This window comes from Micromys minutus, assembly GCF_963924665.1.
Source record: "Micromys minutus genome assembly, chromosome: 1".
Taxonomy (NCBI): domain Eukaryota; kingdom Metazoa; phylum Chordata; class Mammalia; order Rodentia; family Muridae; genus Micromys; species Micromys minutus.
In genome coordinates this window covers 179,401,606-179,473,694 of record NC_137969.1, presented here as the reverse complement: position 1 = coordinate 179,473,694, position 72,089 = coordinate 179,401,606, and the positions used below count along the sequence as shown (strand labels likewise).

General features: G+C 39.4%; 2 protein-coding genes and 1 pseudogene across 3 annotated transcripts; 1 reads left to right on the top strand and 2 right to left on the bottom strand.

The window, feature by feature from the left end:
* Positions 1–18,000: 18,000 nt before the first annotated feature.
* LOC308438481 (S-formylglutathione hydrolase-like) lies at positions 18,001–18,859 on the bottom strand (annotated as a pseudogene). Its single transcript has one exon. The product of its transcript is annotated as an S-formylglutathione hydrolase-like (transcript).
* A 5,234-nt stretch (positions 18,860–24,093) lies between these two features.
* Positions 24,094–24,885, top strand: LOC308416895 (small ribosomal subunit protein uS2-like; the record flags this gene model as incomplete). The annotated part of the gene is made up of 1 exon (XM_080912011.1): positions 24,094–24,885. One exon carries the CDS (start codon positions 24,094–24,096, stop codon positions 24,883–24,885), a length of 792 nt encoding a protein of 263 aa, XP_080768137.1.
* Positions 24,886–59,567: 34,682 nt separating this feature from the next.
* Positions 59,568–71,560, bottom strand: POLR1F (RNA polymerase I subunit F). Its single transcript, XM_080921247.1, has 5 exons — positions 71,300–71,560; positions 68,702–68,843; positions 64,474–64,682; positions 63,602–63,982; positions 59,568–60,032 (listed from the first exon to the last, which is right to left on the bottom strand). Exons 1-5 carry the CDS (start codon positions 71,551–71,553, stop codon positions 60,008–60,010), a joined length of 1,011 nt encoding a protein of 336 aa, XP_080777373.1. The 5' UTR covers positions 71,554–71,560; the 3' UTR covers positions 59,568–60,007.
* Positions 71,561–72,089: the final 529 nt, after the last annotated feature.

The following is a 72,089-nucleotide window of genomic DNA, read 5'->3' as shown; positions in this document are numbered from 1 at the left end:
TTGCTGCATACAGGAAATGCACCTCAGTGATGAAGACAAACACTACCTCAGAGTAAAAGGCTGGAAAACAATTTTCCAAGCAAATTGTCCCAAGAAACTGGCTGGAGTAGCCATTCTAATATAGAAAACATCTACTTTGAACCTAAAGTTATCAAAAAAAAAAAAGATAAGGAATGCTGAATAATTTGTATTCAGCCTAAACTCAACTATTCAAAGAAAATAATGTAACTAGCTTGTGTGTCTGTCTGTCTGTCTATCTGTCTGCCCATGTCTCTGTGTGTCTGAATACTTCATTATCATTTACTGAAATCATCCAATAGGTTAAAACTAACTTTAAAGTAAACAAATATACATTATAAATGCCATAAAGGAAAGGCCAGCAGAGACTACCCTACCTGGAGATCCATCCCATATACAGACACCAAACCCACACAGTATTGCAGATGCTGAGAAGTGCTTGCTGACAAGAACTGTCTTGCTTTTGCTTGCTGATATAGCTGTCTCCTGAGAGGCTCTGACAGAGCCTGAAAATTACAGAGGTGGATGCACACAGCCAACCTTTGGACTGAGCACATGGACAGCAGTGGAGCAGTTAGAGAAAGAACTGAAGGAGCTGAGGGATTTACAACCCCATAGGAAGAACAACAACATCAACCAACCAGACCCCTCAGAGTTCCCAGGGACTAAAGCACAACCAAAGAGTACAAATGGAGAGACCCATGACTCCAGCTGCATATATATCAGAGAATGGCCTTGTCTGGCATCAATGGGAGGAGAGGCCTTTGGCACTGTGAAGGCTCAATGCCCCAATGTAGAGGAATGCTAGGGCTTGGAGGCAAGAGTGGGTGGGTGGGTAAAGGAGCAACCTCATAGAGGCAGGAGATGGGATAGGAGGTTCCCAGAGGAAAAGCCATAAAATGGGATAACACTTGAAATGTAAATATATAAAATACCCAATTTTACAAAGGAAACATGTTGATATAGGTTGATGACATCTGTTTATGATTTTGAGTGTTATTCTGGGTTAGTTGGATTCAGTAAAGTAATTTCTCCTCCTACAAAAGTCCAGTAGGCTTTTGATTAAGACCACAAGTTCTAATTCCTTTCCCATACTATGTTTTTATGCTGTTCAATAAATACAGAGCAAGAGTCTTTGTTAGGCAGAGAAAACAAGAGAGATGGAAGATACAGCAGAGAAATGAATAATTCAAATTCTGGCTCACTCTTGAGTGAAGCTACTCCAAGAAGACAGATTTTTTTTAATGTGGTACCAATGCAAGGCTCTATCTGAACAACACTTCACTGGAGAGCAAGCTTTCTCTTCAGAACATATCAGATCCAAACCATAGAACCAAATCATAGGACCTTATCAGTACATGTTATTCCACCTGGATGTACAATTAATATGTCCACAATAATAGTTGTTTTGTGTACATTTCTATTTAAAAGTATGATGAAAAAGAAATGATAAGAAAATTAAGTACTTTCAAAAGTACTTAATATTTTTTAGTGGAGAGAAAGAATGAGATAAAGAGTCATCTTGTTAATATCATCTTTAATCACTTTTCTGAACCAGCTTGCTGAGCACCCAGCTCTCCAAGGGTTGCACCTACCCTAATGATCCAGCTAGACCATACTCTATGCTTGAACACTTTTTCTGAAACTGTGAGAATCAAAATGTAGTTTGACAATTCTTATAAAAGTCTACATGACACTTACTAAGTATGTGCATCATTACCTGCTCTGTAGATAATATACTCTATACTTTTCTATACAAACTGATGATCATTGTTAGCACTTTAGCTATACCTCATTATGGGGAAAGGTCAGCCTTTCCTTCTGCGTCATTCTCTAATTTTGCCTCAGTGTGAAATCTTTAGAATACATATACCTTAAAGAGGCTTAAGATCGCCATCCTATTATTATATTTTATGAATATCTTAGTCATCATATAATGAGCTACCTAAATAAGAAATGTGCTTATGTGCATGTGTGTGTGTGTGTGAGAGAGAGAGAGAGAGAGAGAGAGAGAGAGAGAGAGAGAGAGAGAGAGAGAGAGAGAGAGAGAGAGAGAGAGAATATGGGTAACTGTACACATAATGTTCGTGTGGAAGAAAAATAACAGGTTTTAGAAATACCCACCATGTGTGTGTGTCTCAAGAAAGAAACTCAATTTGTCAAGTTTGACAGCAAGTGCCTTCACCTGCTAAGCCCTCTTACAGGCCCTTTCCTAACATTTTACTTGAATTTGGCAGCATACACTATGCCTTTCTGGCCTCAGGTTTATATTAAGGTTTTCCATCATGACTTCAAAGACATTATTACATATAAAATGCATATTAGATGTCAGGATAACAGAATAAAGAAATTGATTAGGAAGTCAAAATCAGGTGCTGCTTATCCAACCTGAGTCTTGGCAATGTTTGTATTGTTAACTATTATAGTTTGGGGATTGCCTAAACATTATCTATTGGTAAAAGCAACAATTCATAAAATAAAAACCAGTGAGCAGGATCATGCATGACTTGTTTGTAAACTGTTCAGACTTCAGAAAGCCCTATCTTCTACCTAAACCTTAAGATACTGTGCTGAGATGCTTGCATCATGAAGAGTTCTATGATTCCTCTCACTCCTGTTCAGACTCATCTCCATTAAGGGTGTAATTAAGGAATTTACCCTCTCATATGGAAGTCTCCATCTCTGAAACATGAGACAGAATTTCTTTCTAGAGGAATTACATTTATATCAATTAATGAGTCATTAAGTTTACTGCCAAGTGTACATTATTACTCTTTATTCAGTATAATATACTAAATCAAAATATTTAGTGACCTTCTGTTTGGTCACCTCAACTGCAGGTCTTGGAACCTTTGCATTCAAAAAGTAAGACTTCAGGAGACAATTTGCACTCTACCCAACATAACTGCATTTGATTTGGGGATTTATCTTTCAGATATGCTTCTAGAACTGAAAGGTTATTTCACAAAATTTCAAAAACCCCCAGCTTGTCCTATTTTCTATACTTTGTACTTTCTTTGCTATACTGCAGTAGCCAATCCAGGAAGAGAACACGGAGAGAGATGGAAGTGCACTAAGTTTGCCTACTGGCCTTTGCCTCTTTCTGAAGGGTTTCTAGAATCCTGTGTTTGTTCTAAGCTTCCTCGGCAAGAGCTTTTCTCCTTTATGTCAGTTGTAAAGGTGATAAAACAAAGAACTGTTGTCATGATGCACCCTTATGATGTGAAGTGAAAAAACTGTAAGGACTTTGAAGAAAGTATCTAGAAGTTAGAGGTATACTCAATTGAATATTTTAAACAGTCCAATTGAACAATTGTCATGACTCAGATATAACAATTCCCTCACAAAGACTCTTATATCTAAACGCTTAATCCTAACTTGTGATGTTATTTGGGGAGGTTGTGGAATCTTTAAATGGGGGGACTTCCCTGAGGGAAGTAGACCACATGAAGGAAAAGTTGAGTTTAAGGGTGTAGTCCAGCCCCAGTTTGGACCCAACTTCCCTTCTTCTTTTTTTTTTTTTAAACGACTTTATTTTACAAAACAAAGATAAATGTACAGATTTGAAACATTTTTTGCTTAAAATTATAGATTTTTGTCAGTAATGTTTTTTCAGACATTGAAATAATTTTTACATAAAACCATGTGAATATTTTTTTTTCGTCAGAACTTGATTTTTTTCAAGGGCTTGACAGTATGCATTGAAAACCTAATAGTTACAATAAGCATAAAGTACATGCAAAACAAAACGGAACATGGAAATAGTCAAAGTCTTCTTGTTTTGTAAATATATGTATATTTTTTTTGTTTTCTTTATTTCTTGGACTTCATACAGTCTGTGAGTTGTTTCTGAGGGAGTGCAAGCCTCTGGGGGTTAGCATCCACTATCAGTGACTGCATATTATGTCTGTTCTTTTGTGACTGGGTTATCTCACTCAGGATGATCTTCTCTAGATGCAGCCATTTTCTTAAGAATTTGGTTAAGTCATTGTTTCTGGTGGCTGAGTAGTATTCCACTGTGTAAATGTACCACAATTTTTGTATCCATTCATCTTCTGAAGGACATCTGGGTTCCTTCCAGCTTCTGGCTATTATAAATAGAGCCGCTATGAACATTGTGGTGCATATATCTTTGTTGTGTATTGAAGTGTCTCTGAACTTCCCTTCTTCTTGACTTGGAAAAGATATGGAAAGCAATCACCACACTCTTATGCTCCCAATAGAAATGTCATGCTACATCTTTTCTACTTCATGACACTTCCCCTGGAACCATAGTTTCAAACAATGATCTATTCCCAAAGTTGTTTCTACTGGGTGTTCTATCACAGCAATTGGTGGTTAATATGAATGTTATTCCTGGGGAGTGAAATGTTTATTGCTGAAATAGCACACCACAGGACATGTGCTCCACTGTCTCCATAGCAGCTTTATTCATGATAGCCAAAACTGGAAACAACCAAAGAATGGATACAGAAAAAAGTGGTTCTTTTATACAATGGAATACTATTCAGTTATTAAAAACAAGGACATCATGGATTTTTCAAGCAAATGAATAGAAGTAGAAAATAACATCCTGAGTGAGGTAACCCAGACCCAAAAATAACGCACAGTATGTACTCACTTATAAGTCAATATTAGGCATAAAGACAGGATAACCACAATAAACCCCACAGAACCAAAAAAGTTAAACAAGAAGGAATGTCCAAATGAGGAGACTTGAATCTCACTTAGAAAAGGGAATAAAATAGTCACAGGAGGCATATGAAAGGAGGAAATATGGTAAGAAGAAATAGGGAGGGAAATGGGGGGTTTGGGATCAGGTGTGGGGAGAGACAGGAGAAAGGGCCAGACAGCCAGTAAAATAAATGGAAATTAGCAGCTGCCCCAAGTGGGGCATGGGAGATGGGGTGGGAATGGGAAGTAGGGCGGAGAATGAGGAAAATCTCTAGGAAATTCCACAAAGATCTGGGATGGTAGAGGCTTAGATGAGATGGCTAATCATGGGAACATGGTACCTGAAGAGGGACCTGTATCCTGGAGGGTTAAGGATATCAACCCACCCTCAAAACATTTGACACAAAATTTGTGCTGTCTAAAAGAAATGCAGGGACAAAGATGGAGCAGAGACTACAAGGGCTAGACTGAGGGCCCCACCCGGGGACATATTGTAGCAGGGGGGAAGCTCAGTTTTCATAAGGATCTCACAATTGTAGCAGGAGCTCTCCCTAAAGCTGTAGACTGATTCTGAAATCTGTTCCCCAACAGGACTGCCTTGTCTGGCCTCAGTGGGAGAGGATGTATATGTCTTTCTGCTGTGGCTTAATGTGGGTGGGTTCCAAATGGGGGCCTTAAAGGGGGGGACAATAGGGGATGGGATACAAGGATGGGACTGGAAAGAGTGAAAAGTGATCAGGCTGTAAAGTCAATAAATAAACAAGCTAATGAAGAAAAAAATTAAAACAGAATTCTCTGATTAGATATGTGATCTATTTTTAATTGAATTTTGATTGTTTTTTGATTACTAGTAGAGAGGGAGATAGATAGATAGATAGATAGATAGATAGATAGATAGATAGATAGATAGATAGATAGATAGATAGATAGATAGAGATATACAGACAAGCAGTCAGATAATAAATAGAGATGTATTTTGGTAAATTTTGTTTTATTTTGAAATTAAAACTTTATTTTTATTGGAGATTTTACATATTTACATTTCAAATGGTATCCCCTTTCCTGGTTCACCAATCCCCCATCCCCCTGCTTCTATAGGATGCTCCTCCTACCACCTACCCACTCCCACCTCACCACCCTGGCATTCCCATACACTTGGGAAAATGAGGCTTCATAGGACAAAGGCTGCTCCTCCCACTGATACCAGTCAATGACATCCTCTGCTACATATGCAGCTGGAGACATGGATCCCTCAATGTGTACTCTTTGGCTGGTGGTTTAGCCCCCGGGAGTTCTGGAGGGTTTGATTGGTTGATATTGTTGTTCTTCCTGTGGGGTTGAAAACCCCTTCAGCTCCTTCAGTTCTTTCTCTAGCTTCTTCACTGGGGTCCTCATGCTCAGTCCTATGCAAGCATCTTCATCTGTATCAATATGGCTCTGCCAGAGCCTCTCAGGAGACGTCCATATCAGGCTTCTGTCAACATGCACTTCTTGGCATCAGCAATAGTGACTTGGTTTGGTGGCTGCATATGTCATGGATTCCCAGGTGGGGCAGTCTCTGGATAGCCCGTCCTTTAGTCTCTGCTCCACTCTTTGTCCCTGTATTTCCTTTAGACAGAAGTAAACAACCAGCTTCAAATTTTGTTGATTCTTTGTATAGTTCTTTGTTCTTCTACTTGGTTAATTTCAGCTCTGAGTTTGAATATTTCCTGCCATTTACTCCTCTTGGGAATATTTGCTTCTTTTTGTTATAGAACTTTCGGCAGTGCTGTCAAGCTGTTAGTGTATGCTCTCTCCAGTTTCTTTTTGGAGGCACTCAGAGCTATGAGTTTTTCTCTTAGCACTGTTTTCATTGTATCTAATAAGTTCGGGTATGTTGTGCCTTCATTTTCATTAAATTCTAAAAAGACTTCAATTTTTTTCTTTATTTCTTGCTTCACAAAGCTATTGAGTAGAGTGTTGTTCAGTTTCCATGTGTATGTGGGCTTTCTATTGGTTTTGTTGTTGTTGTTGTTGTTTTGTTGTTGTTGTTGTTGTTGTTGTTGTTTAATTAACACCTTTATTTTAGAAAACAAAAAGAAATATACAGATTTCAAGCATTTTTTGCATAAAATTATACAATACATTTTTGTCAGTACTTTTTTTTCAGATTTTAAAATAATTTTTACATAAATCTATATGAATAGTCAGTACTTGATCTTTTTAAAGGTTTGGCAGTATGCATCAAAAACCCAATAGTTACAATGAGCACAAAGTACATGCAAACAAAACTGTAATATGAAAATAGTCAAAGATTTCTTGTTGTGTAAAGATTTTTTTCTTTTGTTTTGTTTTGTTTTCTTTATTTCTTGGACTTCCTACAGTCTGTGAGTTGTTTCTGGGGCAGTGCGAGCCTCTGGGGTTAGCATCCCCCTATCAGTGACTGCATATTATGTCTGTTCTTTTGTGACTGGGTTATCTCACTCAGAATGATATTCTCTAGATGCAGCCATTTTCTTAAGAATTTGGTCAAGTCATGGTTTCTGGTGGCTGAGTAGTATTCCATTCTGTAAATGTACCACAATTTTTGTATCCATTCATCTTCTGAAGGGCATCTGGGTTCTATCCAGCTTCTGGCTATTATAAATAGAGCTGCTATGAACATTGTGGTGCATATATCTTTGTTGTGTACTAAGGTGTCTCTGGGGTATATGCCCAGAAGTGGAATAGCTGGGTCTTCAGGTAGTATTATGTCCAATTTTCTGAGGTATCACCAGACTGATTTCCAGAGTGGTTGTATTAGTTTGAAACCCCACCAACAGTGGAGAAGTGTTCCTCTTTCTCCGAAACCTCTCCAGCATCTGTTGTCATCTGAGTTTTGGATCTTGGCCAATCTGACTGGTGTGAGGTGGAATCTCAGGGTTGTTTTGATTTGCATTTCCCTGATGGCTAAGGATGTGGAGCAATTCCTCAGATGTTTCTCGGCCATTCGGGGTTCCTCAACTGAAAACGTTTTGTTTAGCTCTGTACCCCATTTTTTAATAGGGTTATTTGATTCTCTGGTGTCTAGCTTTTTGAGTTCCTTGTACACTTTGGACATTAGGCATCTATATGATGTGGTGTTGGTAAAGATCTTTTCCCATTATGTTGGTTGCCGTTTTGTTTTCTTGACGATGTCCTTAGCCTTACAGAAACTTTGCAATCTCATTAAGTCCCATTTGTTAATCTTTGACCTTAGAGCTTGAGCCATTGGTGTTTTGTTCAGGAAATTTTCTCCTGTGCCTATGTGTTCTAAGGTTTTCCCTACTTTCTCATCTAATAGTTTCAGTGTATCTGGTTTAATGTGGAGATCTTTGATCCACTTACACTTGAGCTTTGTACAAGGAGATAAGAAAGGCTCTATTTTCATTCTTTTGCATGCTAAGTGCCAGTTGGACCAGCACCATTTGTTGAATAGGCTGTCCTTTTTCCATTGAATGTTTACTGCTCCTTTGTTAAAAATCAGGTGACCATATACATGAGGGCTCATTTCTGGATCTTCTATTCTACTCCATTGATCCACATGCCTATTTTTGTACCAGTACCATGCAGTTTTCAGCACAATTGCCTTGTAATATAGCTTGAGGTCAGGGATAGTGATTCCTGCAGATGTTTTTTTGTTGTTGAGGATGGATTTCGCTATTCTAGGTCTTTTGTTATTCCATATGAAATTGCACATTGATCTTTCCAATTCCATGAAGAACTGGGTTGGAATTTTGATGGGGATTGCATTGAATCTGTAGATTGCTTTTGGTAGGATGGCCATTTTTAAGATGTTGATTTTTCAATCCATGAGCATGGGAGATCTTTCCATTTTCTGAGATCCTCCTCAATTTCTTTCTTTAGAGGTTTGAAGTTCTTGTCATACAGGTCCTTTACTTGCTTAGTTAGAGTCACACCAAGGTTTTGTGAAGATTGTGAAGGGTACCTTTTCCCTAATTTCTTTCTCCACATGTTTGTCCTTTGAGTATAGGAAGGCTACTGATTTGTTTGAGTTTATTTTGTATCCAGCCACTTTGCTGAACTTGTTTATCAACTGTAGGAATTTTTGGGGTCACTTAAGTACACTATCATGTCATCGGCAAAGAGTGATGTTTTTATCTCTTTCTTTCCGATTTGTATCCCCTTGATCTCCTTTTGCTGTCTAATTGCTCCAGCCAGGACTTCCAGTATTATGTTGAATAGGTAGGGGGAGAGTGGGCAGCCTGGTTGAGTCCTTGATTTTAGTGGGATTGCTTCAAGTTTCAAGCCATTAAGTTTGATGTTGGCTATTGTTTTCCTGTATATTGCTTTTATTTTGTTTAAGTGTGGACCTTGGATTCCTGTTCTTTCCAGAACTTTTAACATGAAGAGGTGTTGAATTTTGTCAAATGCTTTCTCAGCATCTAGTGAGATGACCATGTGGTTTTGTTCTTTGAGTTTGTTTATATGGTGGATTACTTTGATGGATTTCCTAATATTAAACCATCCCTGCATCCCAGGTATGAAGCCTACTTGGTCATGATGAATGATCGTTTTGATGTGTTCTTGGATTCGGTTTGCAGGGATTTTGTTGAGTATTTTTGCATCAATGTTCATAAGTGAGATTGGTCTGAAGTTCTCTTTCCTTGTAGGGTCTTTGTGTGGTTTAGGTACGAGGGTTATTGTAGCCTCAAAACATGAGTTAGGTAGTATTCCTTCTGATTCTATCTTGGAATAGTTTAGAGAGTATTGGTGTTATGTCCGCAATAAATGTCTGATAAAATTCTGCACTGAACCCGTCTGGACCTGGGGTTTTTTTTGGTTGGGAGGCTTTTGATGACTTTTTCTATTTCTTTAGGTGTTATAGGGTTATTTAGATGGTTTACTTGGTCCTGGTTTAACTTTGGGATCTTGTATCTGTCTAGGAATTCGTCCATTTCCAGCAGATTTTCCAATTTCGTGGAGTATAAGTTTTTGTAGTAGGATCTGATGATTTCTTGAATTTCCTCAATTTCAGTTCTTATGTCTCCACTTTCCTTTCTGATTTTGTTAAATTGTATACTCTCTCTTTGCCCTCTAGTTAGTCTGGCTAGGGGTTTATCAATCTTGTTGATTTTCTCAAATAACCACCTCTTGGTTTTGTTGATTTTTTCAATGGTTCTTTTTGTTTCTATTTGGTCTATTTCTGCCTTAATTTTGATTATTTCTTGCTGTCTACTCTTCTTGGGTATATCTGCTTCCTTTTGTTCTAGGGCTTTTAGCTGTGCTGTCAGGTTGCTGATTTAAGTTCTCTCCAGTTTCTTTTTGGAAGCACTTAGGGCTATGAGTTTTCCTCTTAGTACTGCTTTCATTGCATCCCATAGGTTTGGGTATGTTGTGTTTTCGTTTTCGTTGAATTCTAGAAAATCCTTAATTTCTTTCTTTACTTCTTCTTTGACGCTGCTCTCATTTAACAGAGCATTGTTTAGTTTCCATGTGTATGTAGGGTTTTTGTTGTCTTTGTTGTTGTTAAAGACCAGCTGTAGACCATGGTGATCTGAGAGGATGCATGGGAGTATTTCAATCTTCTTATATCGATTGAGGTTCATTCTGTGTCCAATTATGTGGTCAATTTTTGAGAAGGTGCCATGGGGCACTGAGAAGAAGGTGTATTCTTTTATTTTACGATGATATGTTCTATATATATCTATTAATTCTAGTTGGTTCAAAGTCTCTGCTAGCTTTGCAGTGTCCTTGTTCAGTTTCTGTCCATTAGTGAGAGTGGGATATTAACGTCTCCCACTATTATTGTGTGGGGTGAAATGTATTTTTTGAGCTTTAATAGGGTTTCTTTTATGAATGTTGGTGCTTTTTTATTTGGAGCATATATGTTAAGAATTGAGAGTTCCTCCTGACAGATTTCCCCAGTAATGAGTAAAAAGTGTCCTTCCTTATCTTTTTTGATAACTTTTGGTTGGAAATTTACTTTATTCAATATTAGAATAGCCACTCCAGCTTGCTTCTTGGGGCTGTTTGCTTGGAAGTTTTTTCCCACCCTTTGACTCTGAGATAGTGTCTGTCTTTTCTCTGAGATGAGTTTCCTGTATGCAGCAAAATGCTGGATTTTGTTTATGTATCCAGTCTGATAGCCTATGTCTCTTTATTGGGGAGTTGAGTCCATTTATGTTAATAGATATCAAGGAATAGTTGTTTCTGTTTCCTGCCATTGTTGCTTTTGTGGGTTGAGTTGTGTCTGTGTCTTTTTCTTCTTTTAGTTTTCTTGTTTAGGAGTTTTCTTGTTTTTATTAGGCTGTATTTTCCCTCATTGTATTGGGTTTTCCACCTATAATTCGTTGTAGTGCTGGGTTTGTGGTTAGATATTGTGTAAATTTTGATTTGTCTTGAAATATCTTCATCTCTCCATCTATGGTGATTGATTGTTTTGCTGGGTATAGCAGCTTGGGCTGGTACTTGTGCTCTCTTAGGGTGTGCATGATGTCTATCCAGACTCTTCTAGCTTTCATAGCCTCTGTTGAGAAATCGGGTGTGATTCTGATTGGCCTGCCTTTATATGTTACCTGACCTTTTTCCCTTACTGCTTTTAGTATTCTTTCTTTGCTTTGGGCACTTGGTGTTTTGACTATTATGTGTCGGGAGGTATTTCTTTTCTGGTCCAACCTATTTGGAGTTCTGAAGGCTTCTTTTATGCTCGTGGTCATCTCATTCTTGAGGGTAGGGAAGTTTTCTTATACTATTTTGTTGAAGATATTTACTGTGCCTCTTAGTTGATACTCTTCTCCCTCTTCTATTCCTATTATCCTTAGGTTCGGTCTTCTCATTGTGTCCTGGATTTTCTGGACATTTTGGGTTAGGAGCTTTTTGTTTTTTGCATCTTCTCTGGCTGTTTTGTCTGTGTTTACAATGTTGTCTTCTGCCCCCAAGATTCTCTCTTCCATCTCTTGTAATCTATTGGAAATGCTTGCTTCTGTGACTCCTGATTTCCTTTTTAGGTGTTCTACCTCTAGGGTTATCTCTATTAGTGTTTTCTTTATTGTGTCAATTTCTGTTTTAACTTCCCTCTTCCATTCCTTCGTTTCTTTGGTTGTGTTTTCCACTAGTTCTTTGAGTTCTTTGAGTGTTTTTCTTGCTTCCTCTTTAAAAGCTTCTGAATCTTTTTGCTTTTCCTCCCGTTCTTGTTTAAGTATCTCTATCAGCATCTTGATGTATGATTTCAGGTCTGCATCTTCTTTTTCTGGAGTGTTTGGCATTCCAATGTTTGCTGTTATGGGAGAGCTGCGTTCTGGAGTTGCCAGGTTGTCTTGGGTTCCTTGGGATCTACTCTTTCGCTTTCCTCCTGCCATTTTGTTGTCAGTGATATATTCTCGCCTTTCCCTTGTATCTGTTCTGTGTCCCTGGGTCTTCACTGGTCCAGGTGGCAGATGGGTCGAGCCCTTGTTCTATGCCTCAGAGTCGCCAGGTGGGAACAGAAATTCCAAAGTTCTGTTCCTGGTCCCTGGATCTGGGAGGGCAGGGTGGGGGGTGCGATTACCGTGCACACTCGACAGAAATCTCTCTGCTCCCTGGCTTCCCAGGTCTCCTCGTCACAGTCTTTAAAGCTTTAGGCGCTGCTGATCCGTGTGGCAGATGGGCCGGGCCCTTTTCTGCACCCTGAAGTCGCCGCCGGGTCGTTGTTGTTGTTGTTGTTATTGCTGTTGTGATTGAAGACCAGCCTTAGTCTATGGTGATCTGAGAGGATGCATGTGATTATTTCAATCTTCTTTTATCTACTGAAGCCTGTTTTGTGACCAATTATATAGTCAATTGCAGGCAGTACCATGAAGTCCTGAGAAGGGATATTGCTTTGTTTTAGGATTAAATGTTCTTTAGATGTCTGTTAAGTCCATTTAGTTCATAATTTTTGTTACTTTCTTGTGTCTCTGTTTTCCTGTAACTCTTTAAAGGAATTTTGTGTTTCCTCTTTAAGGCCTTCTACTTATTTACCTGTGTTCTCCTGTGTTTCTTTAAGGGAGTTATTTATGTCTTTCTTAAAGACCTCTATCATCATCATGGATCTGATTATAATTCAAATCTTGCTTTTCCGGCATGTTGGTATATCCAGGACTTGCTGTGGTGGAGGAACTGGATTCTGATGATGCCAAGTTACCTTGGTTTCTGTTGCTAAGGTTCTTGTGCCTGTCTTTCATCATTTGATTATGTCTGGTGTTAGTTGGTCTCGCTGTCTCTAACTGGAGCTTGTCCCTCCTGTGGTCCTGTGAGCCTGTGATGTTAGGAGTAAGAGCACTCCTGGAAGACCAGCTCACTCTGGGCAGGATTTGGGCATGAAGGGCTGTAGGACAGCCTTAGTTCAGAGTGCAGATGGAGACTAGAAGGTGAGATATATTTGATATATATAATATCACAAATGTTATATGTATATATGTGAATATACATGAATTTGGTAAAAATTCTTTTCCACTCTATAGGCTGATGACACTTTGTCTGAATGATGGTGTCTTTTGCCTTACAGAAGCTTTTAAGTTTCATGAGGTTTCATTTATTAAATGTTGATCTTAGTGAGTGAAATCTTCTATTTCATTCAATATCTTAAAGATTTTTTATACAAATCTTTTACTTGATTGGTTAGAGTTACATCAGATATATTCCTAAGGCTGTTGTGAAAGATGTTCCCCTGATGTCTTTCTCAGTCTATTGATTGTTTTTATATAATTAGAGCTATTAATTTTTGTGAGTTAATATTGTACCCTGCTACTTTGCTGAAAGGGATTTATTCATTTCCTTTTTAAGGACTTCTATCATCTTCATTAGGTCAATTTTAAGATCTTTTTCTTCTGCTTCAGTTATGTTGGAATCTTCAGAGCTTGCTGTAGTGGGATAGCTGGGCTCTATTGATATATTACCCTCAAAGTTGTTGACTGTCTTCTTACACTGGTATCCAGGCATCTTGGTTTGGGATAATTATAGGTCTAGGTGCAGTCTTTAATTTCTGTGTTTGTCTTTGTTGGGGGCATATTATGTACTTGGTTTCTGTTTGCTCTCTGTTCTTTGGTCTGTGTGGTCTCTTATTGCGTGAGGATTTTGTGCCTGACTTGAGGGCTGAATTTCTGGTGGCTGGCATGGTCTCTGGTCCAGGAAGGAGTTTCCACTTGTGCTGGGAGCTAGGACGTATTGGGGATGGAAAGATGCTCAGAAAAGTTAGAGGAAATTTTGTTTTATGGTTTTGTTGAAAATATTTTCTATGCTGGTCACGGTGGCATGTGTCTTTAGTCTTACCACTAGAGACGCAGAGGCAGGCAGATATCTGTGATTTTAAAGCCAGCCTGTTCTACACAAAGAGAGTTTCAGAATATCCATGCCCACACAGCAAAACTATGTCTCAAAAATACAAAACACACACAGAAAGAGAGAGAGAGAGAGAGACAGAGACAGAGAGACAGAGAGACAGAGAGACAGAGAGACAGAGAGAATATTTTCTGTGTTTCACCTGGGTCTCTTATACTTCCTCTATTCATATCATCCTTAGATTTGACCTTTCCATAGTGTCCCAGAATTCCTGGATGTTTGGTACCTGGGGCTCTTAAGGTTTAACATTTTCTTTGGCCAGCATATCCATTTCCTCTAGTATGTCTTTAGTGCCTGAGATTCATTTTCCCATCTTTTGTATCCTATCAGTAAGTCTTGCCTCTGTTATTCCTGATAAAGTTTCCCTTTTTTTTTTAATTTCCAGATTTCCCTCAGTTTGTGTTTCTTTATTGATTTTATTTCCACTTTCAGGTCTTGAACAATTTTATTCATTTTCTTCCATTGTTTTTGTTTTCATGGATTTCTTAAAGGATTTATTCATTTACTATTTAAAGACTTCTGTCATATTTATACAGGTTGTTATATTCTTTAACTTGTTCCTCAGATATATCAAAATACTCGGGGGCTGCAGTGGCATGTTTAATGTACTCCAGTGCAAACACATTGCCCTGGCTGTGATTGACTGTGTTCTTCTGCTGGAGCCTAGACATCTGGGATTAGACTGATCTTAGGTCTGGGTGCTGATTTCCAGATTTGTCTTTGTTGGGTGTTTTTGTCCTCGGTTTCTGCTTCCTCTTTGGATTTTCAGAGAGTGTGATACCTGTTTGCCTGGCCCTGCTCAGCTTGCGTGCTCCCATGGCATGCCTGCTGTTGTTGGATGCTGGGATACTGAGGTAAGTTATGGAAAGGAAAGTTTGAGAAGATCTTTGTTATCTTTTGGGGATGGGGACAGAGAGGAAGAAGAGACATCAGCAAGTTTTCTACTACAGAACTGGAGATAAGGTTTGAGGATTGAATCTGGGGGAGAAGAAACAGAGGTGAGGTTCTGCTATCAGTCTCCTTATTGACTGGACTAGAGCATCCCTTAGACTAACAGAGGGTGTCTGCTTAGGGTGGAGGGAGCTTAAAGGGGAAGATCTGTGGAGTCCACAGGAGAGAGGGTCAAGGAAGGCTACTATATGTATTCTGCTGCTTGAAATATGTTGGAGATAGACTCAGAAAGGAAATGGAGACCTCAGCAGGTTTTCTGCTACAGAGCTGGGAAGAGACTGGGAGATTGAACTTGGGCAGGAAGGAGAGGTATGGATCCATTGTTTCCCTACATGTTGCCCTGACTGGAGCATCCTTTCTCTCAAGCATTGTTCATTCAGTCAGTAGTGCATTCCTCAGTTTCCATGGGTTTGTAATATTTCTGTTGTTCTAATTGTTGTTGATACACAGCTTTAATCTGTGGTTGTCAGATATGATGCAATTTTATATCAATTCTCTTTTACCTATTGAGAGTTGCTTTCTGACTGAGTATATGGTCAAGTATATTTTAGAGAAAGTATCATAAAGCATAGAGAAGACGGTATTATAGCTTTAATTTTTTTTTCTCAACCCCTATTTTTAAGAATGGTTCCTGAATGCTTTAACCTCCCTCCTATCCCACCCCCCACCACAGGTAGTTGAAAAGAAAGGTTATGAGGATACAGGGAAGTGGCCCTGTTTAGAAATTGGTCTTTGAAATAAATTCCATCTGCAGTCTCAGGAAATCAGCAATTCAGTTCCCAGGAGTCAGATCAGCAGCAGCTCAACCAACACACCGTGAAGGTCCCAGCAGTCAAGTTCAGTAGTGTCGGGATAGCAGCATCAGTGGCATGACTGAGCAGGAACGGCCAGGCCTCGGCCAAATTGGCACAAGTCAGCAGGAGGATTCAGACCTCCAGGGAGACCAGAAGTTCTATGCTGTGTGTCTCTCAAGGAAGCAAAGGTCACTGAACACTTGAGACCAAGAAGCTTTGCACAGCTAGTTCTATAAGCAAGCACCTCTCACAGTCTGTTGAACCGTATTTGTACTCCCTCCAAACATCACATGTCCTCCACAGGTCTGCCTCAGTACCTGTCTTGCCTCCGCATGTGAGTCTGTCTTAGCAGAACTCAGCTTACATCACTCTGTCAATCAGCCCGAGTCTGCAGAATCAGCAAGAAGCCATCCCAACACCAACAGGAGGTTTTTGGTTGTGTGTGTGTGTGTGTGTGTGTGTGTGCATTTCTTTCTATGGAATCACAGCAAATGCAGTTCAATAATGCATGTAAGGAGAACCAATATATGTGTGTTATTAGCAAAGAATCCATTACTCCTTTCATGTGTCTGCTTTAGCAAAGACATCCTTTCACCTGTGTGTGCTCCCGTGAAACACTCCTTCACGTGTTTGCACTAGCAAAACACCATCAGATTCAACTGACTTTCCAAAAACACCAGAAGTTTCCACTTCAAGGTGTATTATTTTGGGGTTGGGTAAAACGTTCTGTAAATACCTGTTAAGTCTACTTTGTTTATAATATCTGCTAGCTCTAGTATTTCTCTGTTTAGGTTTGGTGTGGGTGACTTGTCTATTGATAAGGCTGGGGTACTGAAGCCCCACACACACACACAATCAGTATGTTACTTGTGACTTTAGCTGTATTAATGTTTCTTTTGAAAAATGAGGTACACTGGTGTTTGGGGCATACATATTATGAATTAAAATATCATTTTAGTAAATTTTTCCTTTGCAGAATATGTAGTATCTTTCCCTGACTCCTATTACCAGTTTTGTTTGAAATCTGTTTTATTAGATGTTGAAATGGCCAGACTGGCTTGTTTCTCAGGATCTTTTTTTTTTTTTTTTTTTTTTTTTTTTGGAATGTCTTTTTCTATCCTTTTACCTTGAGATGTTATCAATCCTTGGTGTTAAAGAGTTTGTAAGATATAGTAGAATGATTGACCCTGTTTTCACATCCATTCTGTTAATCTGTGTCTTTTTGTTAGGGAATTGAAACCATTAGTGTTGGGAATTATCAGTGAGTTCTTCATGTCCTTTGTTGTAGTGTGGTTTGTTTTTTTTTTTTTTTTTTTTTTTTTTTTTTTTTTTTTTTTTTGTTTGTTTGGTTTTTTTTTTTTTACCTTCTTTAATATGTTGGTCTGAGACTATTTTTTCTTTGTGGGCTTGTTGCTGTTGTTGTTGTTTTTTGGTGTAGTAAACATCTATAGTTGAAGTATTACTTCTAATATCTTCTATAGAGCTGGATTTGTAAGTAAATGTTGCTTAAATGGAGTATTAATGTGGAATTCTTCTTTTTCCATCTACTCTAGTTTATCTGGGTACAGTAGTCTCGGCCAGTGTCTGTGATCTTTTTGAGTTTGTAAAATCGTTGCTGTACCTGGATATCCCAGGTTAAGGTGGCACCCAAGGATGACAGGTCAGGGTGGCACCCAAGGAGGACTTCCCTTTTTCTGAGGAGACGGGAGGCAACTAATAGGAGAGGCACTTGTAAGGTGAGACTGGGAAAAGAGGAGAGAAGAGAGGCTGTGATCAGGATGTAAAGTCAATAAATAAATTAATGAAATGAGCATCTGCAGAGGCCCTTCTGGGGTTTAGAGTCTCCACTGAGAAATCAGGTGTAATTCTAATAAGTCTGCCTTTATATGTTATTTGGCCATTTTCCCCTTGCAGCTTTTAGTATTCATTCCCTGTTCTGTGCATTTAGTGTTTTTATTATATGTGCGGTGAGGAATTTCTTTTCTGGTGCAGTCTCTTTGACATGATGTGCCTTTAGGAACATTTCCTTTTTTATTTTAGGAGAAATTTTCTTCTGTGATTTAGTTGAAAGTATTTCTTTTTTTGTGACTTTCACCTGTGTTTCTTTTGTGTTTTTTTTTTTTTTTTTGAAATTTTGATATATTTATTCAGAAAGGCAATTCAGCTGCAGGAGCATGAGTTTTTGAGAGGAAATTTATAATCCTTTAGTAAGCAACCCTGATGAGATCTTCTGGTCTGAAGCATTTCATGCATTCAGGTACGTTGCATGATGCCTGATGTGGTCGATGTGGTCGGGATGAAGGTGTCAGTGAAGTCGTAGCTATGGTCATAATCCTCTTCTACCCTAAAAACAACAGGGATTGTCTTTTCTGTGCAGGCAGCTATGAAGTTATCAGGGAGCAACTGCCCATTTGAAAGAAACTCGTCATCTTTTCCTTAATCAATCAATATGTCAATCCAAGGACCCAAAAAGGACTTCACGAGACAGGAAGTTTTTCTTTTTTTTTTTTTTTTTTTTTTTTTTTTTTTTTTTTTTGCCCCACGGACAGAGCGCAGGGTGGCAAATTGAAGCAAATGCTGACATAGATCTGTATTTTCCAGAATTTTCCAAAGCACAAGTTAGAGCTCTGTGGCCTCCCATAGAATGACCAAAAATTAGAGATTCTCTGTGGATCCACTGGGAAATTGGCATTTATGAGTTGTGGACGCTCCTTTGTTACATAAGAGTAGATTCTGTAGTACCTTCTGTAGTTAGCTTTTCAAAGATCTTCAGTGGCATTCACATAAAACCCAGCGCCAGTGCCGAAGTCCCAGCTGTCATATTCTCCTTCAACATTTCAGCCACAGGGGCTGGTATCAAGACCAATGACCAAAAGGCCATGTTCTGAGGCAGCTTGCTGATAGCCAGACTTTGATAGGAAATTTTGTTCTGTGCAAGTTAAATCAGATAGCCAGTAAAGTGCAGGGCACTTTCTGCACTCAGCCTGGGGTGGTAGGAACAAAGTAAATTTCATTTTACATTTCAGCTCGACACTGCTATGTTCGAAAACTTTCTGGAGTCTGCCAAAGCACCTGCTGCTGGAAATCTGCTTTAGCGCCATTCTTCTCCTCCATGAGGGACTGCACGGAACATCGCCTGTGCTTCTGTTTCTACTACTTCAGTTAGTCATAGATTTGATCTTTTTATTGCGTCCCGGATTTCCTGGATATTGTATTCCTGGAGTGATTTAGATTTGACATATTCTTTAACCGAGGTATCCATGTCTTCTGTCTTGCTTTCAGTACCTGAGAATCTGTCTTCCATATTTTGTTTCTATTAGTGAGGCTTACCTCTGAGGTTCTGATCAAGTTTCTAAATGTTTCATTTTGTTTTCCTCAAGTTTAAGTTTTCTTTATTAATTTGATTCTTGATTTCATGTCTTGAAAGGTGTTCTTTATTTCGTTAGACCATATGTGTTTCCATAGATTTCATTCAAGGATTTATATTTATTCTCTTGGAGGTCCTTGAGCATGGGCATAATAGACTGGCCATGTGCTTCAGCTAGTTTCCATTTCTCAGGACATATTGTAGTAAGCTTGCTGGTTTGTGGTGGAGATATATTGTCCTGGCTGTTACCATGATTGTGTTTTTATGCTGATGTGTAGTCATCTGAGCTCAGAATGATTATAATTTTAGGTGTAGTTATCTGACTAACAAACTTGTCTTTGTTTGAGTGGGTGTTATATTCCTTGTTGCCCTCTCTGGATCTTAGAAGCACATGGTGGTTGTGGGTTGTTTCATAGGGTATGCTTCTGAGCCTCTACCACGTGTGAGCACTGTGGGACTCTGGTGGGACTTGGTTTTAGGTATTGGAAGTTGACACACAGGGATGAGGATAAGATATAAGGGTGAGTATCTGAAACAGGCCCATAGGGGGAGTAATGTTGGTTCTGCTGTGGGGATCTGTAGAGTCTACAGGGAATCGAGGAGGAGAAGAAAAAAGGCCCCTACAACCAGTCTGATACAGGTCTATGGATGATAGTGGATGTCTTAGGGTTTTACTGCTGTGAGCAGACACCATGACCAAGGTGACTCTTATAAGGACAACATTTAATTGGGGCTAGTTTTTACAGGTTCAGAGCTTCAGTATATTATCATCAAGATTGGAATGTGGCAGCATCCAGGCAGGTATGGTGCAGGAGGGGCTAAGAGTTCTATATCTTCATCTGAAGGCTGTTAGCAAAATATTTACTTCCAAGCAGTTAGGATGAGGGTCTTAACGCCCATGCCCACAGTGACACACCAATTCCAACAAGGCCACACCTCCGAATAGTGCCACTCCCTGGGCCAAGCATATTCAAACCATGACACTGGGAAAGTGGAACTGGGGGATGAAAGAAGAATAAAGGTCACCTACCTGACTCTGTGGAGCATATAATCAGTAGGTTTCTCAATTGATGTGCCCTCTTCCCAATGATTTTAGCTTATGCCAAATTACTAAAAAACTAAGAGGAAGTCTACCTCTTGAATATCATAGTGATTTCAGAAATAATGATGAAGAATAAGGAAAATTCCTCTGTACATGAGACACCAACATGAGTGTTAAAGGGCACACCTATGATCCATAGTGCTGTGAGTGAAAACCTCAGTGCCACAAGAAAGCCATGAGAGCCATTTGGCATGTCTCCAGAACCTATGTGCTACAATACAGGCCAGCCCTATTATTGTTCCAGACGGTGAGTGAGTACTGCTGAAGACACTCCGTGCCTTGGCTCCAGGACATTACTGACACTAACACCGAAGCTCCCTTCCTGCTGTCTGATTTTGGTTCCAATGGAAGGTATTATGGGAGGGAGTTCAATGGGAATTGTCACTGACAGTTCTGCTAGATTATGGGCACTGCATGCTACATTAGCAATGTGTCAGGCAACATGGACCCACCAGTACAATAATGGTGGGATTAACACAGGTGAGGCCAGTTGTTTCCAATTGCACTTAAGTTTTACTCAATAAGAGATAACTGACATCAGACTCTAGAGTCCAGGGCAAAGATCCATTTGAGAGAGCATTATTAATATTCAGTAATCAGATAGGGTTTTAGTCTGAAGATATCTTTTAGGGTCTTAGGCTCTTTTGCTTTTATCCTCCCCTCCCCCTCCTCTTCCTTTTCCTCCTTCTCCTCTTCCTTCTCGCCTCTCCTGACCTCTAAGAGTATCTTGTCATTGCTGGCTGGTTTATCTTTGAAGAAGTCAGAAATTACCATAGGAGACCAAACTAAAAATCCTGAATTCTGGAACAGACCATGTAACATCATTGAACTTCAACTGAACCAGCTTAAAATAAAAGAACCGAATCAATAATAGATTATTGGTTCTTGTTCTTTAAATTATGGCAGCCCCTTTCTACAGCTCTCTGCTCTGTGACCACAGTGAATTGTTGCTCCCATTATCGATGTATGTTGGAATATGAATCCCTGTCTTTCCAAAGAGATTTAATCAAGGTATGAATATTTATTTTATTTATTTGAATGTGTGTGTGTTAGCTTAGCTCTGAGTATTTTAAAACATTAACTAAAAGCTGTCAGGCCACTCTACTATCCCTAGGAGTTAAAAAAAAAAAAAACACTACATTCTGTCTCTAAGAAAATTTCAATCATTAGAAAACATTTGGTTTTATGTCAGACAGGAATACACTGAAGAGTACGGTAAGCCTCTTGTCTAGGTTGATACATTGTGTATCCTCTGATGCTACATATAATTTCCTTCTATTAATAATGCATTGTTATTCCATCTGAAATGACTAATGAAGAATCAACTGATTATTCTAAGTGTCCATGTTTTTATTCAACTAATCTGTGTTAGATACTTTCCACATCTTGGGCCATGACTTTGTGACACATGAAATAGGAACAGAACAATTTTTCTGAGTTAGCTGGTATGCTGGTGTTGGTATGCATAAGAGAAATCCAGTGGCAATAAGATTGCAGTTGTGGCAAGGCAGTTCTTAATTTTATAGTATAATCCATGACTCCCGCTATAGACCAGATGACTTAGGGAAAACTTTCTGGAGTTGGTATGAATTAGGATAAATCTGTAGGAAAAGAATGGAAAAGGGGAGCGACAAAAGAAGCTGAAGAGCTTCAGAGCTTTACTGGGAGAGAAAAATGGTTTTTCACTAAGAATCCATTTGTAAAATAATGAAAGCGCTCACACCATATTTAAAAGGCGCCTACGATAATAGCAGAGTGGAGTGAATTTCTTTAAAGTGGGTGTGATAATGATATAAAGCCTGCAAGAATGGCGCCAATCTCAGCAGGAAGAAGAAGGAGACAGAAAAGTTTGAAAATGGCTTGACTTTCAGTTACTTGAAGACAGAAAAGGGTCTCTCTATGGTCCCATCAGTACAAATCAAGTCAGCCAAGGTGCAAGTCACCTGAAGAAACAGCCATAAGTCACCATGTGCATTTATTTTCCCTACCACAGTCCAGAAAGGAGGACTGAATCAATTCTGAATCCATGAGTGATAGATAGCAGGTCGTTTTCAGTGGGTCAAGTCCAGCATCACATTTACTCAGCACTGAAATGTATTTAAGGCACAGGGAGTTGGGTGACTTCCAGAATTATGAAATCAAACATTTGGCAACGGAATTAATCAAATGAACAAATGTCTTCCGAGGTCCTTTTCTTACCTCAGGTTTGTGTGAAGCCAACATGGGGTTATTCAGAGCTGCACCTCATCCTGCATGCTTTTTCCTATGTGATAAAAATAATTAATATTAAGTACATGTAAATTTTGTATTCTGGAGTTGCTCATTTTATCCCTGAAGCCCAATACAAATTGATACCTGGATCATCAGATTTGCTTTGCAAACCGCCATCTCACCAGGGAAGCCTGTGGGTTTGTTTATAATTCTCAAATATTAAATCTTAATACACTCCCTGAAATTTCTCTCCACTTAAATCAGCTTCTTTTGTCAGCTGAGCTCAAAGCATGCTACCGAACTAGATGTAGCTAGGTTTTACTCTCTTAGCTCTGGATTTTATTATTCAGTAATCCTGAGTAAATGGAATGGCCCACCCATTCTGTCACAATCTCCAAATTGGAGAGGCGTGAGAGTTATTTTTATTTCTTTAGCCATGGTGTCCTGTAATAAATTCTAAAGCACAATTCTAAAACATGATTTTGAATGTGCTCTATAAATTACCATTTGGTAATAGCAAACGCAACCTTTAGTTTTAATATAACAGAAAACTTGAATCAGAAGCCCGAAGTTTAGTCCCTAGTTTGGAAGCAACTGCACACTTTATGTTGAATAAGTCAAGCCTACGTATTCTCCAGTTCTTCCTGATTGAGATCGCTTGCATGGAGCAAGTCCCACCTGTTTCTTTCCTATGTGGTTGACAGTGCTTAATGAAAACATAATGCACTGAAGGGTGCTTTAAAATCAGAGCTACAGAATGTGTCTTACCATGAAGTCATAACATCTAATCCTTTGAATAGGCTCATCATGAGTCACTCCCTCACCACGACAGCTACGCTATCATGACAGAGTATTTATCCCAGGTCTGTGTGCTCTTGTCCTTATGCTAGACAGCGAGACATACTACATGAATCAAACAGACATGCTCTGGCTGAACTCCTAGTAGCACAACAGATAAAAAGAGGAACTGGTTTCTCACATATAACTGTTCTTTTCAAAGGAAATGTTTATCAGCTTTTCCTTCAGCATGATTCACGATGTGCAGTAATTGGTACACTTGAGGGTTAAGGAAGAATAACTGAGAACTAAATAGACAAATTAAATCAGCCAGTGCCACCTGCAGTCAGAACAGTGACATAAAGCCTGCCACTTCTTAGTGGGAAAATCACACAGAAAAGTAAGGAAGTCAGCAAAAATATCAGACACTGGAGACATATTAGATACATTTTGGAGGAAAGAGGAATAAGAAGAAAAATTCAGTACCTTTATGGTTTAATCCTCTAGATAAATACCAAATACCATAGCTATTCCTACAAACTTAAGTCCATAAATCTATTATCAATATATTTTTTATTATTTTTAAATTAGAAAAAAATAGTTTCATTATTAAAAGTTACACACACTTAGACTTTGCTGATTTAGCCCTCCTTGCTTCTCTATTTTGTCTCCCTGCCCCTCTTCTAACCAGTCACCTCACTTTTTATTTTACACATAGAGAAACATAGCAGCGAACAAAGGACACACTGATTAGCAATAAAGAACGCCTGAGCGTAGTGACGACTGTGATGCTTCAAAGATGCCTTGACTGAGAAAGGAATTGGAGCTTCCGAGCTGCCCAGGGACCGGTCCACATCAGAACCGAAAGGGAAACTTACACAATGTCAGGAGCCCTTGACTTCCAACAGATGGAAAAAGATACCCTAAGATTCCTTGCCGAAGGAACCCACTTAAGAGGCACCAACCCTGACTTTCCAAAGGAGCGGTGCACGTACAAAAGGGAAAGTGACTGTCTACATCATAAACCTGAGAGGACCTGGGAGAAGCTGTTGCTTACAGCTAGAGCTGCAGTCCCCAAGGAGATCCCTGCTGATCCCAGCGTCATCTCCTCCAGCAACACTGGAAGGACAGCAGCAATCTGTGCTGAAGTTTCAGCTGGCACTGGAGCCACTCCCAAGTGCTTCACTCCTGGGACCTTCACTAACCAGATCCAAGTAGCCTTCAGGAAGTCACAGCTTCTAGTGGTAACTGTTCCCAGGGCTGACCGTCAGCCCCTCACAGAAGCATCTTACATCAAGATGCCTTTGCCCTGTCTGTGGAACACAGACTCTCATCTGTGCTACACTGACATTGCCATCGCTTGCAACAAGGGAGCTCGCTTCATGCATCTGACACGGTGGATGCTGGCCCGGGAAGTAGTCCACATGTGTGGCACTATCTCCAGTGAGCACCTGTGGGATGTCACACCTGGCCTCTACTTCTACAGAGACCCAGAGGGGCTTGAGAAGGGGGAGCAGGCTGCTTCTGAAAAGGCTGTGACCAAGGAGGGATTCCAGGGCGAATGCACAGTGCTATTTCCTAAATTCACTGCTGCTCAGCCAGAGGTGTCAGATTGGTCTAGAGGTGGGCAGGTGCCCTCTGTGCCCATCCAGCAGTTCCTGGCAGAAGACTAGAGTGCCCAGGTGGCCACTGAGGACTGGTCAGCAGCTTCCATAGTGCAGGCCACTGAGTGGGTTGAAGCCACCACTGAGTGGTCCTGACACCAGAAGAAAGGGAGAAAGTGGAAGAGAAATAAAGTTCCTAAAAGCAGAGAGAAAGGGAGAAAGGGGGAAAGGGAGAGGAGAGGGAGAGGGGGGAGGGAGTAGAGAGGGAGGGGGGACAGAGGGAGGGAGGGAGAAAGGGAGAGGAGCAAGAGGGGAGGGAGGGAAGGAGAGAGGGAGGGAGGGAGGTAGGGAGGGAGGGAATTAGAGAGCAGTTAAAATAAGGGTGTGTGAACTGATACATTTATAATGCTTTAGATAAGGCAAAGCACATCCATGCCTTGACTTCATTTTATCTTCAGTTAAAGACAATAAAAATAAAAGTATGTTGATATAATATAAAGATATCAACATTAAAATATGTAAACTCTTAAAGGGGAAAATAATAAGGAATGTAGATGAAAATTATAAACTGTCTCTCATCTCCTAGAATATGGAAGATGGACTTGAAGGGATGAGGTCATGGGAACACACAGCCATCACCTCTCCAAATACTAAATCTTCCTCCTTTTTCCAGTTACTGTTTTCCAGGTAGCTACATACTAATTTATGTTAATTACTTCAAATTTTATAGTCCCATCTCCTTGTGTATATACACACTAAGAATTGTGTTTTCAAGTGTGCCCATCGCATACTTTTGCAACATCTGGGTATTTTTCACAGTGGGGAAGCAGAGAGCAGTGGGTGTGGAAGTCAGATGTTGGTGAGAATAGAGGGGAGCAGTATAGAGGTGGATACTCACAAGCAAGAAGCGAAGGCTAGTGTGCAAGCCACATTACTTCTCTCAGACCTCTTTGTATCTAGGCTCAGCCAGAAGGCAGCACCCACTCTGAGCAACAAGTCTGAAAACTTCCTCAAAGAGCTGCCCCGAGGTATGCTTCTCAGTTGGCTTCAGATCCAATCGTGTAGAAAATCAAGATTAGCCTTCATAACCATGTACTTTTCCCCTCAGTATACTTTCTTGTCTCCCTCCTCTTGTTCTGATCTTATTTATATATGGCCTCCTTGCTACATTCTTTCTCTCTCCCTCCCTCTCCCCTCCCCCTTCTCCTTCTTCTCCCCCCCCCCCACACACACAAACACATATGAGAGAAATGTGATATTCATCTTTTTCTGTCTGGCTTATTTTACTTAGCGTGATGCTCTCTCATTCCCTCCATATTTTGCAAACTTCTTAATTACTTTTATGTTTGAATTAGGCTCTGCCATGTTTATAGACCATGTTTTCCTTGTGCATCTGTCTGTTGTCAGGCGTCTAAGGTGATTTGGTATTCTGGAAATGAATAGTGCTACAATGAACATGGATGTAGAAGATTACGTGTATTATGACACAGATTGCTTTGGATGTATATCCAGGAGTAGAATATCTGAATCAGATTGTCTTTCTAGTATTTAGAAGACCACCATACTGGTTGCACTAGCCATATTAAAAATGTCTTTGCTCCTACATCCCCATCTTCAGTATTTCCAGGAATTATTTGGGGGTTAAAATAAAATTAAGTACAAAAATATACTTTGTAAAATATAAGAATATCCTTTTATTTTCTTTAATTTAGCACTGCTCTCCATAGTGAAATTATCTTCAGTAAAATTCACCAGCATTTTGACACATAATTATCTTAAGTTTCTTTTAAAAAGTGGTTATGAAAATAATGTCTTGAGTTCTGGTTCATTCTTCATAGTTTATCTCTTTATATGCAAAGGAGAGTTTGGCAGTATAGAAACTTCCTTGGTTTATATTTTCTTTTACTGAGTATCTTTTGTGAATTGAAATTATATTTATTATAATACATATATGCTCATACACATGTATGATGTGTACGGGGCAGACACACAATGTAGAATGCAATGGAATCAAAGAACGACTCAGTGCGCTTAGTTACATTGTCCCACTTTACCTTTGTTTAGGGAACAAAATCTTATCACCAGGCTTGTTTCATCCTATCGTAGGCACCAGCTGACCTTTTTAAATCTTTCCTTGTTATTTTTTTTTGTCAAGTTGACATAGGCTAGAGACATTTGAGAATAGGGACCATAAATTTAGAAAAATATTCTTGCCAGATTGGTCTTTGAGTAAGCCTGTGGGGCATTTTCTTGATTGATATAGAGGGCTCAGCTGACTGTGGGTAGTGCCAAACCCAAGACAGGTAGTCTGTGTTGTATAAGAAAGCAAGCTGAGGAAGTCATGAGTGGACAAGCCTTGAGCCACCGTAAGCAGCACTCCTCCTTTATATAACTCCCCCTCTTTTAGACGACTCTAGCTTGTGTCAAGTTGACAAAATAAATAAATAAATAATCAGTACATCATCAAAACGAAAAGTAGCAAGACAAAAGGAGTTCACCAGAGTGAGCTCTACCAAACACTGAAGAAAGAGAGTATGCCAATTCATTTTAGTCCCTTTCAGAAGCTAGGAATAAAGGGCTGGTTCCTGATTGCTTTACAGGAGTAACATTTCTCTCTATTTAAAAAAAAGTCAGTGATATTACAAGAAAAGGGGATCAGGCATGATGATCAAGTGCTATTTAGCCTGTGTGCAATGTGGCTTTACCATTTCAATCTCAGCCTGACACAGAAAGTTAACTATCTAAAAAAAAATAAATCTCATGATTATGACAATAGATGTGGAAAAATTGTTCTGCACAAATTTACATGGTAAACACTCTTAGTAAAGACGGAAGAGAAAGACTCTCCCTTGCTAAGGAACACCTACAGGGATGCAGAGTACAGCATTTATAACAGTTAAACTTGGATCATTCTCATAGACTCAGAGCAAAAATGTCCCTTTTCCCTGCTTTTTTAAATTTTGTACTGGAAACCCTAAGTTAATGTAATAGGACAAAAGAAAAGGGAAAGAAACGAAAGGAAAGGGAATAAAAGAAAAGAGAAGGGAAGAAAAGGAAAGGAAAGGAAAGGAAAGGAAAGGAAAGGAAAGGAAAGGAAAGGAAAGGAAAGGGAAGGGAAGGAAAGGAAAGGAAAGGAAAGGAAAGGAAAGAAGAGAAAAGGTATACAATATGGAATAAATGTAATAAAAGTGTTCATGACCATCTGGTTAAAAACACAACAAGCTGAAACAGCTGCATTTTGAACTAATGAGAAATTACAGCATCAGATGCATTACCACTTCCTCATATACCAACAAGAAAGAAAATATTTTTAAATTAAAAACATAATACTGGACATAGTAGCAGATTTCCCTTTGTTAAAAAAATAAAAATTTATCAAGATGTATATACAACTTATAAAAGGATGTGTATACAATTTATAAAACACTGATGACAAATTAAAGAGCTAAACATACGGGAGACATGCTGTGCTCACAGATTAAAAGACAATATTATCAACAAGTTAGTTATTCCACATTTGTTATATGTGGCCAATGCAATCATATCCATTGTTTTATGTAAATAAGCTAATTTTAAAGGTGACATAGAAAAGTAGAAGACCTAAAACATCCAACTCCATGATGATACAGAAAAGCAAAGTTGAAGAGAACTGAGTCTATCTGATTTGTTAGTGAAGTATTAGTAAATGTTAGAAAAAAATAAAACAGTAGAAAATTGTGAGCCCAGAAATTGCCCCTCATGTATTTATTCTGAAAGACATAGAATTCTTAGCAAGTAATATAGCAGAAAGCTTTTGGGAAATGATTGTGGTGTTTAGATGCCCTACAGATATAATCAATGAAGAAAATAATTGATAAGATTGATTTCATTAAAATAAAAAGGCATGTGCCCCATAAAATGATAATGAGACCATTTGCAAACTGTTTGCAAAGACCATATCTGTTTTAGTCAGACTTTCCATCACTGATGAATGTCACCAGAAACTTAGAGGAGGCAAGGTGTATCACGGATTCAAAGTTTTTAGTCCATACCCAGATAACTCCATTGTCACAAGTCTGTGGGAGGGGTGAATATACAGTAGGGAGCACATGGTAAAGAAATGCATGGTGTAAAGAAAAAAAGAGTAGGAGAGGGGCCAGAAATATCCTGTTTCTCACAGTTGTCGCAGACTTTTAATGTTTCTGCATCCTCCAAACTTAGTGCCACCAGGAAACCTTGAATAAATAAGTCTATGTGAACATTTTATCTCTAAGCCACAATATCTAATAAAAAAAAATTTTATCTGTCATATAAAATGAATGCTTAAAAATCAACAATAAGAAAACAACAAAATTTTAAAATGTCACAAGCCAGGACAGCCTTTAGTAGATAGAAATTTTAATATATACTAAGTATAAAATTCAACAATTAAAAGAAAGAGAACCAAGCCACAAAGGGACATAGGAAAAAAACACAAATGCATTCTATGGCATGAAATAAGACAGGGCTTTAAGTTTTGCATAGTATCTGATTCTAAATACCTGTCTTTGTGGAAAATAAAAGCATAGAAGCAGTAAAGCAAACCTAATTATTACTGAGTAAGAAAAGATCAGTCTTAAAATGGCTAATCTTCAGTGCTGACTACACCAGGAAATGCCTAGGAGCTCACTATAGCCAATTTCAGGATGTATCTGAGATAGTTAACTAATAAGGAAAAACCCACCATAAATGTTCAAGAAACCATCCATAAGTTGGGCACCATCCTAGAATAAAATGCGCAGAAGGAGAAGGCCAGGGGCTGTGATAATCATGAACTTCCTTCTCCACTCCCATCCTCCTTCTGTTTACAACAAAGTGGTCTGCTCTTCTCTGTCCTGTACTCCTCACTTGGATGAATTTATACTTTGAAGCTGTTAGCCAATGTTCTCCCCTAAGTTACTCTTTCATGTGTGTCGCCACAGCTGTAATAAACTAATTAACACAAATCAGCAGAATACAGAAGATATTTAGGATGGTAAAACTATTCTCTATCATACTAAAATAGTAGGCTCATGTCATTATCTGCCAAACCCAGTAGAATATATAAAAACAAAATTAAACCCTTCTGTAAACTATGGACCTTAGGGGAAACTAATGTTGATTTACTAGTTTTAACAGAAGCATGTTCAGAAGTTGTTCATGTTGTTACAGTAGAAAATGTGCATGTGTGATGGAACATGCATGAAAAAATATTTTTCAGTAAAACACACATACACATAGATAGATAGATAGATAGATAGATAGATAGATAGATAGATAAATAGATATAGATAAAGATAAAGATAAAGATAAAGATATAGATATAGATATAGATATTGATATAGATATAGATATAGATATAGATGATATAGATATAGATATAGATATAGATATAGATATACATAAAGATATAGATATAGATATAGATATAGATATAGATATAGATATAGATATAGATATAGATATAGATAGATATCCACATCCTTGTTTGCTTACTAAGTGAAGACAGGTCATTATCTCAAGACAGGAACTGGAGGCAGGAGTTGAAGCAGAAGCCATAGTGCTGCTTAATAGCTAGCCCTCTGTAGCTTCCTCACATTTCTTCCTTATGCACACCAGGATCATTTGACCAGGTGTGGTACCAACCAAAGTGGGCTGAGTCTTCTTCATGTCAATCATCAACTAAGAAAATGTTCCCACAGACGTGCCTACAGGCAATCTGATAACAAATTAAATTCTCACCTAAGGTTCTCTATTCCCAGATGACTCAGCTTGAATCAAATTGACAAAATAAAACCCCAACCAGCATAATATGTGCATATAACATACATAATTTTTATATATTATACAGTTTATTGGCATAAATGATATACAATCACACACCGGCGGGTCATAATTCAAAGTCCATAAATAGTGCACAACTCAACAAACAGTAGGTTTTTCACAGACACTCCACACAATCTAGTACAGTGGTTCTCAACTTTCCTTTCCTAATGCTACAACCCTTTAATACAGTTCCTCATACCGTGGTGACCTACAACCATAACATTATCTCATTGTTACTTTATAATTGTATTTTGCCACTGTTATGAGATGTAATATAAGTACCTGATATGCAGGATATTTAAAATGTAACCCTTGAAGGGGTTGTGACCCACAGGTTGAGAACCACTAATCTAGTGGAAGTGAGTTTTGACCACTGACACTCAAACACCACATGAAGGGAATGTTCTTCCTTATTCTTTGTATAAAGATAGATTTAATGATATAAGAGCTCAAATATAAGCCCAAACTATAAAACTATCAGAAGAAGGCATCATTTCTGTGCTCAGGGACCTTATATTTGTCTTTTATTGTTGTAGACTTGGTGTCTTAGTCAGGGTCTCTATTCCTGCACAAACATCATGACCAGGAAGCAAGTTGGGGAGGAAAGGGTTTATTCAGCCTACACTTCCATATCACTGTTCATCACCAAAGGAAATCAGGACTAGAACTCAAGCATGTCAGGAAGCAGGAGCTGATGCAGAGGCCATGGAGGGATGTTACTTACTGGCTTGCTTCCCCTGGCTTGCTCAGCCTGCTTTCTTATAGAACCCAGGTCTACCAGCCCAGGTATGGCACCACCCACAATGGGCTGGGCGACCCTCCCCCCTTGATCATTAGTTGAAAAAATATTTTACTGCTGGATCTCATGGAGGCATTTCTTCAACTGAGGCTCCTTTATCTGTGATAACTCCAGACTGTGTCAATATGACACAAAACCAGCCAGAACACTTGGTATCAATAGCCAAAAAATGAAAAATGAAGGAAATTGGACTTTATAAAAATTAAGTCACTATTTTACTTGACCTGATGCACACACCTTTAATCTCATCATTCTAGAAGCAGTGTCAGGGGAACTGTGTGAATTGGAGGCCAGTGTAGCCTACAAGAGAAATGCTAGGCCAGCTAATACATGTAGAAATTTTAATTAAACCATCATTTGAATCTAAAGGTATCATCATGAAAATCAAAAGGCAATCTCCAGAGTTAGAGTAGATACTTATGTGATAAAACTTTAGCATTCAGGTGTAATGAGAATCAGTGTATAACAGCCTATCAGCCTATAAAGACAAATGATGTTATAAAAAGCAGCAAACAACCTTGAACCCATGTTTCTCCAAGAAGAAATGCCAGTGTCCACTAACATGAGATGTTTATCTTTCAGTCACTGAGGAAGCATAACATTAATAACTTTACATATTATAACATATTATTCTGCTAGTAAGGACAAAAGTATTAATGAGGAGGTAGAAAGTTTGATGTCTCTGCCTATTAATAATGAGATTGTTTTAATGGTACATCCATTGAAAAAAAGACTGACAATTCCCCCAAAATCTTAAACAAATTAACATTTGATTCAATTTTAGATACATAGCAAAAGAATTAAGAACGAGGACTCAGATGAGTTCTTTCACACCAATATTTGTTACAGGTATGTCTTGGGGTTTCCATTGCTATAAAGAGACACCATGACCATGGCAACTCTTTTAAAAGAAAACATTTTATTGGGTCTGGCTTATAGGTTCAGAGGTTCAGTCAATTATCATCATGGCAGGATGCATGGTGGTATGCAGGCAGACATGGTGCTGAAGAAGGAACTGAGAATTTTGTATCTGGATATGTAGACAGCAGGAAGAGAGCAACACTGGACCTGGCTTGGGCTTTTGCAACCCTAAAGCCCATCCCCAGTGACACACTTCCTCCAACAAGGCCATACCTCCTAATAGTGCCCCTCTTTAAGCATTCAAATAGCAGTCTATGGGAGCCATTATTATCCAAACCACTGTAAGGTGGAAGCAATCCAAGCACTCTGGCAGATGAATGGATAAGCAATAGAGGTGTATACACAGGGTGAGCTATTACTCAGTTTTAAGAAGGAATGAAATTCAGGTGCATGCTACACCTTGCGAAGGTCCTAGAAACAGACTAAATGAAGAAGCCAGATGCAAAGGTCACATATTTCTTAGTGTCTTGGTAATGAAAGCATCTGGTCTAGACAAATGTCTAAGTACAGAAGGTAAATTTGTGGTGAGCGGGTTGAGGGGAGGAAAGGGAGAAATGGAACACAGCTACAACTTGATAACTACCAAATGTTTTAACTCAGGGACAAAGTGGTTGCACAACATTGTGACTCTGTTAGAGGACACTACATTATAGGCTTTAAAAGGATTATATGTTTGTGACATAAATTCACTTCAATAAAAATTAAGTTTTGGACTAAAAATGTAAATGTTTAGTTTATTATTACTTAGTAATTATGCAGGTGCTGGAGAGATGGGTCCACTGTTAAAGAGTTCTGGCTGCTCTTACAGACAATCCAGATTGGGTTCTCAGTGGACAAAAAGAGGCACCCCTTAGGCCTCCATGGGCCAGACATGCACTTGACGCTTTTCCATACATGCAAGTGAAACACACACAAAAATACATTTTTCTATCAAAAATAAATAGTAAATAAATAATAAAATAAAAAAGTTAATTTTGACAAAACACCAAACCCTGTTTGTTTCTAAGATAATGACTTGCAGTGTTATACTTTTTAATTTAAATTTATCATCCTCCCTTACCTCCCTTAATCTCTGCATCAAGACAAGATGCTACAGAACATTATCATTTTCTTTTGACACACTTCCCTCGGTGTTCACAGTCGGAAGGTGTTAAACTGGTAGGATGTATGTAGAATTACCCGAAGTGCTTCTGGTCCAAGTCACATATATCACATCACACGTTTCCGTGCTGTGTCCCAATAGTGTGACGTGGGCCACCGGATACTATTCAAATGTGTATTCTTTAGTCTCATACATAATTGGCGAGTGTTTGAGTCATGTCCGCATTGCTCCCCAATTCTATCCCCTACCACTGTTTTTCACAGTAACAAGGATGGTCAGGCAGAGACGTTACAAACATGAAATATCATGACTATCATTCCAGAAAGGTCTCACAAATTCTTAGGTTCTGGGGAGATAATTTGTACCTATTCTAAATTTTAAGCATATTCAGGTTAATCTTACTCCTTCATGGTAGAGTGCATGACTGTTCATTTTCAGCTTGGCAGGCTCTAGAACCGCCAAGGAGACCAACCTCTGTGTTTGTCTGTAAGGGAGATATTAAAGAACCACCCTAAATGTGACTGGCATCAGTGTGTTAAGCTGAGCAACAGCGTTTTCTTTCTGCTTCCTGTCTCTGCATTAGACCAAGTGAATCAGATTTCTGCCAACACACCTTCCCCCATCATGATGCACCTCAAACTGTAAGCCAAAAATAAACGTTTCCTTCCATTTCCATAAGTTGCTTTTGTCATGTGTTTTGTCCTGGCAACAACAAAAAAATAATAATAATAGTAAATAGTAGAATATACTTGTCTTAGAATACAAGGTCCATTTCAAAGCAAAGCAAAAGCCTTCCTGCTGGATGGCATGGCCAAGGTCTAGTGTTGCAGGACTCAAAAGGGTGAGGTAAAGGGTAGAAATATGAGGCCAGTCTAGGATACATAGCAAACTACTGCCTCAAAAATAAAAAAATTAAAGAATGCACTTATGCACTGAATGGTTAAAATAATTTCAACCTTTGCCTTTAGCTGGGCTCGGCATTATGAATGAGTTGACTACAAATGAGTGGAGACATTTGTCCACAAGATGCTTTTAAAGCAACTGGAGGGGCTGGAGAGATGGGTCAGCAGCTAAGAACACTTGCCACTCGTTCAGAGAACCTAGGGTTAATTCCTGCACCCACATGGCAGCACACAGTCATCTTAAAGTCCAATGTCCTCATCAGATCTTCTAGGGCACCAAGCACACATGTAGTGCACAGACATACATGCAGGCAAAACACCTATACACATAAAATAAAAACCAATAGATCTAAATAATAATGATAATAGTAAATTCAAGGGAAAATCATTCTATTTTTCAACACTTTTCATTATCATAATTAATAAATATGTGCAAAGTATGCATAATTAAAATAGGTATGTCATGATTGCTGTCTTGGGGCAAAAACTACACAATATTGTAGGGTCGTGGGCCAGCATCTGCTCTGCTGCTAGGCATGGCCGCTTAGGGAAGCTGGATACAGGGAATTTGACCGCACTTACCCCAAACTGCTCCAGGCAGGTGCTGGGCCATAGGTAAATGCCAAGGCACCACTCAGGGGGTGAAAAAGTGAGATTTGGGGAAGCTGGAGCTGCTCAGGGGGGTTCCCAGGCCTGCAACACGGCTGGGATGGTCGGGTTCTCTGACTCTTGGACATCAGGCATAGTTGGGAGTTGCAGAAGAGCTAAGAATGGAGTCGGAGCCTGCAGGCTGGGTCTGGCCCGGAGCCCAGAGGAAGAGGCGGTAGGAGGGGAGCTCCAGCTGGTCCCATGAGGAGAGTCCTTGGCTTGAGGGTGGCAGGCTTGGTGGCAGTGGTAGCTGGGAGTACAGAGAGGCCTTCTGTGGGAGACTAGACTGCGGTTCTTTAGGTGAAGGCCTTCTCCGTGGCTCGGTATGGCGGATCCTGATGAAAAGAGACAGTCTGTGGTCCCAAACCATTTATTGCGCTGATGAGAAGTGGATGCATAAAACCACACCTCCTTTTCTGATGGTGAACCTGAGATTAACTACACTTTGCAGGGAGGAATGTCTGGGAAGGGAAATTTATTGGCTACGCCCTCCAGGCCTCTAGGTACCTCATTAGCATGGAGATCTCTGTCTTGAGCCTACAGGACCATGGGTCGCGTCTCTTTTCCTACTGTCTTGGTCTAAGATGTTAGGGATGCCTCCTCTACATGTGGAAAGGCTTGGGGTATTGCCCTTGTGTGACAGATGTCCACAGATCTTTGGGGAACTGAAGCTACCTGACAGGGGCCTGGTACCGGAAGCAGGTGAAGCTCCTACTGTCCCTTCAGGGTCTCTGGGGTTTCGAGCCTTTAGCTCGACCAAAAACTAGACTTTCTCTCATGGTCCACTGCCCCACAAAATGTCACAAAAGCTAAATACTATTTCACGTGCCTGAGCTATATAATCTCCTGGCAGTTGTACTGCTTTCCTTCCATTGAAGACCACTGTTACTGTTCTTAATCATCACAACAGTTCCATTAGCTCCTATAGTGATGAAAATGTCAATAGTTATCCAGCTAGTCACCAGAACTTTTACTACTCACTTGCGTAGTAGAACTGACTTAGCTATTCATGTAAAGTAGAATAAGGTCCATGTTTAAAGCAATAGTCCACCCAGTGGTGATGGATGAGAAGCGCAGAGAAATTCTTTAGAATAAATGTTACAACTCCACTGATGGAAAAAGATTATTTTTCTTCTTTTTCTATTTGAAGAAAAAAAAAGCTGGAAATATATACGTGTGTGTGTGTGTGTGTGTGTGTGTGTGTGTGTGTGTGTGATTTCTGAAAAGCAAAATATCATCCAATACATACAAAGCAAACCTTCAAGAATAAGATTCCAGATACAGTGACTAACTTCAGTATGCATATTTTGATACAAAGTACTAACTTTAACGAAAAAAGGATGTGTTAGGTTTCTCTCAAGTAAAAGAAAGACACATTTCTCAATTTAAAAAAAAGTCAAAATAAAAGGTAAAATTCATATAAATGGTTTTATATGCTATGTAGTTAAGTACCCTTAATAGTAAATGCATTTTATGGTGAAAATGTTTTAAATGTAAAATGTGCTTTCAATTCTTTTACCTTTTAATAATAAAGGTATTTTATTTTGAGTTTTTAAGGTTATTGTCTTAGTTACTTTTTCACGTTGCTATGCTGAATTACCCTGACAAAAGCAACTTAACAGTTTTCTTCTGGCTCACCTACCTAAGGTCCAATCACAGTGAGGGAATCCTGACTTTAAGGTGATGCTGTCGCGTGCAGAGTCAGGAAACAGAAGGATGAATGCTTGTATTCAGCTTTCTTTCTCCTGTGTACTCAGCCTCTGACCTTCAGTTCACTGAAAGGTGGCACCCACCATAGACACGTCTTTTAATCTCCTGTAGCCCAAACAAGATAAAGTGTAGCCAGAGGCTAACCTAATCTCTTTATCTTTCATAAGAAAAGTGTCCCAGAAAGCTTATATTTACATATATATTTACATATATATAACATATTTTTAATTAAAGCTAATTACAATACTTCCCTTTTCTTCTCCATACCCTCTCAAACCCCCCACTCACTCTCAAATTGATGGCATCTTTTTCTTTGGTTATTCTTGTTGCATAAATAAATATATACAAGCATAACTATATAAATTCAACCTATTGAGTCTGTTCAGGCTTTAGCATTGCTTGGTGTATGTGACTTCAGAGCTGAGTACTTGGTATTGGGCCAATTAGAGTGACTCCTCCCTGGGAGATATTAATTCTCTCTATCTCTCAACAATCATTAGCAGCTTGTAGTTTTTGTCTAAGGGTGGGGCCCAGTAATATCTCCTCTTCTGCATTAGCATGTCTATTGGTATTGTCAATGTCCAGTTCTTGTTTTGGTGTCTATGCAGCAAAACTGTTACAGGTGTAGTTTTCTTGTCATTAGTAGGAGACATACTCTCACAGTAGATTTCTTGGGACTTGACATTTACAAGCTTTTACATTACATTTGTGGTTCCTGTACCTTGGGTGTTTCCTGAACCTTGGGTGTAGGAATTGTTCTGTAGATGCACCTGTTAGGGATGGACACCACACCAATAGTCGATTCATTTTTCCCCAGTGTGATTTTCTGTAATGTTACCATTTATTGATGTGGGGTAAGAGTTATACCCATCTCTGGGTATAAGGATAAGTACTAAATATCAGTACTAGTACTAGGCTCTCTTTGAAGATCCAAGCCTTCAGTAGTTCCAGGAGTCAGCTAGATTTCTGTTGCATTCATTATTTTAAAGGGTGGTTTAACTTTTTATCCCGCACTTTGTCTGCTCCCACAAGGCCATCTGGCACTGCTGGGATCTCTTACTTGGCAGCCTTATGCAATCTCTTGGAACGAGGGTGTGGTTCACCCTACCACCCCTGATGCTTCTGTCCTGGGTGGATACAACCCCCCACCCCAGCATGTTCCTTTCCTCCACTGCCTAGTACAAACATGACTCCACAGTCTGGTAACTTATAAAGAAGGTTTATATATTAAATTCTCAATCCACGAACCCTCTACACAATAAGCTCACAACCAATGGACAAAGATACAAACTGCCCTTCTATATGAGATTAAAAAGACCTATAGAAATCCTTAGAAATAGTAATAACAATCTCATCAAGCTAGAGATGCTCGAAGAGAAATGTACACATCTGTCTCCATCTCTGTTCCTCCCAGAATCATCTCTCCTCTCTCCTCCTCTTCCATTTTCCCAAACTTTTCCCCACCTACCTCTCCAGTGTCCAATCATATATCTCCTTAACATCAACCCACAGGTTTCTATAACTGGCATGATTTTCCTCCATTTGAGCAGGCCTTAGGTCCAATTAGACATGTGTTGGCTACTGCCTAGATATAAGTGTCACTGCTGAACTCCTAGAAACATTTCGCCATCTGGTCTTAGTTTTGAACTGGCAATATTTTATTTTTACTTAAAAAAACTCTTCAATGCATTTATATAACTCATTTTCCATCATTGTAACAAAAAAACATATAAAAAGAAAAAATAATATTTTGCTTATTGTAGAAGATCAGAGCCCATGAAACCTGTTGCTTCAGACCCATGGTGACGTAACATGCTGAATACTCACAAAGCAAAAGTATCCATTCTATAGTGAAGAAGAAAAAGGGAATGGAACAGAAAAGTAGAGAAAGCAAAGAAAGGAAGAGAGGGAAGGAAAGAGGGAGGGAGTGAAGAAGGAAGGAAGGAAGGAAGGAAAGAAGGAAGGAAGGAATGAAGGAAGGAAGAGATGAGATTCTGATCCATCCCATGGCCCCTTCTCAGTACCTAGAATAACTCGCTAACCTCACATATTAATGGCTCTGCCATATCCCAGTAGTTATATTCTAGGGACTGAAACTGTAGCACATGAACCCTTGGAAGAGCATTCTGGACCAAAACTACATTAGGTCGTAGATAAACCCTGCACCAAAACTTCTTCGATACAAACGCAAAGAGAGTTCTCCAACCTTCCTTTGGGTTGCATTGCAGAAGTTCTAGCCATTTTCAGTCATTGCTGTTTGCTGTTGTATCACCGGCCAATTCCTTTTTGTAACCCTTGTTAAAACTTCTTACAAGGCAAGCCATATTGCCCCTGCTTAAGAGACCAGCAGGTGGGATCAGAAGTAATCTACCCAAACACTGGGCTTAATTCTGCTGCTGCGTTCACACCTCCACATTGCTTTGCATGGTTCTTCTGTTTTCATGGTGGAGGCAAGTGGCTCATATATGTAACAAGGCAAAGTATAGCAGTTGTGCAAGGAAGCATGATGGTCGATATTGTCAACAGAATCGCATAGGTGATGAACTTAGGACATGCCTGCGAGGCAGTATCTTGTTTACCTTAAATGGTATATGAAGAGCCATCTTAATGGTGGGTAGGACCACACATGGGGAAGCCATCATGGAATATGTTGGATGGGGAAAGCAAACTGAGTGCTAACATGCATGACTTCCCTGCTCTCTTCTTTCCACTAAGTATGTAAGGCGATCAGCTGCGTCAAGGTTCTCCTACCTGGGCTTTTCACCATGATGTACTCTACTCTGAACTGTGAGCTAAAATAACCCTTGATTTCCCTAAGATGCTTCTTGTCAGGGTATTTTATCAGAGCAAACAGTAAAAGAAACAGAACCAGGAGGGTTGTTATGCTTTTTACAAAGAAACTATAAACAGCATTAAATTTGGGTAAAGTAGGTGTTTAGTCCTGTTTTGTTAAATCTAAAGAAAGCTTACCAAGCTCAGAGTGTATGCATATGTATCCTGATGTGTATGTAGGGTGCTGAAGAGACGGCAGCTCAGCAATCTTCTGTAGGACTAGGATCTAGTTCCCAGTACCTTACATTGCAGGGGTCATAACTACCTGTAACTCTGTCCCCCCATGTATCAGATACCTCCTTCCAGTCTCAAGTTCACATCACCACACAGATGTGCACATATAAACATAATTTAACATAATGAAATAAATAATAAAAATTAATATACTAATGATGCAAGAGATAGAAGACGAATTTCATCTTAGCCCAGTACATTGGTCTTTAAAATCATTAGGCCCAGGCCTATGTGACAGGTTCAAGTTGCCTGCCATAAAGTCTGATGACTTGAGTTCGATATTTTATAAACCCTTAAATTTGTAATCCCTTAACTCTATGCAAGTGATATTTTACATATGTATCAGTATGTATTAAGAATCTACCGTATTCAATTGTAAAAAGTTATTTATAAAATGGGATTTGTAGCCTTAATATAAAACTTATGAACTTGGCTAGGATATGTAAAAAGTGACTGGTTTTGTCGTTCATGCATGCACTTACAGATAACATTCTCCAAAACTTTTTATTGTTTTATCATTTTGCTGTTGTAGTTTACAGCAAAATAATAATCATTGTCATCAACAATTTTTTTTAAAAAAAGAAACAAGTTTTCCCTTAAGACAGCCAAGTCCATTGAGTGGATGGTACAATTTAAAAAGAAGGAAAGAAAGAAAATATGGAAACTCCCAGGAATCTATGAAGGTGATCAAAGCTAAGACTCCTGGCAATGGGGAATATGAAGTCTGAATCAGCCATCTCCTGTAACCAGGCAAGACTTCAAGTGGGGGGAGACTTTGGGCTTGGGGGGGGGACAACACGTTGGGAGACCCCCAAGCCCAAAATAGGAAATCTCTGACACTATTAATAATACTCTGCTATGCTTGCAGACAGGCGCCTAGCATAACCATCTCCTGAAAGTCTTCATCCAGCAGTGGATGGAAGATGCAGAGACTCACAGCCAAACATCAGTCGGACCTCGAGAGAAGAGTGAGGGATAGAACTTAGCAAACCAGAGGAGCCAGGGGGCTGGACAGAGGCCCACTACTCATTTCTAGTAGATTTGCATTTGGTCTTCACATGGGTTCCCCTAACAGTTGGAACAGAGGCTGTCTCACTGTTGCCTGCCATTGGATCCCCTTCCCCCAGCTGGACTGTCTGGTTGGGCTTCAGTGGGAAAGTGTGCACTTGGTCCTGCTTTTACTGGATGTCCCAAGGCAGACTTCCTCTTCTCTGAGGAGAAGGGGAGTTATATGGCGAGAGATTTATTTGTAAAGGTGGGACTGAGAGGAGAGGAGGGACTAGGGGTGGGGTTCGGGCCTTGAAAGGTATGCAAAGTGAATAAATGAATACATAAATAAATAAATGAAAAGTAGAGATTTAGTACTCACTTATATGCTCTAGAAAAACAGTATTTTTATCATTTTATTTTTAAACAGTATATTTGATCATATTCTTTCCTCTCCTCCTACTCCTACAAGAAAATTTCCCCTCCCTACCCACCTAACTTAATGTTCTCTCTATTACAAAACTGCATATATACAAAACAAAAAAGCAACAAAAATAAAAAAAAAAAAAGGAAAGGAAAGGAAGAAATCTGTTTTGTGTTGACAACCAGTCCTAAGCATCAGTTTCGTCCTGATGAGTAGTTGATATACCCAGTGTTACTCCCCTTCAGGTAACTAATTTTCCTTTTCTTGGCATCTATTAATTACAAATACCTTTTTGGTTACAGATGGGGCATTGTGACCACTTCTTCTTTCTCTTGCCCTCTCCTCCTCCCCCTCATACTCCCCCTCCTCTTCCTCCTCCTCCTCCTCCCCCTCCCCCTTGTCATCCCCCTCCTCTTCCTCCTCCTCCTCTTCACCCTCCCCCTCCTCCTCCCCCTCCCCTTCCACCTCCTCCTCCCTTCCTCCAACTCCTCCTCCCCTCCCCCCTCATTCTCCCCCTCCTCCCCCTCCTCCCCCTCCTCCTCCTCCCCCTCATACTCCCCCTCCTCTTCCTCCTCCTCCCTTCTCCCAACTCCTCCTCCCCCTCCCCCTCATCCTCCCCCTCCTCCCCCTCCTCCACCTCTCCTCTCCCCCTTCCCCTCCCCTTCCACTCCTCCTCCTCTTCCTTCCCCTCCTCCCCTCCTCCCCCCTTCCTCCTCCTCCTTCCCCTCCCCCGCCCGCCTCCTCTCAGGCTAAGGTTTTGTTTGGCTGGAAGCTGTGCAGGTCTTGTGCTTGTGCCACAGTCTTTGTGTGTTCGTATGTGCATACATCCTGTTGTGTCTCTAAGATGCTGTTTCCATGGAGACATCCACCACCTGTGCTCTTACAACCTTTCTGCCTCCTCTTCTGCACAGATCTCTGAGCCTTGAGAGGAGGGCTTTGAGGAAGACATTCCCTTTAGGACTGAGTGCTCCAAGGTCTTTCACTCCCTGAATATTGTCCAGCTTTGGATCTCTATGTGAAAATTCTACTTTAAAGTGTAGTTTATAAATAAGATAAAATAAAATAAAATGTTTATTTTGAAGATGGTAATAAACTCCATAGACCATTAACTAAGAAAGGAAGAAAATTCAGCCATAACCAACATTGGGAATCAAGGCAGTGTGGTCACCATAGATCTCCCAATATCCCACAAAAATAAACTTATCACAGGAAAAATTATGTGTCCGAAACTTAGACAAATAAAATAAATTCCTTGAAAAATATTAGCTACAAAACTCACTCAAGAACAACACATAAAATTTTTGATATCCCTAAGAATATGACTAATAAATAATAACTTTCCAAAAGATAACACCTCCTGTGGGTGTTTTTCCATCTGGAATTTAAAGACTGTTGAAGTAAAGAATAGTAATAATGTTCCAAAATTATTAAGAGAAAAAAGTAATCAGAATCAACTCTTTATAATTTACTCCATGAAGTCAATATTACTCTGATTTTAAATGTATATAAAATACATTTCATTGTAATAAAAAAAATTTTTACAGAAAACATCTCTCATGAACATACCCATAGGACCTGCAGTTAAGTCTTGGTTCCCTTAGTGTCTGCACACACAGTCACATTCCTATGGTCTCCGGCTGGTTTAAGTCTTGGCCAGAAATGGGAAACTACTTGTTGCTAGCCTGTTCGGTTTTAGTTAGTTTCCTTTCCCAGTGTATTTGCTGATGAGAGAGAGGGGAGGGGAGGGCGCGGGGAGGGAGAAAGGGAGGGAGAGAGGGAGGGAGGGAGGGAGAGAGAGAGAATATCACTGCGACATCTAAATTCTTAAAATACTTTTTTATAAATGAAAGGCCTTTAATTTTAAATGATTATCCATACATAAATCATACCATGTTAACAAGTTCTCAGATCCTCTTACATAGTGATTTTGGTTATAGTAAAAGTAGCAGCCCAAACAAAGTATACTGGCATTTATTTCCCTTGCCCTTAGCCATCAAGAACTACTTTAAGACTGACTGATTTGCTTTGTGCAAGCTAAAAGTATCCATTGCCATATTCACAGGTAATCCCGTTTCCTGCCTTTGAGAAATTAGTTAACACTTCTTCAAACAATTATTATTAATTTAAAATATTGACCTAAGAAAATGTAAGTCAATGTTGATACATATTGTTTGAGCTATAGTCATCAGAAAAATAAATAGCACATACTCATTAAATTCCTAATATAAATATAAAGTAGAGGGATGAAACTTTTATATCAGTACTAAGTCTATCCCAAGATAGATTTGTTACTTCCCAAACAGGCCTACCCTAACATATAGAAACAACCCAAAGCCCTTCATAAAAACAGAATAAAATTTTCCAAAGCTGCAGATTCCATGCCTACATCTAAGGCATCCATCCATCCATAGTAACAGACCTTCTCTGTCTGTCCTCACCTTTCCCAGCATCAGGGGGGTTGTTTGTTTGTTGAGCTTTTTGTCAAGTTAAGTACTCAAAGGTCAAGTCCCTAACCAGGTCACTCTTCTGCCAGGAAGTCTAGAGATGCTCCATCTGTCCTCTGCCTTGGCGGTCACCTGTCAGGGGCCTCCGTGCCCACATTCCTGGGCCTTGAACTCTTCCCCTCAAAAATTCAGCCAGAGCTGCTTTGACTAGCTTCAGCTCTGGGTTGTTTGTTTGTTTGTTTTTGTTTAACTGAGAAGCCTCTGACTCCAGTAGCCAGCTTTTTGGCCAGCAGCTGGATCATCTGCAACAGAAATCTGTGACTCAGAGGATAAGGTAAATAGATTTATTTTTAATGTGGTAATGTTGCTGGAGATGCTCAAGGGTATTCGGAGCTAATTTTTGCCTTGTAATTCTAAGGTTTAAAAGGAATAAGATAGTCGGTTGCGGTGGTACACACCAGTAGGATTTGCTGAAGGAGGCAGAAGTTGGAGGATCACAAGTTTGAGGTCAGCCCGGGTTATACATTAACGCAGCAGCTCAGACACCCACAGACAAATAGTGAATGGAGCTTGGGGACTCTTATGGAAGAATAGGAGAAAGGATTTGAGGCCCCTAGGGGATAGGAATTTCACAGGAAGGCAGTCAACAAACCCAAAACCTTGGGGCTCTCAGTATCTGAATCACTAACAGAAGAACATATACAGGCTGGACCTACACCTCCCTGGACATAGGTAACAGATGTGCAACTTGGTCTTCTTGTGCACAAACAACTAGAGCAGGGGCTGTCCCAAAAGCTGTTGCTGGTGCGTGGGGTGTGTTCTATCTGCCTTGTCCGGCCTCAGTGGGAGAGGATGTGCCGAGCCTCACAGAGACTTGAAGTGCCAGGGAGGTGGGATACACAGGGGAGCCCCCACCCACTCAGAGGAGAAGGGGAGGAGAGATAAGGGAAGGGTGACTGGGAGAGGTAATGTGAGCAGGATGTAAAGTGAATGAGTGAAAAGATAAAATTTAATTTAAATATACATACACACATATACATACAATAAAAAGGAATGAGATAGACAGACATAAGTTAGGGAGACGGGTTTATATCACACTTCCAAATTTGTTAATAGCCTAATGATCAAATGTTCATAAAACAATGCTAAGTTCACGGCTTTCTGCTTAGAAGAAGAAAAACTAATCCGAATAAAAGTAGCATCGAAGACATGAAAAGATCCCTTGTATATTAATCTCCAAATAAAATGCAGGGTAGGGAAATCTCATCAAATGCCTTTATATTTTGATATGCTTTAAACCACACAACAGCTGGGTCACTTCCTAACCGCCGTGTGGTTAATCCACCTCCCACTGATAATCCTGAGTTATTACTTACTATGATCTATATTCTTTCTGCCTTGGGTGCTCTGGATCCAGAAGCCTGCCCAACCGGGCTGCACTCCCCCGGCTCCTCCACATGCCGGCTCTGCCTCCCTGTCCTCTACTCTTCTCAGGCATGTCATCTCTTTCCTTCTCCTTCTCCTCCACCTCCTCCGCCTCCTTCTTCTTCCAGAATGGTGGATCACCCCTTGCCCCTTCCTCTGTTTCAAGCCCTGGAATCCTCAAATCCCCCCTCTGTCTGCCCCACGCAGCCACTGGCTGCCAGAATATTTATTTACCAATCAGGACCAACTAGGAGCAGGGTCCCTCGGTGTCTTATGCACAGACACTTGTCTAAGCAGCTTTGGGGACCAAAATTGACATTATAATACAAGCATCAAGTAGGTCAATCTTATTGCAGGGGTTGTCCTAGAAGGTGATAATATGACCCTAGCCCCACCTTGTCCTTTGTACTCTGGCTACTATTACCTAACTTCCTCTAGTAGGCGCACCTACCTTGGCACAAGCTCAAAAGCAACAACTCCAGATGAAGTTGAAAATACAAACTATAAGCCAAATTGTACCTTCTTTAATTTTGTCAGGCATTTTGTCAGTGAAACTGTTAATACAACAGGAATCATTCTTTCTAGGGTTAGGATGATACAGACATAGAAATGTAATAGAAAACTGGGGAGGGGTGTGCAGAAGTTTGTAGAATTTTTTAAATGTTCACATGGAAGGGTATGAGAAAGTGAGGAGAATTAGGAAAAAAGAATGACCGAGCACAGTGCACTCCTGTAAACCCAGGGCTGTGCAGAGAGAGGGACGGTGAGTTCAAAACTAGCCGAGGTACTTAATGCAATCATTCTCAAAACTAGAGAAAGAGGAGAGCAATAAGGTAAGTTCAATCCAATTAAGCTATCATCGTCTGCATGTGCTATTTTACCTAAACTTTCCAATTTCAAATGATTATAATTTGTTTTACTTCTACCTTAATTTTTACATGTTCACGTAGTGATTGCTCTTCAGCTACTTAACAGCAATTAACCACTATTATTGAGTCATTAAATTATTTTTATCTTGCTTAAAATTCTATAATCCTTAAGCATTTCTCTTCTTCTCAAAATAACTTCCAACTTAGCAGCTGAATCTGAATCTCTAATATACAGCCTGATACTTTCACCACAATAGCATGTTTTTTTTTCTGTTACTTATAAAGTTTTGTTTTAAAAAATACTTATCTTTTTGTTGTGTGTGTGTGTGTGTGTGTGTGTGTGTGTGTGTGTGTGTGAATTCTGGTGTGGTAACCTATGTGTAAAACATGGAAGCCCAAAGTTTACATGGAGACATTTTTTCAATCATTTTTATGAGACAGGAACCCTTCACTTTGCTGTCTTGTCAGAACACTATCCAAAGAATGGCCCATGGTGAGTAATGTCTTGAGGGGAACTGAGAGGAAAGGGCCTTTTACCTCAAGTGCACTCTGTTCCCTAAGTTTTTTTTAATATGAATTTATGCCTCCTGTGAGAAACATGTACATTCTTGTTGGGTGTTAGAATATATAGAACCCAACCTGGTCAGTGTACCCTGAATCTGAGTATACCCTTCTGTCTTGCTTTTGTGCCTTTCTAGATATAATTTCTGCCATGTGCCAGAAAATCATGTTTAAATTGGTCTGTCCTGAGAGAAGTTTTAGGAAAGAGCTTCTCTGTCAATGTTTAGTGTGTGCTTACTGGCATTTATCATTTATCATTTACGTTTTCCTCATCGTGCTTTTTCTGAACTTAACCTTTCTTGGATCCTTGCTTTGTGTGTGGTGTGTGTGTGTGTGTGTGTGTGTGTGTGTGTGTGTGTGTGTGTGTGTGTCTGTATGTGTCTATAAAAGTGCTGACACCTAAGTAAAATTGTCTACAGCATTAGTCTATAGTCTGGCTTATTCTTCCAGGTCCTCAGATCCCAGGTCCTCCGATCCCAGGTCCTGCAGACACAGATTTGCACAGGTGGACAAGAGCGCACACCATTTCAGCTATGCTGGCTGCACCTGGATCCACCTGCATTCTCTTCCTGTGATGTTTGTACAGATGCCCCCAGCTTTTACATGAGTGTTGGGGGTAGGCATGAAGATGTCCCTATGTGCACAGTAAATTCTCTCATTGTATCTGTCTCCCTAACCCAAGATCTTCTTTTCAAATTTTAGAGTTGCTCAAGGTTTACATTAGAAGAAACACACAGAGCAAAATAAATGTTAAAATGTCCGTCAACACTCATGTCATAAATTTACTTACTGGATGTTAGTACTTGCCTTAGGGTTTCTGTTGCTATGAAGAGACATCATTACCACAGCAACTCTTATAAAGGAAAACTTTTCATTGGGATTGGCGGATAGCTCAGGGGGTTAATCCATAATCATCTGGAAGGAAGCATGGTGGCATACAGGCAGATATGGTGCTAGAGAGGTAGGAAAGAGCTCTACATTCAGATTCGCAGGCAACAGGAGACAGACACACTGAACCGGGCTTGAGCATCTGAAACCTCAAAGCCTACACCAGTGACACACTTCCTCCAACAAGGCTGCACCTCTTAATAATGTCACTCCCTACTGTTCTATGGGGACCAAATGTATTGGAACCACCACAGTCCTAAAATACAGTAAGTATTGGGATTGACCTTTCAACGGCATCTTAATGAAGCAAGTAATGGACAGAAGTATAAACGTCACTTACTTCACTTCAAGCCATTTACTCTTCACCTAATATAGCAGCCACTTCAATAATCTATGTCCTACCCTATTGCTGACATCTATTTAAACCACTGTTCCCATTATCTTCTCCATCCATGTAAAGGGTTTCGGTTTGAGTTTCTGAAAACTTCATGACAGAGTAAGAGATATTCAGGGTCTTTAAGAAGTTTATTAAATGTTTCATAAAATAATGCCACAGACATATCCAAAACCATGCCCACTTTTGGAGAAAAGGTGACATAATCAATTTTCTGAATCTGAGTCTGCAACATAGACAAAGGTCCTGCCCTTAATGTGCATACTGAGACTTTGGCAGCTTCCTTCTTCCTTTTTACTGCCTGATCTTTTCCCATTCTGTTGGTTGCTGTTTTGTCCTGATGACAGTGTCCTTTGCCTTCCAGAAGCTTTGCAATTTTATGAGGTCCTATTTGTCTATTCTATTCTTGATCTTAGAGCATAAGCTATCAGTGTTCTGTTCAGGAAAATTTACCCAGTGCTCATGTGTTTGAGGCTCTTCTCCACTTTCTCATCTATTAGTCTGAGTGTATCTGGTTTTATGTGGAAGTCCTTACTCACTTGGACATGAGCTTACAGTACAATAAGAATGGATCGATTTGCATTCTTCTACATGCTGACAACCAGTAGGACCAGCACCATCTGTTGAAAATGCTATATTTTTCCACTGGATTATTTTACCTCCTTTGTCAAAGATAAAGTGACCATAGGTGTGTGACTTCATTTCTGGGTCTTCAATTCTATTCCATTGATTTACCTGCTTATCTCTGTATCAAAACCATACAGTTTTTAATCACTATTGTTCTGTAATACAGCTTGAGGTCAGGGTTGGAGATTACCCCAGAAGTTCTTTTATTGTTGAGAATAGTTTTTGATATCCTGGATTTTTTGTTATTCCAAATGAATTTGCAAATTGCTCTTTCTAACTTTTTGAAGAATTGAGTTAGAATTTTGATGGGGATTGCATTGAATCTATAGGTAGCTTTTGGCAAGATGGACATTTTTACTGTATTAATCGTGATAATCCACGAGCAAGGAAGATCCTTCCATTTTCTGAGATCTTCAATTTCTTTTTTAGAGACTTAAAGTTCTTGTCATACATATCTTTCACTTACTTGGTAAGAGTCACACAAAGATATTTCATATTGTTTGTAACTATTGTGAAAGGTATTGTTTCCCTATTTTTTTTCAGCTTGATTATCTTTTGAGTAGAGAAGGCTACCGATTTGCATGAGTTAATTTTATATCCAGCCACTTTGCTGAAGTTGTTTATCAGCTGTAGGAGTTCTCTGGTGGAATTTTTGGGATCACTTAAGTATACTTTCATATCATCTGCAAATAGTGATATTCTGACTTCTTCCTTTCCAATTTGTATCCCTTGACCTTTTGTTGACTAATTTCTCTGGCTAGGAATTCCTTTGTTATAGTGAGGAGTTAGGGAGAGTGGGCATCCTTGTCTAGTGCCTGATTTTGGAGGGATTGCTTCAAGTTTCTCTCCATTTAGTTTGATGTTGGCTACTTATTTGCTCTATATTGCTTTTACTATGGTTTGGGCCTTGAATTCCTGATCTTTTCAAAACCTTTAATATAAAGGGGCATTGAATTTTGTCAAATTCTTTCTCCGCATCTAATGAGATAATCATGTGATTTCAATATATTGAACCATCCCTGCATCCCTAGAATGAAGCCTCCTTGATTATGATGGATGATCTTCTTGATGTGTTCTTGGATTTGGTTTGTGAGAATTTTATTGAACACTTTTGCATTGATATTCATAAGGAAAATTGGTCTGAGTTTTCTTTCTTTGATGGGTCTTTGTGTTTAGGTATAACTGTAATTGTGGCTTCATAGAAGGAATCGGGTAGTGTTCCTTCTGTTTCTATTTTGTGGATTAGTTTGGAGTATTAGTAATAGGTCTTCTATGAAGGTCTGATAGAATTGTGCACTAAATCAATCTAGTCCTGGGCTTTTTGCTGTTGTTGTTGGGAGACTTTTGATGACTACTTCTATTTCTTTAGGGTTATGAGACTGCTCAGATGGTTTATCTGATCCTAATTTAATGTTGATAGGTGGTATTTGTCTAGAAAATGATCCATTCTCTCCAGATTTTCCAGTTTTGTTGAGTATAGGATTTTGTAGTAGGATTTGATTTTTTTTTTAATTTTCTCAGTTTCTGTTGTTATGTTTCCCTTTTCATTTTTTATTGTCTTATTTTGGATACTTTCTTTGTGTCCTCTAGTTAGTCTGGCAAAGGGTTTATCTATCCTGTTGATTTTCTCAAAGAACCAACTACTGGGTTTGTTGATTCTTTGTATAGTTCTTTTTGTTTCTACTTGGTTGATTTCTGCACTAAGTTTTGATTATTTCTTGCCTTCTACTCTTCTTGAGTGTATTTGTTTCTCTTGTTCTAGAAATTTTAGGTGTGTTGTCAAGCTGCTAGTGTATGCTCTCTCCAGTTTCTTTTTGGAGGTGCTCAGAGCTGTGAGTTTTCCCCTTCGCACTGCTTTCATTGTATCCCATAAGTTTGGTTATTTTGTACATTCATTTTCATTAAATTCTAAAAAGACTTCAATTTCTTTATTTCTTTCTTGACCGAGTTATTGAGTAGAGCGTTTTTCAGTTTCCAAGTGTATGTAGTATTTCTGTCATTTTTGTTGTTACTGAAGACCAGTCTTAATCCATGGTGATCTGATAGGATGCATGGGATAATTTTAATCTTCTTGTATTTGTTGAATCCTATTTTGTGACTGATTATATGGTCAAATTTGGAGATGATACCAAGAGGTTCTGAGAAAAAGGTATATTCTTTTGTTTTAGGATGAAATGTTCTATAGATATGTGTTAGATCCATTTGGTTCATAACATCTGTTAGTTTCACCATGTCTCTGTCAAATTTCTGTTTCCATCATCTGCCGGTTGATGAGAGTATGGTACTAAAGTCTCCCACTATTCTTGTGTGGGGTGCAATGTGTGCTTTGAGCTTTAGTAAAGTTTCTTTTATGAATGTAAGTGCCCTTGAATTTGGAGCATAGATATTCAGAAATGAGATGTCATCTTGATAGACTTTTTTCTTTGACAAGTATAAAGTGTCCTTTTTTATTTTTATTTTTTTTTTTGATAACTGTTGGTTGAAAGTCGATTTTATTTCATATTAGAATGATTATTCCAGCTTGTTTCTTTGGACCATTTGCTTGGAAAATTGTTTTCCAGCCTTTTACTCTGAGTTAGTGTCTTCCTTTGTCACTGAGGTGTGTTTCCTGTATGCAGCAAAATGCTGGGTCCTCCTTACATATCCAGTTAGTTTATGTCTTTTTATTGGGGAATTGAGTCCATTGATGTTGAGAGATATTAGGAACCAATGATTGTTGTTTCCTGTTATTTTTGTTGTTATAGGTGAAATTATGTTTTTGTGGCTGCTTTCTTTGGGGTTAATTGCTTCTTTTAGGGTATAGTTTCTCTCCTTCTGTTGAAGTTTTCCATCTATTATCCTTTCTGGGATGGATTTGTTGAAAGATATTATGTAATTGGTTTTGTCATGAAATATCTTAGTTTCTCCATCTATGGTAATTGAGGGTTTTGCTGGATATAGTAGCTTGGTCTGGCATTTGTGTTCTCTTAGGATTTGTATAACATCTGCCTAGGACCTTGTAGCTTTCATAGTCTCTGTTGTGAAATCTGATGTGATTCTGATAGGTCTGCATTTATACATTACTTGTCCTTTTTCTTTACCGCTTTTAATATTCCTTCTTTGTTTTATGCATTTGATGTTTTGACTGTTATGTGACAGGACAAATTTCTTTTCTGGTTTAATCATTTGAAGCTCTGTAGGCTTCTTGTATGTTTATGGGCATCTCTTTCTTTAGGTTGGAGAAGTTTTCTTCTATAATTTTGTTGAAGATATTTACTGGCCCTTTAAGTTGAGAATCTTCATTCTCTTCTATACCTATTACCCTCAGGTTTGATCTTATTGTGTCCTGGATTTCCTGTATGTTTTGGGTTAGGAGCTTTTTGCATTTTGCATTTTCTTTGACTGTTGTGTCAATATTTTCTATGGTATCTTCTGATCCTGAGATTCCCTCTTCATTCTCTGGTAATGCTGTGTCTATGACTCCTGATCTCTTTCCTAAGTTTTTTATCTCCAGTGTTGCCTCCCTTTGTGATTTCTTTATTATTTCCATTTCTATTTTTAGATCCTAGATGGTTTTGTTCAATTCCTTCACCTGTTTGGTTGGGTTTTTTTTGTTTGTTTGTTTTTTTGTTTGTTTTTTTTTTTTTGTTTCCTCTTTAAGAGTTTCTACCTGTTTACCTGTGTTGTCCTGTATTTCTTTAAGGGAATTATTTATGACCTTCCTAAAGTCCTCTAAGATCATCATGAGTTGTGATTTTAAATCAGAATCTTGATTTTCCAATGTGTTGGGATATCCAGAACTTGTTGTGGTGGGGGAACTGGGTTCTGATGATGCTAAGTCACCTTGGTTTCTGTTGCTTAGGTTCTTGGACTTGCCTCTCACCATCTGGTTATCTGTGGTGTTACCTGGTCTAGGTAATTCTGACAGTGACCTGATCCTCCTGTAAGCCTGTGTGTCAGCACTACTGGGTGACAAGCTCTCTCCAACAGGGTCTGGGTACAGAGAGCTGTGGCACAGGTTCAGCTCTAGGCGCAGGTAGAAACCACAAGTATCCTGTTCCAGACTGATTCTTGATTCCTGTGTCCTGAAGGCTTCAGGCGGGTCCCTCAGAGAAGAAGTACCTGTGTTTTCAGGTGTGTCAGCACTTCTGAGAGACCAGCTCTCTCCCAGTAGGGTCTGGGTCTAGAAACTATGACACAGGGTCAGTTCTGGGCATAGGTGGCAACCAGAAGAATCAATTTTTAAAACTCTTAAGCAGTTCCTCTTTTTAAAAAAATAAAAGTAAACTAGACCTCAGCAGATAAATTCTATTTCATGTGCATCTTAATACACAAACATTTAAAATATCTTCCAGTTACAAGATTTCAGTTAACCTAGATGTAATTGATAGTTACGTGAGTCTCAAGAAAACAAAATTCTTTCAAAGCAGTTTCCTGGGGTTCTAGGTTTCCAGACGTTGTTCAATGTAAACGTGATAAAACAAACTTTCCCTGAACCATCATGCCTCTTTCTCCTGCTTTCTCTTGATCCAGATAGTCTAGGAAGGTAAAACCCACGGTTCTCTATCCACATCCTCTGTCAACTGTAGTCTTTCCTCCTCTCCCTACCCCTGACATCTCAAGCCCACTTCTTCACTGGAAGTGTTCATTTTAGAGACCAAGATGAATCTCCACCATTTGTTTTTACTGTATACTGTATAGATTCCTTCATATTTTGAAGTATGTTAAACTCAGATAAAATCTACATAACCAAAGAAGCCATATTATGCTGTGAAAATAGAAGTCTTTCTCAGTGTGACCGGTAAACTGGTTTTAAAAACCACATAGTAGAGGGTGTCTATCCTTGGGATGGAGGAGCACACACAATGCCTCCCATTAATCTGCTTACTGTACCCACAGTCCAGGCACTTTGGCAGTCCTCTTTGTTTTTCTCAAACAAAGCAATGGTGTTCCGGAAGGACACACTCTAATCTCTGGGGAAATTCCAGCAATTGGATGGGAAGACTGGAACGAATCCTGCTGCCTCGGAGCTCATGAGTAATTTTAAAAATAAATAGTTTCCTTCCTTGGTTTTTAGTTTATTGTTTCTGAAAGGAAGAAATGGATACACCATGCTTGCCAAACAATAAAATTTTTTCTAGAACTTTACACACACACACAGAGAGAGAGAGAGAGAGAGAGAGAGAGAGAGAGAGACAGACAGAGACATAGAGAAAGACAAAAACAGAAGGACAACATACACACATGGGGGTGGGGGGTGGGAAGAGAGAGAGAGAGAGGGAGGGAGGGAGGGAGGAACCTCTGTGCTAATCAAAAATAAGACCTTTTTGGTAAAATAAAAATGCATGCCCTTTTGAAATTGATATCATCAAACTGATGAATAAATTTAGGTCCCACTTCAGCAGGAGACTAGCTGATAGACCCAGGCATTAAAGTATGCCTCAGGGCTATTCTCCATTAGCATATAATGTGAGGTTGTTACTTCCATCTAATTAATTAACAGAAGATGTAGTTTTATGGAAAAACAAAGAAAAATGCTCAAGTGTTCATTAGAATGAGTTGCAGTGTGTGTTCTGGTCTTAAGGTCACCTTGTGAAGTATCTGTTAGTTAACAATGGCCGGCCTGCTGCAGGACAGTCTTTATTGTTTTAGAATTTTTCTTGCTTTTACCCCATTCATAAACCTTGTGTCATGCAGCCACATCAGTAACACCAGGATTGGACCATTCCACGCTGACTCAGACTTTGTCTTCAGACTAAGTTCTAAAGCATCAATATTCCTGTGGTTGGACCCTAAAATAGCCTTAAGGAATTCCCAGGAATGATTGCGGCTAGGGGTCCGGATGCTTCCCCAGAAACATCCTTTTCGTGGCCTCCTGATGCTTTTTTGTTCAGAATTGCTAAGATGGCCTGAAGTTTTACAGCAAATCCTGTGCCTATTTGTTCATGCTTGTCGTTTACCATAGTAAGTCCCTGTGGAAACAAAGCATTGTCACTTTTAAAAACAGAGTTACATGGAAGTAGGTGAATGCATTGTTTTTCATGTTTTTGTAAAATTTCTACTTGTTAAAAGGAAAAAAAAAGAGTCAGTCAGGAAATATTCATTTGATTCAATAAGAAAATCTGGCTCTGAAAAAGAAACATCCCAGATCTGTGTTGTGTAACACTGACTCTTCACTTCAGAAAGGAGAATGACAGCTTTCTCTTGTTTTAAAGTAGACATAAGAGGGTCTCTTCTCAAAAGATCTAGAGACTGCCTCACCTGGAGAACCACCGCATATGCAGCCACCAAACCCAAGCACTATTGCTGATGCCAGAAGTGTTTACTGGCAGAAACCAGACATGGATGTCTCCTTAGAGGCTCTCCTAGAGTCATATAGATACAGATGAGGATGCTTGCAGCTAAACATCAGACTGAACACGGGGACCCCAATGAAAGAGCTAGAGAAAGAACTGAAAGAGCTGAAAAGATTTGCACCCTCATGGAAAGAACAACATCATCAACCAGCCAAGGCACTGAGGTAGAGAGGGTGATTAGGAGAGGGAGCACCTTCATGGAAGCAAGAAGGAGGGAGAGAAGGGAGGGGAGCTGGGGGCGTATAACATTTGAAATGTAAATACAGAGAATATCCAAAAAATCCGGGGGAAAAGCTGCTTGCTTCAAAGGTCTGTGAAACACATTCTCATAGGAACTAAGAAAGAAAAGCACAGACTACAAGATCAAAGTAAGCTCTCTCAAAGCTTTCCTTGATTTTTTTTCAATCTTTAAAAAAATCCGATGACCATTTCAAAACCCATGACTTGTGAGACAGTCACAAGAAAACCCAAGATCAGGTCTAGTAATTTTATGCACCATGGTAAATCTATTTAGTAGAGCAAAGATGGTTTCTCAAAACCAACAGATATCTATCAGCATATAACATACATATAAACATACAAATGTTGGTGATGCAGTCAAATGGTATTTATTTTATGGTATACACTTACTGTTCTTATTTTTTGGTACTAGAGATTGAAATTAGGACCTTGCACATGCCACAAAGACACTTAACCACTTACTGAGCTACATCCCGAACACTTTGACTTATTTTTTTTAATTCTGACACAGGATTTTGCTAAGTTTCCTGGGTTGGTCTTCAACTCGCTAACTCTCCTAACTAGTGAGCTTGCAATTCTCCTGCCTCAACATCCTGAGTAGATGTAATTACAGGCTTATCTCACCAAACCTATCTTTTCTAACAATAAGCACATAAAAGGTTGTACTTTCTAATAATCCTATAAAAATAAGACTTTGGCAAGTCAGTTCTTATTAAAGCAAAATAATGGGTTACACAATTATATAGCACATTGTATTTAAATAAATTGTAACAATCCTTTGGGGGAAATGAAGTGAAACTGGGAGAAAATATGTCACACAATTTTTTCACATCTTATGAGCCAAAGAGCTAGCCCATGGCTCTTGTTCCAGACTAACTTCAGCAGGATATGAATATATTTAAAACTCTAGAAAATAAGCATATTGCCTCTTCTATAGCAAAGGCTAATAACTGTCTTAGGGCATTGTTTGGGGAAATATGTTTAATTTTCATTGCTATGACAAAACTCCTGGCCAAAACAAGTTAAAGCGTGGAAGGTTTGGTTTGGCTGGGTTTCTGTGTATGGTCAGTAGCGTCACTGGTTCAGAGCCAAGCTGACTATGATGGTAGGCATGGAGAAGCAAGCCTGACTTTTTCTGCTTTAAGTGGCAAGAACACAGAGAAAGTATGGGATGGGGACAAGATCATTCCACAGCATTCTGCATCACAGAATTCTTCCACCTAGACTCCACTGCCCAATATTATACTGTGGATCTACTAACATATGAGCCCATTGATTGTCATAATTCAGTCACTTTCCAATTATTCAGTCTACCAAGTACAGGCCAAGACATAAACATGAGCTTTAGAAAAGAAAATCCAACATTTACACAGCACAATACTCAGGCTGTTTGCAGGCCACTATAATGTTTCCTAAGGTTTGGAAACACCAAAGAAAGCCTGGCCACCAGTCCAAGGTAGTACCTGCCCCTAGAAGCATTACAAGTGTGGCTGCTGTGTCACATGTGCATCAGTGGGTGGCAGAGAGGAGAGACCATTTCTATGTGATTAGTAGTGATTAGAGTGACCAGTGATTAGAAGGCTAACACTCCCTAAAAGAGAGGCTGAGATGATCTTCAGTTGGATACCAAGGAGCAGGGGAAACCTGGGTGAGACATAAGACTCCCCTGCCATGGGGCCTTGGCAGGGAGCTAGCCTGAGATATCACCAGTCTGGCGCTACACAGGCCCAAGACCATGCCCACAATGGCACCTGTCTGGCACCATATGCACAGTGGCACACAGTACTCCTGAGACCACTCCTAAGATGACTGCAGACATCCAAGACACCCTGGACACCACTAAGAGGAGCAAGCAGGTGGTAGAGAACTAGAAGATGAAGAGAAACCAAAGGATGTGGGCACAGTGGAGAGGCAGGACTGGAGATGCAAGAGTAGTGAGGAACAGCCTGATGGAAGCAGCTGGTGATGCCACCTGGGACCATGTGGGGTCCTGCCTGTCTGGAGAACATTACCTGGGTGTCTGGTCTGGGCTACCTTCCCAAGGACACCTTAATGTCTGAGGGCTGTGCAGAACTGGCCCCACCTGGGAATCCTGGGAATGCTGGCCCTAAGAGTCTAAGAACAGGAGAGCTGATAAGACCCCTAGGAGGCTGCAGTGCTCAGGAGAGAGGGCCTGTACATTACAGATGTGGATGAGCTGGCCATCCTCATCCCTCGCCCCTCACTAGCTATGGCACATGAGATACCTGGCCCTGAGGTCTGAGAGCAGGAAAGTGTACCTTGCCTGAGCTGCTACAGAACTGACCTTAAGGGTAGAGATGTGGACGAGCTAGCCCTGAGGGCATGATCCTGGGAGAGCTGATCCCAACACTCCACGGCCACCTGATAACATAGGTGAGGGAGATATGTAGCGGTAGTTAATCCACTCTAAACTCCTGGTGGCTGAGCATGCACTTCTTGCCATCCACCCAAAACCTCTGGATTCCAGAAAGGCACACACACACACACACACATGCAGCTGGGCACTCTCAAACATCTGCATTGCTAACACCTCCGATATTTCTGAATTATTACTTACTAAAATCTTATTTCATAGTTGCTACCCCAAACCCAGTAGGGGCCTTTCCAATTCTTACATTTTGTATGCTTTGTTTCCTGCAGCTCTTAGACTTGGAGTTTCTGCTTCCCCAGAATGGCAATTCTAAAACCTCCTTCCCGTGGCTCTTTGCCCAAGAAATCTAAAGCCCCACCCACCATGGTGATAAGGGACTGAACCTCTAAAACTGTAAGCCAGCCCCAATTAAATGTTTGCATTTCTAAGAGCTGCCTTCATAATTGTGTCTCTTCATAGCAATAAAGCCCACACCAAGACAGCAAGTAAATGTAGCTCTACCATTTGGGGCCAAACCAGTGTAGTTAAGAAAATTTTAGAGGCAGTAAGTTAAGTATGAATATTTTAAAACACTGAGCACTGAAACCTTGTGTTTTCAAATCCAGTTAGTATTCTTTAAGGTGCCCTATACATAAGCATAAATTTATTTACATACAGTATGACAGGGGTTTATTACTGAGAGATCTTTAACTAGTGATCTTCCCTACAGATCAGGACATTGTGCTATAACAGCACTCGGTAAGATGGGGAATTTAAGGAATTTCTTTCCTGTACTACACCTATTTATAAGCCTTTGTCATTTATGAATACACTCCCAACACTATCTTCTAGACCAAAAGTTTCAACCTGTGGGCTGAGACCCCTTTGAGAGTCACATATCAGATATCCTGCATATCAGACATTTACATTATAGTTCATAACAGTAGCAAAATTACAGTTATAAAGTAACAAGTCAGTAAGTACTAAGCATTTTCTAAGTATATTCGGCCAATGTGAAACTAATTACAATTATACAGGCTAAAGCTTATTTGTTATTAAATTTTTGTAGCTAAGTGATTCTGCTTCGGTTTTTACTCTGGTTTGATACCTTATTACATTTATTTTATTTTCTACATTTTCAAATAAGTATATTCAGAGACAATTATTCAGTAAGTATATGGAAGAACAGGGTCAGAATTCCAATTGCCTGAGAAAAGGCAGCCGAGTTAAGATGATCCACTAGATCAAATATTAACTTGAAAATACAAAACAGTAATTTTGTGAGATTAATTACTGATGTGAAGGCAAAGTTTGGGCAGGAGTGTAGATCAAACATCTCAGTAGTCCTGCTTTCGATATAGGAACCCACTGATATACTAAAGTGGACAGAAGTTGAACTTCACATGAAATTCCCAGAGAAATGCCAAGAAAACAATATTAAGCTCAGAACTTGTTATATTTGCAATTTTGTTCTTACTTTATGGTTTATAAAATGTTTTTCAAATTTATGTTTACTTCTTAAGATCCGTTTAGCTTGTTATCTGTGAAACAGAAAAGTAACAAAAGCAGCCACGTGGGATGAATGCAGGGATAATGAAGACAAAAACCGTATGCATGACCACAGCCACATCGTCTCTGGGCTCTGGCCTCCACAACTTTTTCTACTTAAAAATAGCTATTTGAAAATTTTGTACACCATGTTTTGACAAAATTTACCACCCTCTAATCTATCCTCCCTCCCCTATCAAACTTTTAAAGAATAAACAAAAACAACAAAATCCATCAAGCTCAGTTTGTGCTGACCATATAAATTACTTTGTGTGCATCTACTGGAGCATGGAAGGCCTACAAGAGACCACACCCTTAAAGAAAAAGGAGTCTCTCCTTCCTGGAAGCTATCAATTCCCAATAGATCATAGGGATGTGTGTAAACCTTCCTGATACCTGCCAGGAATTTGACCAATTTATTGCACAGGTCTTGTGAATACTGTCAAAGCTACACTGAGTTCTTATGGTGCAACTTTCCTGTTGTGTCTAGAAAGCATATATTTGCTTTGTATCATTCCACTCCACCAGTGGATGTTTGCAATCTTTCCACCTAGATTTAGAAGGGACATGAAATCTGAGCCACAGCTTCCCATTCTCTGCATCTCAACCATTGTGAGTCTCTCCATTAATCACCATCTGTTGCAAAAAGCTTCTCTGGTGAGGGATGAGAGGTGTACTTATTTATGACAAACTTTTAATCGTCAGCTTAATACTATGTCCACTGAGCAGAATAACACTGATGAGATCTTAGTCTGCTAACGACCTTTCTAGCTGCAGGTTCTTGATCCCGATAACAGGGCTAGGTATGAGTTTAATCTTGTTGGCCTCAAATCCAATCATAAAGTGGTTGGCTTCTCCCATGACATTTATAGCACTATTGTACCAATGACCATGTCTTGCTGGATGTTAAGGTAGCTTGCAGGGTTCATAGCTAGGCAAGACTGCTTTCTCTTCTAGTGATGTTCATAGCACTTTCCATCATGGTAAAAGCTTGTCAGCATGAAGCCTCCGGGTCAGTCCTAGCATGATTTCTGTGTTCTGACTCCAGTGTGCAGCATTCACAGCGGTAGGATCTTACTATCAACTTCTCAAGGGTAACAAAGAACGTCAGCAATATTCCATGTCGTAGAGTCTATGGGATATCAATGGTAAAAATATTATTTACATTCATAGTTATTCATCAACCTGTGAGACTATAGTAAGGTAACTCCATTTAAAAACTCACTCTCAATGTATGATGTGTTGTTTGTGTCTATGTGACTGTGTTTTGTATGAATGTGTGTTTATGAATATTAGCAATATTCCATAATGTTAAAGTCTATGGGATATCAACGGTGAAAAAAATATTTTTATATTCATTTATTCATCAATCTGTGGGGACCTGTTGCAAGGTAATTCCATTTACAAGCTCCGTGTGTGTGGTATGTTTGTGTCTGTGTGTCCTTTGTGTGTCTGTGTCTATGTGTGAGCGTGTGCTTATGTACTAGGAGCTAAGGCTAGATTACTTTCCATGTACTTTGCCTGTAAAGTGGTACTATGATGCCAGTATCCTTGTGAAGAGTATCAGGAGCATGGGAGTTGTGCTAGATGTTTAATCACAAAATGAAGATGGCCTCCCAAATGAAAGGCAAGCAAATTTAAAAGACACTAATAAAAATGTGTAACTGAGGTTTTTTGTGGAGACTTCTAAGTGAGACGGTATTAGCTATGGTATTTATTAGAGTATAGGGTAGAAATTTCAACTATTTTTAATACACATATTTGTATATATTTAAAGTTTCTACAGTTTCCATATGGCTTTTCCAAAAGGCCTTAAGGTTAGCTATTCCTCCCCATACCCTTTCTTTAGCCTGCCCTCTCATATGCCCCAAATTTATCCCTTCCTGTTCCTTTACTCCTCTTTAACCATGTATACCTGTGTTTTTTCCAGGACTTTGATAGCACAAGCATGAAGACCAGCAACTAAAAAAATCAGACCCTATGAAACTAAAAGGCTCCTGGTACAAGAAAGGACACCATCTTTCAAGTGAATATGAGGCCTACAAAAATCTGGCAATGGTAGTTACTAGAATATATAAGAAAAAAAGGCAAAAACAAATGAAACCTAAGAATTAAGAAAACTCAATTTTTAAAAGGGGACATCGAACTAAACAGAAAATTCTTAAAACATGAAAACGTCTAAGAAACATTTTCTTTTCATATTCAATATCCTAATCATACATACATTTGTTGAGTAGATACATTAATTCACATGTAGACCTTTTATCTTCTCATTAGCACATTCAAGAGTCTTATGGAAAAATAATTTTTTTGCTTGATATAATTATGACCTAGCCATCCTAGCCATCACTTAAATCTTTAGTTTAAATGTCACTGATAGTATTTCCCCCTCCAAATTCTTTGAGGAATGGGGGTTATCATGAAACAGATGAGATCCCTTTCAACTTACATAATCATTTAAATAGCATTGTTCAAAGTAAGGTGAGCCTCATCTACAATCTTATTTAACCATTAGGAAAAAATTGGAAACTAAAATTAATATTTTACTTAAATCACCATAGCAAAAAAAAAAAAAAAAAAAAAAAAAAAAAAAGGTTAATTTCCGATTCCCCTTCTTAGTAAGATTTAAGTGTCTCCCATGGGTCCTCCATGCTACTTAGCTCTTTTGGGTCTGTGGTTTCTGGCAGGGCTATCCTGTACTTTATGACAGAAGTCCACTTACAACTGAGTACTGACCATGTTTGTCTTTCTGGGTTTGGGTTACATCACTCAGGATGATCTTTTTTAGTTCTATTTGCTGGCAAATTCCATGATGTCAGTGTTTTTAATAGCTGAGTACTATTCCATTGTGTAAACGAACCATATTTTCTTTATGCATTCTTTGGTTGAAAGAAATATGGGCTGTTTCCAGTTTGTGGCTATTATGAATGAAGCTGCTATGAACACAGTTGAGCAATTATCTTCGTGGTATGGTTGAGGTTCTTTTGGGTAATATGCCTCAGAGCTGTGGCTTGAAGTAAATCTATTCCCAGTTTTCTGAGAAACCACCAAAGTTACTTCCAAAGCAGTTGTACAAGTTTGGACTCCCACCAGCAATGGAGTGTTCCCCTTGATGCACATCCACATCAACATGAGCTGTTTGAGTTTTTTATCTTAGCCACTTTGATGGCTGTAAAATGGAATCTCAAGTTGTGATTTACAATTCCCTGATGACTAAGGATGTTGAACATTTCTTTAGGTGTTTCTCCACCATTAGATTCCTGCCAAGAATTCTGTTTAGATCTATATCCCGTTTTTTAATAGCCGTCAAGGGTTGAGGGAGAAAGGAGAGTGGATGGGTATGAGAACAAGAAGGGATGAGGCAAGAGGAGGGAACAACAACTGCTCTTGGGTATTCTTTGTATTTTTTGCACATCTTTAATTTAAAATCTCTTATTTTATACTAACAGGCAACACACGTCAATTTGGAATAGTCACAGTTCAAGAAGAGACCTGAAAGTCACCTAAACATTTCAAGTCTCCCGAGTGAAAGATGCTGGTTTATGCCTTTCCTTTGTTGGTTATACGTACTGCACATATTAAATTGCTGCCATTCCTTTTGCTCTATACACCATAGATTAAGTCAAAAACATGGTTGCCAAAATTTATTCTTTATCAAACATTAAACTGGTGCTCACACTATGTCACCAGTCAGTGACAACAGCAATGACCACATGGAGGTCAACCCTAACCAAGAGTGGTCAATGTCTTCTTCACGGTGTTTATTACATTACTGTCTTAGTTCCTCACTTAGGCTGTGTACACACAAGAGCTTCATGTTGCTTCATGAAGGAAGGACCTACACTATCTTGATTGACTTTATATCCTTAGACCTCAATACATTACAGATACTAAGTGTCTAAATGCCTTGCTATAGACTGATTATGAGCCTCAACCAGCTTTTCCTCATTACCACCTTCTGACTAGGCATAACACCTTCCATTTTTATCAATGAAGCAATAATGACTGTGGAGCTCCTCTTCAAAGCAAGTCTAATAGACAACCCCTAATCATTAAAAACTTACTAGAGATTTTCAACTAGCAAGAACCATCTTCATCTTGCTCATGATCCACATATAATTAAATAAAGAACACAAAGTAAAAATTAACAGCCCTTCCCATTACAGTCTCAGAATTCAAGAACACCTGCACACACACCCTCTGGGAGTGAACAATGAATTTTCCGCCCACCACATATATTCAGCACTGATAGACACAGGGTTTGTAAGAGTTCTAGATCATCTTCTTTAACTATACATTTTAAATAAAATAGAAATAATGCTTAAGAAAAATTTAAACCTGGTAAATGTATTGAGCTTTAAAAAAATGTTCTGGCTCAAGACAAAATTTATTATCAGAAAAAAATTGAAAGTATGATAAAGTTCTTTGGCAAATGTTGAGAATGTAAAATTTTATGTAGACCATTATCAATATGAGTCAAGAGTGAAAGCACGTGCTAACACTTTCTACTGAACTGTAATAAAATAATACTTTAATAATACTGGTATACCCAAAATTTATATAGTCAGTTGTATGATTTCAGTACAAAACCCAATTACTAATCAAGTATTTGTTTGTGAACTTCCCATAAGTATTTTCTACCATTCAAAATATCTATTCATCTGTGTATCTGAATATGTTAACAACAGAAAAGACAATTACTGTTTCTTCTTAGGCGACTCAAAGCTAGCCTCTTCATTGCGTTTTCTTTTCTTTTTCTTCTTCTTATGGTCACTTTGGTAGCCACTGGAGTCACTGGCCTGGAAAATGGGGTCCTGATCTTCCTGGTGCCTTTTCTTCTTCTTTTTCTTCTTTTTTGGCTCTTCCTCAAAGAAGTGACTCACATTATCAGTACACGGTAGGTCTGTCTCTTCCTCTGGAGTGACATCTGTAACATCTGCCGCCTCTGTAACATTGTCGGATGTTGCACATGTTTCCGTGTCTTTGTTTTTCTTCTTTTTCTTCTTTGAAATTTTTTCAACAACCTCTTCAATGACAGTTTCTGCTACATCTTCAGAAACTACAGAGCTCTTACATTGCAAACTGTAAATGAACAGATTTTAAAAACATTAACAACCATATGCAAAAAGAAAAGAAAAAATGAGGCACGACTGCTTCAACAGAGAAGGATTCTTTGCACAAGTTAGTCTACTGTGGCTCCAATTCCAGATGCGCTATCTTGTCATTTACCCAGCTACTTTTTGACCTTTGGTTTTCATCTCCCTGTGGCAGACTAGCTTCTAACTGATGATCCTCCTGCCCCTGCCTTCAAAATGCTGGGACTACTGGCCCAGGCTACTATACATAACTGGCCAATTTCACATGAAATGTTAATTTGTTTTGCTTTCACTGTACTTCTACAAAAGCCCAAGCACAGCTTCAAATTTTGGAGTTAGTTAAGAAACTTTTAGCTATCAAACATTAAATGCACGCTATCTAAACCATGGACATCTGAAAAAGACAACAAGCTTACTTCTGTTAAATATCAGAGCAGCAAGATCTCCTACCTACTATTTCATTCATCATACACTAACCTTGAGGTATTTAGTTTTCCTCGAATGCAGAATACTCCAGCAGAATCTGAATCTAAGCGAAATACATCAAATTCCAGTTCATCCCCTACATTTATCTCCAACGTTTGCCACTCCTCATATGACATCTGCTCAGGTTTAGGGATAGAGGCATTAAAACATCCATGTACTAAACAGCCAATATGGCTAGAAGACACTTTATTAACTGTTCCCTGTAAAGAGAAAAGAACGCAAAATCACAAAGAGAGCCAGAGTTCAAAAGAACTTTATAAACAAACATGAAATCCATCTTCAGAAGAGGAAATATCATATTAATGATGTTTTAAAAGACTTTACAAAAAAAAAAAAATCAAACAACTTACCACGTCATACCAAAACATAACATATGTTGACACTTAGCAGAGAACTGTGCCCCTCTGACAGACTTGTTTTGTTGATTTGTATTACCTCTGCCTACAATGTATACACTTCAGTGTACCACTGAAATTGTGCAGGTCCTTGTTGTGGTTCTAAGGTTCAGGCATGACCCATCTTATTATCAATCTAGTTGGTGAAGAGTTGCCTCCACTAACACTCCCCTAACTTTGAGCTGAGAGAATGAAACAAAACGCTATTTGCTAGGAAAAGGCAAAGGCAGTAAACACTGAACCACAGAAAGCTAATGCTGATCCCCACATCCCCTAGGAGCCGGCCTGTGCAGAGACCACAGATCTAGGGACAGGAACATACATGAGGTCAATCTACTGGGCTTGTACAAAAGACAGATAGCATCTCCTGTGGCTGGTTGTAGCAATGCTAGGTCATGAATCTACCATAGCAATAACTACAAAAATGTTGGTCCTGGGCTCATGGTACAGTGTAGTGTTTTGGCTCTAATGGCTGCAAATACGAAATAAGAGCCTGGGGCTGATCCATCTACAATGAATCTGCCTAGAGCCAGGCAAAACTTGTAGTGTTCCTGTAAATAACCCTAATAATAATAAAGTTGGACTTTAGTGATATACATACCTTGGTCTGTCACGGGGTGCCTATCTGGAGTAAGAAGTCATCTCCTCAAGAAAAGTCTACACACATGGACACACAACATGGACAAGACTCACACAAGCCCAAGCCAAACAAAGTCCCAGCATGGAGGAGGGGCTGTGGGCACAAATCCCCAGCCCAGCTAAGGAGCTACTGGCATCTGATTGCTATTGGAGAGGGAAAGTCAGTTCTATTTAATGGTGTGATACCTGGTATACCAACCACACTCATAGACAGGCCCCATGTCCAGGGGTAGTGGGCCAACACAAATTGGACATTAAAAAGAGATAACATGGAGGGAAAGATAACCGGATGGGAAAGGGAGGAACTGGGGGGAATTACAGAGGCAGCATGAATATAGTCAAACCAAGTATATAAAGTTCTCAAATATAGCAATAGAGCAATTATTCTTAAAAATTTCAGTTAAACCTCTCATCAGACTAGATCAAGTGGAAGAAATGACTACAAAGTTCCAACAAAATTCTTTTGAATTATCACATTCAAAAAAAAAATGAGAGGGGGGAAGAATTAAGACAGTAATTAAGATCTTTGAAACACCATGAAAAAAAAAAAAAAAAAAAAAAAAAAAAAAAAAACTACTAATGGTGTTCTCAAAGGAGAAAGAAGGCCAAAGACAAATCTACTCAGTAAAATAATAGCAAAAGAACCTACAGAATCGTGTGCAAGAAATTTATAAAACTTTCAAACAGTCAAACCAGAAAACTCTTCACTATTTACAACTACAATTTCAAAGGTATAGGGCAAAGAATTTTCAAATTTTTCAGGGGAAAATCTCCAGGCCATATTTATAAGTAACCTGGTTAGATTAATAGCAAATTAATCTAACCAGGAAAAAAAAGAAACTCAGAAAACCAGAAAAATAAATCTAGTAGGCCAAGCAGGTACAGGATACCAAGCTTCAATCCCTAAAATACAATAACTGCCCATTAAGACTACTATATCCTAATAGCAAGGCCCTAAGAGCATTTATGATTATATAAATATATAAAAAGATATATTAAAAAAAGATGCTTATGTGAGTCCTACAACCCAAAGTGGAAGAAAGAACACTACCATCAACACAATGTATAGACCTGGAGGAAAAGCGTAATGGTTAGGAACACTGGCTGCTCTTCCAGGAACCTGAGTTTGATTCTCAGAACTCACTTGGCAGCTCACAAATTGCCCAGAGCATCTGAGGCCCTCTTCTGGCCTCAGTATGCACTACATGCAAACAGTGCGCAGACAAAACATTCATATAAAGGTGGGTCAAAGAGTACCTGTTACTGCATTACACACACAAAAGAAATAACAGAATCAAATGAGATCAACATAGTAAACTATCAGTCTATAGAGATAAACAAAAGAAGTAATAAAATAAGAATATCCAAAGCTGAATGTAAAGGGGAATAAAAAAGAACCATATTGCTTTGCAAGCCAGCTAAAGTGTGTGTGTGTGTGTGTCTGTGTGTGTGTGTGTGTGTGTGTATTCTTTTTCTCTGAGGAGTCTGAATGGAAGTACTCTGCATGGGGGACTAGGAAACAGGGCTTCCTCCAGGAGACAAGAGTTACTAAATGAAAATCTCAGTGTCCCATATGAGCTGTTTCCCTATGAGTTACTGGTCAGGGAGGACCCAGTGAGACCCAAAACAACACAGCTGCTTTTGTCTGACCAAAAAGCTAGATGTACTTTAACCCTACAGCTTAAAATATAACAGACTTTGCTTACAGGGCCCAGAGAAATAAAACTGAAACTGACCTGAAATTTCCTTCTTCACTGGCTAAATTTCATGGTGCCAGAGCTGTGGGATGTCATCAGCAATCTTACCCAGTCAGTGGGTTCTGCATGCCACAGTACTGAGCAGCCAAGCAAGACCTACTGATGCAGTGGGCATGAGTGCTGTGGAGCAGGATTTGCGGCCTGCTCCACAGAAGGAAGGCTGATACTGTTACTTGCTAAAAGCAAGTCATGGTACAATAAAATATCTAAATAACTAATAATGTTCTCTATAGAATTTCAAAACAGAACCCTCATACAGATGCACAAAAAACAGGACAACCAAAGCACAAGAAACAAAAGCCAAAAACACTTAAATGACTGTAACTGAAGTGAAATTTATAAGACTAAAGTACTTCTACACCTCAAAGGAAACACTCAAGAGTTAAAGAGACAACAAGCAAGACAAGAGAAATGTCAGAATTAATATCCAGAATATAAAGAACAAAAAAGTGAATTAAAAATGGGCAAATGATCTAATTAAACACACCTCAAAAGTAGTGGAAGCAGCCAATAAACACATGGGAGAAATGCTCATACTTTAGCCACAGGGAAATCCAAATCACAGTTTCAATGATACACCTGCAATGGCTACACACTCTCAAAGCTTGGCAGGGTTTAGAATTACCTGGTAGACAGTGGCACACTCTGGGTATCTATGAGACAGTTCCAAAGAGGATTAACAGCTGTGAAAGAATTGAGGCTGGGGCCCAGAGGGAATAAGAGAGAAGTAGAAACTGAGTCAGGCACCAGTATTCCTTTGTTTTTTGGCCCAGCAGGATGAAAACTTCTGAACTCTGTGTCTCCTAGCTAAGTGAAGCAGAAGCCAAACAAAACCTTTCATCCTTCAAGCTTTTTCTGCCAAGTAGTTTGTTATAGCAACAAGAAAATGACTCGATATTCCACCTAAATGGTTATCAACCATGAACATTTCATGCTGAAAAGATGTGAAAGAAAGAATCATACGAGTTCCTTGTGTGAATGTAGATCAGCATACACTCTAGGAATTACTAAAAAGGTAGTGCTACCACATTATCGTGACAACCCAAGAGAAGTAAATTAACACTAAGCAGAAGGGCCTGTGCCAGCCCGTGTTTACGCGGCATTATTCACAACAGCGGAGAGGCTAATCAGTCTACACACCTATCAGAAGATGAATGGATAACTAGAGTTTACAGTGCAATACTGTAGAATAACATATCAACACAGAAGAATGAATTCCTCGTATCTGCAGCAGTGTAAGGGAGCTGATATCACATTAGTGAAGTAAACAGGCACTGAAAGACAGGTTTTCTTCCATATGTGAAAACTGAAGTTCATTTTTAAAGGAGAGAACATTGATTATTAGGGAGTAGAAAGGGTGCTAAGTCAGAGTAGAGGTTCAGAGAAAATAATTATGTAAAGAAAGTAAGAAAAAAATGAGGTACATACCATTAACTTCTGCCCTGGTTCAGGGCAGAAAATAACAAAATCTGCTTCAATGTTAAGATGAATGTGTCCTTGATCATCATAAATATCTCCCAGTTCACCCACAACTCTGATGTTATCATATGCAATAGGGACACCTAAAAGGCTGTTAAAGGGGGGAAAACAAGACTGTTAATCCTATTTAAAGATAATCTGCTGTTATCTCTGATACACCACCCTTTCCCAAACATAATGCTATTATCTAGTCTTGTAGACTAACACTAGCAGATCTTAGCAATTACAGTTTATCAAAAAATTCCAATGTCTTAAGTTAAAGTGACCATCGGTATTGATATTCAGAACTATGCACTGGCAATAAGCTGACACTTATATGCTACCCATTTGAATCAGTCGTACTAGGGGAATAACAGGACTAAGGAGGAAAAACATCTAGATACTGCATGACTAAATATAGGCAACTGTGACACTACTATCATTGGCTTTATGTTTGATACTATTTAATAAAGGAAACATCTCTATTTAAGCTACAGCCTCTGATCATTGGAACCAATGACTTAATACAGAAAAAAAAACTGAACTAAAATCTTTTCTAGTGAAAAGAAATGTTCATGTACACAACCATATCATTTGAGAACTGACACTTATGTAGACACATTTCAAGTCCAGACTAATAGGTTATGGTTATTTAAAAGGTCAGTTAACTAAGAAAGACATATGAGCTTTACTATTTCTCCCACACCAAATACTTCCTGAAAGAATTTCCCTGACTTCCCCCTCCCCCTAAAAAAAACCACAAAACACTTCTTTATTACATGTAAAAATGTATTACTATGAACACAATTCTAAGGCCATGGACAACAGGAAATGTCTTATTGCCTCACTTAAATTTCTAGTCCTATCCATCTAAAAGTAAGAGAAAGGAGCTCTCTATACTATATTCTCTATAGTATATATACCCTGATATTTTCATAACAGTAAAGAGATCATTGCAAATTATTGCTTCTAAAGGGATACCAGGGTTCAGCATCTCTAAGGACTGTTATGATCACTGAGTGCAAGGCTAAATGAATTTGTGTAAAGTCCTAAGACCTTTGGGAAACTACTTATAGTAACTTACCACAAGTCATACATTCAAAGACAGATATCCTAACACTAAATATCATTTTCTCCTTATTTAAAATATATATATATATATACATATATATATATATATACATATATATATATATGTATATATATATATATATACACATACATACATATATCTCAAAACATATACCACATGAGGTCCACATGGTAACTTCACCTAGGATATATAGGAGGCAACTAAATCAAGTTTAAGGTGTATTTTGTCTTAGCATTTAAGTCTTATAATGCATTTGACATCTTTAAATAACCCAAGGGTGCCAAATGGAAAAGAATATGCTTTGTTTTGTCTTATTCCCCTCACAAATGGCCTCTTCTAAGTCACCTTCCAGTCTCTGACACTCTACTAAGGAATCCTTCGGCACGTGTTTCCCCTGACTTAAGCCTCACTGCAATTATCCTGTGTTTGCAGGCCTCTGGTCCCAGCATTCTAGCTTACATTTACTACCCATCTGTTTATGGCACTCACCGCCTGGAATGCTACCACCTAAATACCAGCCTATTGAGTTGTTCTCAAAAGTTACAAAATCTTTTCTCACAATAACGTAGAAGTATATAACAGTCCTTGAAGGACGCTGTATTATTCTAGGCAGGCTAGACGGTTCATGGGGCTGACTGTGCCAAAATCCTTGAGAGTGGTAACAGCTTTAGATAATTTGCCCAAGAACAACAGTCAGGTGGGAAATCCCTACAATTTCTTAAGTGTCATAGAATCACTGAAGACATCAACGATGTCTCAGATATCCATAAGTCTCAGAACCTCGCCCTCCTTTGCACCACATTAGTTGTGGAGTATTAAGGCAAATCACCTCCCATTGAAATTCTGATTTTTTTTCAAGTTACTCTTGAATAGTTTAATATACGTGTGTGTGTGTGTGTGTGTGTGTGTGTGTGTGTGTGTGTGTGTACTTTATGTTCCTACAAACAAAACAAGGGCCATCACTCATCCCCAATTAGGCCCCAGTGAGGGAAAACAACAAACAAAAACGAAGAAACTATTCGAAATAAGACAACCCGCCTATGTTTTGCAATGAAACGACGTCCATGTTTACATGCTGTCTTCCACATTAGAATCTAATACTGAGAGCAAAATTTGATTATTGAGAACACACCCGGAAGTGACTAAATGAAACTTTTAATACCCAAACAAAGCTCAGCTTGGGGGGTTTCTGGACACTGAGCAATACTAGTCTCCACACGGAGAGTGCTTTTAGCATTGCCGCAGCCGCCCCTTACACTTCACCAGCCAGTTTCATCCCCAAGAGCTGGGCCACTGCGTTCAAGCCAGCGGCGCAGAAGGCGATGGTAGATGCTGGGGCGAAGATTCGTGAAACTCGTGCAACTTTACTTCCGTGGCGCCATGGGGTTACGGAGCCGGGGCCCATTCACAAGCTGAGAAGGGGCGCAGGCATCATCGGAGCTGCCAGCTCACAGAAGGGGACGGAGAGACCTTACCTCTCGGAGTAGCGCAGGAGCTCGGCGTCCAGCTGCTCGCGGATGCCCGTGCGCTTCCTGCTCAGGTAGCGGGGCGACAGGGCGATGTGCCTGCGGTGCGGGGCGGCCACCAAGCAGGAATAGCGACTGCTCACGAGCGCACACGCCGCGGCGTAGCTCGGCAGCTCTAAGCAAGGCAGAATCCCGGCCTGACCCGCCACGGGCCTCTCGGAGGCCGCCCTGGGCCGCTGCGATCCCGCACAGCCCGCAGCCATGCGGCTTGTCAGGATGTTTCAGGACGCACACGGATGACGCAACCATCCCCCGCTCGCCTCCGAAGCTTGGCTTACATCATCGAAAAGCGACCGACCGCAGTCTGGGAATTTTTTTATCTCCTAAAGCTGCATTATAGAGGTTTGACCAGCAGAGGGCTGCTGCTCTTTCCCAAGTCCAGATAAACCGCAAAGCCATAGTACCTATTGAGCATGTGTTGAGCATGTGTAAAATCAAGGGGCGCTCTGATTTATATAGTCAGATGTAGATCGTTAGTTAGTTCATCACTGCAAAGTATATTCAGTTATGGAGTGAAACTTGAATTTATTGGTCTGGACACTTAAGCCTAAAAAGACAGGCCAGAAATAGCATAATTTTTTTTAAACCTCTTTAGTTAATTTCACAGCTGAGTCAAGGCCTAGTGAATTAATGCGATTTGTTTGTTTGTTTGTTTGGGCTTTCTGTTTTGTTTTGCTTTTAGATAGTGTCTCTCTATATAGTCTTGGGTGGCTTGGAACTCACTAAGTATACCAAGCTG

Bases quoted from the DNA above. Each gene is read 5' to 3' on its own strand.
- POLR1F (XM_080921247.1), bottom strand. From the start codon at position 71,553: ATGGCTGCGGGCTGTGCGGGATCGCAGCGGCCCAGGGCGGCCTCCGAG. The intron at 68,844-71,299 runs GTAAGGTCTCTC...CCCCTTTAACAG, and splicing joins CTCCTGCGCTACTCCGAGAG to CCTTTTAGGTGTCCCTATTG. The intron at 64,683-68,701 runs GTATGTACCTCA...TTCTCTTTACAG, and splicing joins AACCAGGGCAGAAGTTAATG to GGAACAGTTAATAAAGTGTC.